This window comes from Daucus carota, chromosome 4, assembly GCF_001625215.2.
Source record: "Daucus carota subsp. sativus chromosome 4, DH1 v3.0, whole genome shotgun sequence".
NCBI lineage: Eukaryota > Viridiplantae > Streptophyta > Magnoliopsida > Apiales > Apiaceae > Daucus > Daucus carota.
In genome coordinates this window covers 16,027,994-16,100,082 of record NC_030384.2, presented here as the reverse complement: position 1 = coordinate 16,100,082, position 72,089 = coordinate 16,027,994, and the positions used below count along the sequence as shown (strand labels likewise).

At 37.1% G+C, this 72,089-nt stretch overlaps 4 protein-coding genes and 1 pseudogene across 4 annotated transcripts; 1 reads left to right on the top strand and 4 right to left on the bottom strand.

The window, feature by feature from the left end:
- The first annotated feature begins 5,083 nt into the window (after nt 1-5,083).
- Nucleotides 5,084-14,830, top strand: LOC108203484 (RAN GTPase-activating protein 2-like; annotated as a pseudogene).
- A 40,469-nt stretch (nt 14,831-55,299) lies between these two features.
- Nucleotides 55,300-56,539, bottom strand: LOC108222646 (uncharacterized). The gene is made up of 5 exons (XM_064092543.1): nt 56,413-56,539; nt 56,163-56,264; nt 56,005-56,071; nt 55,828-55,926; nt 55,300-55,700 (listed from the first exon to the last, which is right to left on the bottom strand). The coding sequence occupies exons 1-5, from the start codon at nt 56,526-56,528 to the stop codon at nt 55,611-55,613; spliced, it is 474 nt and encodes a 157-aa protein (XP_063948613.1). The 5' UTR covers nt 56,529-56,539; the 3' UTR covers nt 55,300-55,610.
- Nucleotides 56,540-56,667: 128 nt separating this feature from the next.
- Nucleotides 56,668-58,026, bottom strand: LOC135152213 (uncharacterized). The gene is made up of 3 exons (XM_064092056.1): nt 57,537-58,026; nt 57,153-57,425; nt 56,668-56,940 (listed from the first exon to the last, which is right to left on the bottom strand). Exons 1-3 carry the CDS (start codon nt 57,618-57,620, stop codon nt 56,668-56,670), a joined length of 630 nt encoding a protein of 209 aa, XP_063948126.1. The 5' UTR covers nt 57,621-58,026.
- On the bottom strand, nt 57,746-63,440 carry LOC135152212 (uncharacterized). The gene is made up of 7 exons (XM_064092055.1): nt 63,345-63,440; nt 58,712-59,145; nt 58,418-58,630; nt 58,232-58,324; nt 58,041-58,160; nt 57,864-57,971; nt 57,746-57,751 (listed from the first exon to the last, which is right to left on the bottom strand). Exons 2-7 carry the CDS (start codon nt 59,138-59,140, stop codon nt 57,746-57,748), a joined length of 969 nt encoding a protein of 322 aa, XP_063948125.1. The 5' UTR covers nt 59,141-59,145; nt 63,345-63,440.
- LOC135152211 (uncharacterized) lies at nt 59,474-62,866 on the bottom strand. The gene is made up of 3 exons (XM_064092054.1): nt 61,381-62,866; nt 60,324-61,287; nt 59,474-60,230 (listed from the first exon to the last, which is right to left on the bottom strand). Exons 1-3 carry the CDS (start codon nt 62,864-62,866, stop codon nt 59,474-59,476), a joined length of 3,207 nt encoding a protein of 1,068 aa, XP_063948124.1.
- Nucleotides 63,441-72,089: the final 8,649 nt, after the last annotated feature.

The window sequence follows — 72,089 nt, the reverse complement described above, 5'->3', positions numbered from 1 at the left end:
CTCTTCTTCCATGCCTTCCACCAAACTTCTTGCTTTACTTCTTCTTCGAACACCGACAAAATTACATCTCTTATGCACATCATATATGTTGACTGTGGGTGTCAACCAAGTCCGTAGTAAAGAGTCAAAGTACTCAATTAGTATGAAGCTTTTTGGGAGAAGTCCAAAAACAAATCCGTGCACATCAATGATCCGCATTTGGGGCGTATGACCTCTTGGAGATCATAGCAACGCCATCCATGAGCAAAATCGCGATTTCTAACAACGCCTTTTTGTTGGGACCATTTTTACTAGTAAGATGTTCATAGATTTTGCAGCACTACTTTTTAAATGTGACACATTAACCATTTTAAATGAGTTGCCTATAACTGTAAAAGAATTTTTGCAGATTCGAAACTAATATATTATTAATAACTTCTTTTCCCTTCTTTGTTTCCATTGAAATTGTACCTTTGTGGATGTTTAAACAAGTTTTACCATCTCCCATCATAATTTTCTCGTAAGCTCATAGGTATTTTTTTCTATGACTTTTTATTGGGTGATATCTTCACCATATGTACATAGTTGATTAACTACTTCCATCATCCTCAAAAACAATCTTGCATATCTAAGCCCCCATCTTGAACGATATTCTTGTAGTTTTCTTATTGAAATCATAATTTGTTGCTCTAAATTAGAATTAGAAGCAGAAAGACGTATGATAAGTCAGAAGAACAGAGAGAAGATATCACAGATGCTAAGATACATCGCACACATACATAGTGAAAACAATCACACAAAAGTTGAAAGACATCTTTTCTTCCTAAGCTTTAGGCTTCTTGATCAGTTATTTTTTATTTAATATATTTTAAGTGCATGTTTTTATTTGTTGTTCAATATATACAGTTTATATTAAGATGTTAATGTTAGTTATAAATAATACTTATTTGCTTCTAAGAAGTTTGTCTTACGTTTTAAAATTAATTTGAATTTTAAAATAATAATTAATATTAAATGTATTGTTGTAATGTATTATTCTTGTTTTCAAATTAAATTTTTATAAACAATTATTTAAAAGAAATGGATTTTTTTTAAGTAACATTACTTATTGCTCGATAATTTAATTTTACTCCCTAAATAACATTAGATATCATTTAATTTAAAATAATATTTTATTGAATATGTAATATTAATGTGAATTTCTAATGCTAGAAACATTATAATTCATAGTTTATATTAATTTTATTAAGTCTTTAATAATTATAGTTTTATCAATATTCGGATGATAATGAACATGAATATCAAATTATTCCAACAAAACTAAACACTTCAATAATAATTTTAAAGTGTTATTTATTTTAAATTATTAGTTTTATCATCCTTACCCTTAAAATCGTAGAAGGATCTAGAATTTGTAATGGATGGCTAAGATCACAGGATTTCTCCCTATGTCCCCCTGTAGACTATACAAACCTAAATTGTGTGCGGCAGTGTAGTCATCTGTTTCCAATAAACCCAAATTAATTTTCCATAACAACTCATTCTTTGTAATTCAATTCATGTAAGATTTTTTCTTGAGAACTCATAAAATTTTTGTTATGATTTTTATTGTAAACTTTAGACGCATTATGTAAGCATCTGGTTGTTGTAGATGAGTATTGATGCAAGTCTTGTCACAACAGCGGGTGAGAATGGGGAACGAGATGTCCCTAATATGTTTGGTTGTGGAGTAGGTATGAACATAGTTGACTATAATTTTTTTCGTTGAAGGGATTAATAAATTAATAGTAATAAAATTTTGATCCAAAGTACTTTTTATTCAATTATATATGTTATTGAGAACTAGAAAATTATATATCTAACTATGATTTTTTTTGTTTTGCAAGTGTGTTGTTATCATTAGAAATAACTTGGTAAACAATGAAGATTATGTTCCAATTAATTCAGAGGTAACCCTGCTGCCCTGTACCTGAGACTTCTAGCTTCCCTTACATCTTCTGGGAGCTGCCCATCTTGGATAAACTTCAGTATTGGCGTCATCCATGTGTTAGCAACTTCTTCTTCGATCTTCATCATGTCCTCCCTAAACTGAGTTATCCTTTGCACTTCTAATACACTAGGCTTCTCCTGGACACAGAAGTGGATGGTCCCTAGAAGTTTGGTGTCCGTTTTGGAACTTGCCTTGGCCAATGCATCAGCACCTTCATTTTTCTCTCGGGGAACTTTCTCCAAATGCACTTCCTTGAACTTTTTCATCAACTCCTGAGTGAAGGTCATGTTCAAGTTCGTTCTCCATCCACGAGCCAAGAACCCCCCATTCACTTGATGCACCACCATCATAGAGTCACTATAGACTATTAGATTCCTAGCCTTCATCTATATTGCTAAGGACAAGCCATTTATCAATGCTTCATATTCTGCATCGTTATTAGTTGCCGGAAATCCCAAATATATTGCACTCAACAAGCGGCACCCCCCGGGACTGACCAAGACTATTCCAACCCCGGCTCCGTCTGAATTAACAGCTCCATCTACATGCAAATTCCACCATGAATCGTCCTCTACCAAGAGACCATCGATGGCTTCAATACCTGGACTATATGGCACCATTGCCCACTCCTGGGTGTCATCCTCAAACTCGAGCAAGAAGTCGGCTAGAGCTTGGCCTTTGATTGTAGTTCTTGGCTTGTAATCTAGATCAAACTGTTCTAGCACAACATCGAAACAAATAAAAATCAATAAATATAATAAAACACGTTAAAAAAAGTAATAAGATGGGAGTCATATTCAAACATGATTTTATTAAGTACAAATATATCGCTTAAGACTTTTTTGGGAAAAATTAGAAGACTTGTATATGCCTCCGAATGTGTTTTTTGGTGAGAAAAGGTTTGTGAAAACATGACAAAAGTTTAAAATAATAATTATTATTAGAATAAGACAAATATAACTATTTTTAAGTAAAAGTAATGTTTTTAATGATTTTAAATCAATGATGCAAAAATATATGACAATAATAATTTTATTAATATTTTTAATTAATATATATTAATAACTTATCATTTGACAAAATTGTACATATTGATTCCAGCACTCAACCAAACACATGATATCAGATATGATACCTCAAACCCATACCAGCTTAACCCGATTCCTCATTCCAACCCTTGAACCAAACGACCGATACCAAATGGTGTGGCCACGTTAAAGAGAGAGCGGAATGAAAAAAGCTGATTGTCAGCTTGGCGTGCATAACATAGCAAGCAAGCATATTGAGTGCGTGTCTTAATTCCTTTAATCAATGCAAATCCCAATCTCAAGTACTGTCCAAAGTAACCATCACTTCTTTTTCACTTTTATCACAAATATCACTTATCAAACATTAAGTCCTGTCCGAATATTATTTCTAGTGTTTTAAACATTTTGTTTAATCTAAAACATGTACATTGAGGAAATATCTGAATACAGAAAGCGGTGGTGCTGGTTTTTTCATAACCGGTAAAGTGTGATGCCCTTAAGCAGCAAAAGCAACTTTTAATCTTTTTAGGTGTGTGAATATACTTGTTTTGCTGCTGTTGGTTGGATTACTTTAGTTCTCACTGGAAAACCATTTGTGTCTTTTAATGCGACTTAAATTTGTCTTGGTGGGCAGTGCCTTTTTGCATGCTTTGTTGGTTTGTGTGAAAATGTATGCTAATATTTGCTTTTATCTGAATACTGAATAACCCATACCAGCTTGATTAAGTAGTTAGACTACAAATAAAAATTCAGCTCAAGCATGAGAATGGGGTCAGACGACCCGGATATAGATGATGGAGCTCCATCTTTTGGTGAAAAGACCATAATGTGCGTGAAAAAAACTGCACGTAAAAGAGGTTGAGGGTCAGTTACAGTAATTTGATAAAAGCCAATGCTAGTAAGCTTTGAGAATATATTGAATTGAATATTGATTGATATTGATACTGATATTGATGACTAACCTTACATATAAAAAAGAGTGACTTGGCAGTTTTTGTTTGGAAGAAGCGCCTATAGTTCTCTCTTATAAGGCCCATATTCTTGTATTTTATAACAAAAATTAAGAACATCTCTAATTACAAATAAACTATCTCTAGTGTTCTCAAAATCCTAGGAGGGGCAAAGATCAAGGGATTCATTTTCCAAATATTTTTTTGTTTATCTTATGCTTAGCCCGTTCAATTTCTTCATAAATTCATCAATACATACACACACATATATAATCATCATATATTGCCTTTTATTTTTAAATTTAGTTTATATGTTATGTTAATAAATCAAAGTCATATATATTATTTTTTTTGACGAAAAGCGAAGAATTTAATAAATAACTGAAACCTAGCAGAGACAAACACTCGAACTGTCAATTACAACCTGATTAATAAACAAAAAACGAGCTAAACATGTAACCGCTTTGTTTTCAGATTGCTTAACAAATAAAATAATTAAATTCTTTAAACTAAAAAGTTTTACAATCAAATCTCGAACAGTCTAACCTACATCAGTTGTGAACATAGTAGCATCGCAATTGACCTTCACATAAGCAGCAGCATCGTAATATAATATAAATATATTATAGTTTTTGTCCGATACTCCCTCTGTCCCATTTAATTTTATACGTTTCTTTTGAACTGCTGACCGACACGCATTTCAATACTCTTATAAAATATAATTCCATAACTTATTTTTGAAATTTTTCTTTCCTCAATAAAAATCTAACATCCAAACTTTAATTCAGAAAAAGAAAATTTTAAAAATAAATTGCACAACTACATTTTACAACAAAATTAAAATCCGTGTCGCGTCCCATCCCCAATGATTACTATGCAGGGGGACGGAGGGAGAGGATAAATGTTAACTTTCTTTTAGCAATGTTTTTCTTCTTATTTTCTTCCTGCAATATTTCCTTTCTTGTGCCAGATACAAAAAATTGAGATTTAGTATCCAGTAAAACCCTTCCCTGTTCTCTCTGGTTCGTAACTTTTTTAATTACCTTGCATTGTTTGACAATAGAATCTATATATTTTTGTTCATATATATAATCTTGCTCTTGTGTATATAATCCCCACCAATTCAGAGTTCTAATATGAAGAAGCGTGGTTCTACTTCTACACCAACTGTGGCCTTAAACCCTATGAATGAACCTGCAGAGACCATGAATCCATCATCTATAGACTCAGCGGCTTCGGATGAGCAGAGAAATGAGAATCCTATATGTCAGCATTTCTCAATGCCGTATCATTGTTTCCTTTGATTATGATTTACATTTGAGTACATTTTATATGCATATAGATGTGGATGGAGCTTTGCAATTTTTTTGCCATTGTCCTCCAATCTCGGTTTACAAAGTATTTTGCAAAATATTATGTTATGATTTTTTATTGAATATAAAATTGGTACAAATTGACGTCTCCTAACTAACACATTAAGGTATAGGAAGCGGAGGCTACCTACATGGTATTTTGCCATTGTCCTCCGGTCTCTGTTTACATAATATTTTGCAAAATATAATGTCATGATTTTTTGTTGAATATAAAATTTGAACGAATTGACTGTCTCCTACTAAGGTATAGGAAGCACAGGCTACCTACATGGTATTTGGGGAGGGTGTTGGGGTTGTATTCAATTTTTAGATCAATAAACATCTCCTACTAGTCTACTACATATTAAGATATTGGAAGAGTAGGTTGTTTAACATGGTACTCATTTGGGGAGGGTCTCGGAGATCTATGTAATTGCAATATTAGAAGCAATTAAGGCTTATTGAGAGAGTTGGTCATCGAACAATTTGAATATTATTAAAAGGCATAATAGTATCTTCTTGACAAATTTATCTAATGTGTGTTCAGTGGATATGTGGCTGAAATGAGGAATAGAAACCCGCACGCTTGCATGATGCATCCCCTTCGATGGTACAAGTGAAAATACATGGGAGATGCTGCGAGGATCACTTGATCCCTTCTACCACTAGTACTGCTGCTGACGAAAGATTAACTGCAGATAGACGACTTCTTTGCATTTATGTATTCCTGGAACTAAAGAAAATTCGTCATTTGAAGTAGAGGTATATGAACTTAGTTGTATCCTGTTTTAGATATTCTGTTTATTATATGCATCGTCTAACAACTCCACCTCACTGTCTTATCTCAGTTGTTATCTATCTGAAACACAAGTTAATTTTGGACAGAATCTCTTGGAGGAGATGCTATTGAATCACTTGTCGAGGCCATAAACATGGTTGATAGTGATGGAAAAAGATAAATCCCTTACGGTAGTGACCTAGAACTACTGGAAACCTATGTTACTCAGACTCGGGTACGGAGTGTCGGATACGACACATATCCGAGGGTCGGACTCGGCAATCTTAAAAAATTAGGACACGGGGACGCTGTCCGAATTTTGGACACGGGTACGGGGACACGTAAAATTTAAATAAATAACTTAATTTTCTATAATTATTAATATTGTTTTTTATCAGTTTTCATTATTATTTCTAGAAACAAAATAAAAAGATAGATTTATTTGATAAAAAATATTCAGTGCCTCGAGATATGTGTTAAAACTTATAAGTACAATATAATAATAAATGAGGTATTGTTTCTTTTGTGCGAAGTACAGCTGGCCAGCTACCACAGATGAACGTGGACAACACAATGTCCAGATACATGTATCATGCAATACAACCTATACACACATCCATATGTCTTCTTTTAAAGTATGTCTTTTTCTTATCAGTCTTCATCTCCCGCTTCTTCATCTCCTACTTCTGGTCTATTTTATATTTTTATTTCTTCTCATACCACCCGTTGACTAAGTGAAGAGTAAGTGATTTAATGGGTCTCCCATTAGTTGGGCTATAATCACATAGGAGGGAATAGATGAGATAGGCCCAATAGATAAAGCTCATGTTGAGGTCATCATCTTGGATGACAGTGATGATGAAGGTGTACTTCAAAGAACCCGTTCACAGAAGCAAGAGCTCACAAGGGTGAATGAAAAGGCATGATCAGGAGTAAGTATCACAACTCATACTCTTCAAGAAGCAAAGAAAAGGCCTTCTTTAGACAAAGGTAAAAATATCATGACTGACGTTCAAGGTAATGGCAGACTTTTCATGCTCTTTATCCAACAAAGCTCTATTTAATCTCTAACACAAGTCGACTTGGAACAGTTAGTATTGCATGAGACCTTGATAATGTAGGGAAGAAAAACACTGCTTGTCAAAGTAATTTAACCACAAACTCAAATCAGTTCAAATATACTTGACAAATATTCTTCCAAGCTTGCAAGAAAATTGCAGGACCCCGAATTTAATAGCACATAAAGTGAATGGAATCAAAACATAAGCAGAAAATTAATAGCAACTAAAGTAAGCTGTAAAATGAATGAAGACAAGCAAGGACACAACACTACAATTTTTACATGCAGGAAAGCCTCTCCAAATCGAAGTGTGGAAAAACCACGGGACCTCTGTCCACCAAAACTCTTCAATAATCAACAAGGAATGAGTACAAGAGAGTCTACAAACATCAAATATGATGATACAACAGCCCAAGAAGTATAAAACTTCAAGAACGATACAATGAGGATGAAATAAAAAGGATTGAAATCACCTAAAAATTGAAGGCCTGTATCTTGGAAACCTCCAGTTAAAGTTTCAGCACAATCCGACCACAAATGCCTTCCTGATGATTTTTCTGAAGCTAGACGAGTGAAAAATATTTCTCCCCAGACAATGCCCTCTCCTCTATTCTGTCAGCTGATGTTTTTATGTCCCTTGGACTTCTGGTTTATTTTATATTTTTATTTCTTCTCATACCACCCGTTGACTAAGTGAAGAGTAAGTAATTTAATGGGTCTCCAATTAGTTGGGCTATAATCACATAGGAGGGAATAGATGAGATAGGCCCATCAGATAAAGCTCATGTTGAGGACATCATCTTGGATGACAGTGATGATGAGGGTGTACTTCAAAGAACCCATTCACAGAAGCAAGAATTCACAAGGGTGAATTAAAAGGCATCATATGGAGTAAGTATCACAACTCATACTCTTCAAGAAGCAAAGAAAAGGCCTTCTTTAGACAAAGGTAAAAATATTTTAACTGAAGTTCAAGGTAATGGTCAGACTTCTCACACTCTTCCGCTAATTAATTCCCTATTTAATGGTTTTTAAAGTCTCTTTAACAGTTACAGGAAAAGAGGTAAGAGCATCTCCAATGGCGTTGGTTATAATCGTTGACTAAATTAGACCAGGAAGACATTATGTAAAATTTGCTGAACCTGTGAGACACTGTGCTTCAATGGTATTGGCTATATTGGTTGGCTATAATTTAAAAATAGTATATATGTTATTAATATTTAGATTGTTATAAATAGAATATATCAGTTTAATATAGTAATAAATAATATTTAATCAGCGGGAATGAGGAAAATAAATTGCGGGAGATGACGTGGAATTTACTACAGATCTGTAGTGGTTCGACAAATATAGTCATCCATAGGAGGATGGCTATAATTATACACAAGGGCTTGTTGTGGTTGGAGTTCCATTTTTTGTGAACATTGGCTATAAAATTTAATTTTGGAAAGCCACCTAGACTTTAGCTAAGGGCTTGGGAGGGTTGGAGATGCTCTAATCAGACCTCAAGGGAGCGAAAAGGCAAAGAGATCTTGTCCTTTCTTTCCAAATAGAGAAACAATTTCAAGAAAGCAAACAAAAGCTCTTGGGAAGTCATCTCGACCTTGTGGACATACCTCTGCACAAGTGTGCGATGTTACCTTTTTAATTATTAATGATGATTGATTATACATTGAGAGTTATGTACGATGATAGGATCTTTTGCTCAGCACCTGTTGCCCCGGAGCAGAAAAAAAAAATGGTGGGAAATCAGTGTGTTTCGGTTCAGACATTGATCACTAAGGACAACAATATTTCAGCCATGAGCTCCTCGAGCCTGATGGAAGTGGCAAGTTCTTTGGAAGGCCCTTTAGTTCCAAGGGAACCATAAGTTTAGTAGCTGTCAAAAACCACAATATCCTAGCAAGTAGACATTGACAACTAATAGAGTAAAATCAGATTTTGAGTTATTGTACCGAAATGATTAATCCCTTAAAAATTAAAATTAAAATTGATTTTCTATATTACTGAAGAATGACATCATGTAGTTATGTTAATATATGTAGCCACATAATCTCACATCATATGATGAATAATATATATACAGAAGAGGAGGAGGAAAACTAACCTAACAAAAGAATAATAAATAAAATGTTTGACTTTTTACATGCAACCAGATATGTAAAATTATTAGTGTATGTTTCCTTGTATGTCCAAGTCTTTGATTCCTTATGTTTATTAAACATTTGTTTCATAGAATGAAATAATTGTAATGTATGATATGAATATATGATATTGGATGAAAGTGTAATACAAAGAAATCCAGATTAACTAATGAATTTAAAATAGAAAAAATTGGGCAAATATAAATTTACAATATTTTCTACTTATTAATAAAAAATAAAACACTAAAAAGGCTGAAAATGTGATCAAATATTGAAAATCACCACGAGAAGTTCTCATGCAAATTACAAAATAAAAACATATTTGTGATCCCAAAATTTCAACTATAATGTTACAACGTTTTTTTAATGTGTACCCATGGGTAACCAATAAAAATCAACCACCTAATTAAAGAGTCATTGTTAGTGTCTGCCAGTTGAAAATCCGAATGTTAAAATCATCCAAACATTCTTACATAACTTTAGTTTTAATAAACAAAAATCATAACAATGATAGTTCAATATAAGGATGAATGATAACTTTACATAAAAACTCATACCCTAGTTGTAACATTTTCTCAAATACGAATATCCTCTTTGATATCACCAACAATAGGTGAAACCAGTCCTTAAAGCATTTCGATTCGGCAATAAATAGGTATTAAGCAATTTTTAAGGTTAATGAGCTATTAAGCGAATTAAGTCAAATAAGTGGTCAAATTGATGTTGAACCTGTTGAGTTTAATATTTAAAAAAATTTAGATGAATATCTATATATTGGTATAAACAGATCTCAAAGCTATAATATATATATATATATATATATATATAGAGAGAGAGAGAGAGAGAGTGTCTCACTCCAATAGAAACCTCCTTATTCTACAAACTGGAAACTATCACTAAATTCCAAAGAAAACATCACTAAATTCTTAAACAACCCCACTTTTTCCTTGTTCTTCTCCAACCCAACATCTGCCTCCACCCACTCCAGCAGCTTCACCCCGCCACCCCCGCCAAGTCTCTACTGCTCTCTCCACCTCCGTCCCGCCCGCACCTTCATAACCACCACCTCTATGTCGGCCTCCATTATTTATATCACCACCAAATCCAACCCCCCCCCCCCCCAACCGCCCCACCTCCACCTCCACCTTCGTCATCACCTCCATCTTGATCTTCCTCACCTCTAGTACCGTCTGCCCAGCTTAATGCCAAATTCAATTTCAAATCTTTGCCAAAAACTACCGGACAAACTGCAAACAAGCCTGCCAGTCCAAGCCCAAAACCACCCAGTCCAATTACTAACACGAGCGCAATTCATACGGTTGACTTCGAACCCGCTAATTTAAAATTAAAAAAAGAAACTATACACACATATACATGCAGAACGGTTACTACTTTTGCACCACTTTCTCGCACTGTTCATCTCTCTCTCAAACACAGGTTAATCACTAAAAACTCATATAATTTGCTTTTTTTCTTCGATTTCTTGCGTTTTTGCAACTCTTACAAGTTTATGATCTTCGTTTTGAACAAATTTTGCAGAAAATCAGAAAAATCGCACTGCACATAGCGTCCTACTACTCAAACTGAAGGAGATTACCTTCAAATTCTTCAAATAGGTACGTATCACACTCTAAATCTCGTATTGTAGTTATTATACTGCTATATTATCCTTGCATGCTAGTGCGATCAATTTTTCTAGGGTTTTAGTTTTAAATTTAATCAAAACTAACTAATTATGTTTATGTCTTCTCAAAACAACAACTAGTTGTCTAAAATAACTCTGTGAAAGCAAAAAAAATATATGGTTAGGACTAGAGGAGGAATGTTATTTAGGGCTTCGTAATTTTTCATTTTTATTTGCAAAAATTTGTGCTCTTAAACTGTTTTTCTATTGATTTACATTTTCAAATTGGAAATGTATATGTCAAATTTTATGATATATATAAGTGTAATTAGTGATTAGTGTATCTATTGTTGATTTCATGCTGATTAGTGATCAGTGTTAATAATTTTAAGTCAATTTGTGGTTAATTAATGTTAATTACAGATTACTTATTGATTTAGTCATTAGTGCTTGTGATTTATGTTCGTTTAATCTCAAAATAGTATTTGACTTCTTGTGCTTGTTATTTAGTCGTTAGTGTCTGTGATTTATGTTCGTTAGTGTCAGTCATTAGTGCTTGTGATTTTGTGGTGATTTAGTTTGTATCTCATTTGTATGATTCGTATCAATGTTTGCTGAGGTTTTGTGGTACTAGTGATTTGTTGTCATTTTATCATGATATAGTATTAATTATACTAGCCTTTAACCCGTGCGAAGCACGGGCGGGTATAGAATTCGTAATTTATTAATTATAATATAAATTTTAACATCATCTTATTAGTATTTTAGTATTAATGAATTAGATTTTAACCAGATTATATTTACCAACTGATTACATTTTTTGGACGACTACGAATTATACAAATATCGGTTTATTATAATATAGTATATAAATAATATATAAATTATATTTAAAAGAATAATGATGGAGTTTTTTTTATCTTGTATTACATCACAAGTGTTTGTAATTTGAACGGTATAAAACTCTTTAATATTGTAAGAGTAAGAGAAGTCTACATGTGACCGATAACTACATAGAGGAGATAACCAAACCAAAATTTTGTACGACTACAAATTAAACCTATGTTGCCTTATTATATTATAGTATAGTATAGTATAGATAGCCTTTAACCCGTGCGAAGCACGACGGGTATATAATTCGTAATTTATTATTTATAATTTAAATTTTAATATCATTTTATTAGTATTTTACTATTAATGGATTGAATTTTAATTAAATTATATTATTCAACTAACTATATTTTCTTTCGATTAGTTAAAAATGGACAAACCCTAATATATATATATATATATATATATATATATATATATATATATATATATATTAGGATTTTAGTACATTTAATCTGAATTTAGTACACGTAGATTTAAAAATAAAAAAATCAAAAAATTCTAATCTTTTCCAAACATAGCCATCGTGTAATACTTTTGAAAGATTCAGTAATCTAATCAATCGAATTTCAACGTAATTTTGTAATCTTGGTTTTTTCGACAATAATAACTTTTAAGATTAGAGTTAGAAAGAGTTATGTAATGATTATACTGAAATAGAACACGTTAAAATTAAAAAGAGTTATATGAAGTTTCTTGTTGAAAAAAGATATTAAAAATTGTATATTTATAATTTTATTTATAACATCATTATAATTTTTTTTAATGAGATATTATATGATAATGTATTGTTATATATGAGGGTTTTTAGTATTTGAAACTGTTTATTCTTGTAGTACCAAATGGAGAGTACCAAACAAAAAATATAACTAAACCTTCGACTACAAATTATACCATGTTGACTTATTATAGTATAGTATAGATGAGTGATCAGTAATATATTAAAGTTATGCAACTTTAGCTTACTCGGTATTTGACTTGATAACATGTATTTTGTAGTGTGCAGTGCTCTGTAGTAGTCTTCTGCATAATGCTAATGTTCTGTGTTTTTGCTACTTGTTGCCATATACACACATGCTCTCAAAAATACAGTAGATCATAACTCTATACCAAGTGTATTACCGGTAATACAGTAGATCATAACTCTTTAGTGACATGAAATGTTTTACAGTTGCATTTGAGATTTGCTATTTAATTAAACAAGACCAAGATACTTCAGAGTTAGAAATTAAGTACAGATAATAGGATATTTAAACTACTAGACAATATCATAACTGTGTTGTAACTGTGTTGTTGGTGAGCTTTAGAAACTTGTAATTGATTATTTCTTTACATTTGAGATTTGGTAATACCTGATTGTTGGAAATTAAGTACAGAATACTATAGGCCAAGACAATATGATATTCAACGTACTGGAAAAAATCATGACTGTGTTATTGTTGATGTTTAAAACCTTGGTAATTAATACTTCATATATTAAGGATTATTGTATATTAATGAATATTGATTTATACATTAGTGAGTATTAAGTAAACTTTCATTGTTCTGTTCCTAAAGAGAGTTATATGCTACATTCACATATGTGCTTTATATTAAGATATGTTAAATAAGTTGGTTTTTCAACTCAATGCTGCTTTTTCCCCTTCATCCGTTTAGTTGCTGGACATTTATGTAATTAGATTGCTAGCTTACGTGTTTTCAATATATCACCAGTTTCATTATGAGTACTTGTGTAATTTCAGAAGTTCTTCTGAGCAAACTTTTCACGGAGAAGTAATAACTGAGAAAGGCACGACAACTCATGATACTGTATTTAATATATCTAGAGGCTCCCGGGCCTTTATCAATGCAGAGGAAGCTGAAAGGTTGTTAGAAGAACCACTGAGTAGGCAAGGAAATAGGTATACAAAGATTTGTTTCAGCAATCGTAGTTTTGGGTCAAATTCTGCTCGTGTTGCTCAACCCTTTTTGGCACCTCTTAAGGATCAACTGAAAGAAGTCGATTTACCAGATTTTATTGCAGGAAGACCAGAGGACGAAGCTATTGAAGTCATGAAAATGTTTTCATCTGTCCTGGATGGTTGTGAACTAAGGTATCAGAACTTATCTGATAATTCATTGGGAGAAAAGGGTGTAGGGGCATTTGAGAGCCTCTTGAAGTCACAGCGTAGCCTAGAGGGGCTTTATCTTATAAATGATGGTATTTCAGAAGCTGCTGCACGAGCTGTGTGTGAATTGATACCTTGCACTGAGAAATTAAAGGTGCTTCAATTTCATAACAACATGACAGGGGATGAAGGCGCAATTGCCATCTCAGAACTTGTGAAACATTCTCCTGCATTAGAAAATGTCCGGTGTTCTTCCACAAGGGTTGCCTCTGAAGGGGGAGTTGCTTTGGCTGAAGCACTTGGAACTTGTAACAATCTGAAGAAGCTTGATTTACGTGACAATATGTTTGGTTTAGAATCCGGACTTGTTTAATTAAAGCACTCCCCGGATGTCCTAATCTTAATGAACTCAACCTCAGCTACCTCAATCTAGCAGATGAAGGGTGCATAGTTCTTGCTAATGCTCTCAGGGAGTCTGCTACTTTACTCAAAGTTCTAGAGATATCTGGAAATGAGATTACTGCCAAAGCAGCTCCCGCTCTGCCAAGCCTAATAACTTCACAACGTTTGCTGATAAAACTAAACTTGTTTGAAAATGAATTGAAGGATGAGGGTGTTGATGAGATCAAGGATATGTTCAAAGCTCTTCCGCTATGCTGGCTTCATTGGATGATAATGATCCTGAAGGGAGAAGATTATCAGGAGTCTGATGAAGACGGTGATGAAAATGAACTTGAATCCTAACTCAAGCGCCTTGAAATCAAACACGAGTAGTTACAGCACATCATCCATATCAGCATTATCTCCTCTACATGCTGTTCTAGATTCCAGTCTGCATACTTACATAAGCTAGTACCAGATTATGCAACATAGATGTAGCAAACTCTTTTACGAGTAAATTAGGACCCAACATTTAGCTTTCTAGTTCCCAGGACGTTGGTTTGTTCTTGAATATGCTCGTTCATGATTTACAGTAGCCACATATTAGAACTAGCTTAAATTATCATTGTTTTTGTCCCCAGCAAAATTTTCTTTGTTGATGTTGTATAGTACAGATGAACTTCAATTCTCTGCCGCGTACTCGCATCTGCGGAAATTTGTTCTGTTTACACTTTATCATTGCGAAATTACTCTGTAGATACACATGGTGAGGCCAACTCTAATCATAAATACAAATTTCGATCACCAAGTTTTACTTCCCGATTGGAGTTGTCTAGAGAGCAAGTCCAATGTCCCTGCACAAGTCACCTGCCATTATCCTCTTTTTGCATGCCACCTAGTCAAAAATTATCACTATTTTTGCATGTCAATTATCCTCTTTTTTGCATGCCACTTATTAATCAAAAGGTAGCACTTTTAATATATTGATAGATTGCTCGAATACGATGGACAAGTCCGACGTTTTACTGTGCATGTTTGTAATGTTAAAGTAGTCCCACTTGAAATTAAAAAAATTAATTAAAAAATGGTAAACTTGGCGGGATTTGACGAGGCCAAGTTCGTAGCCTACAAATAACTTTCTCATTACAAAAACCGAGGATTCCCTCCACTCTCTCTCTCCTCCGACGAAACAAGTTTTGTTTCAAATTATTTATGGAATATAGTAGCTTGCAAGTTTTTTAGTCTGATTATGTTTCAGATTATTTAATTATGAGAAAAAGTAGCACACAAGTCTCTCTGCACCTATAAAACCCTCTATAGGTTGTAGGGTTTTGAATAATCTAAACACAACTCAATCTCTCTATCCATAAGGTGGTGCCGTTCTTATGCTAGGACATCGTAACCCGTTTTCATGAATTTAAATTGATGTTTTTGTGGACAACCAATCCAAAGAAATTGGAGGAAGGAGTCATTAATATACACCTACATGGATTGTAATTTATACGTCCCGACATGATTAATGTTCGTATAACGAGAACATAATGTTTATCCTTGTTAAAACTGGGGATGGCTTCGGAGTTGCATCTCAATATCTTTTTGACTTTTACCCATTTATGTTCTTGCAAGTTTATTGTCTGTTTTATTGGTTAATCAATATATATAGCCAGATGTCATCAATCATTTCTGTTAAAGAGTCGTATGCTTTTTACATGTAGGGCATGATGTATATGTCTAAAAAGTAGTATTTGCAAATTAATGACATTAATGTTAGTGAAAAACATGATTACTTTTAAAAAAACACAACTAAAACTGAGATTCGTCATGCTTTAAATCGTTAATTATATGTAGAAATTTATTTTCATTTTCTCACTCATGAATTATAGTCCAGTTTTGTAATTTTATATATTAATATTGGTATTGTATCGATATGTTTATAATATAAAATTTATTTTATTCTACAAATATTAATTTTGAATCATTTAATATAAATTTTATAGACTGCCACACATTTATTTTATCTTGTAAATACTAATTTTGAATCATTAATATAATTTTTATTGACTGCCGCAACGCGCGACGTCTCAACTAGTTGTATATAATATACATTATTAAACAGCAAACAAAATTATAAACATATAGAAGAGACCGAACAATTTTGTTATTATTTGATTTAATATTATAAATACTTTAAATTATAAATGTGCCTTTACACTCATATTAAAAAATTCTTGTATTCACCGAGCCTAGGTGAGGGGTGATTAGGTACTAACAATTATCGAGCTCGTCTTTTTTATTTTGATAAGGTCTTCATATTTGTAGATGAATTGTGTGGAATTACAATAAACCGCATACAAGATTTCTTTCTTTGAAGAAAAATTATCATCTAACCGAAAGTCATGCAAACATAACTCCAGATTTTTAGACAATAAATCTTAAATGAATGAGAAAAGAATACTCATAAATGAAGTCACAAAACAGCTCGCTTCCAAAATATCCTGAGAAATGAAACAAACCAAACAAAACATATCCTATTTTGAGCCACCGTTAGCTATTCTGGATATCAGGATGGTTAAGGTGCATAATAAAAGATGTAATAGGCTCCTTGCCATCTTCCCATTCATTCATCTGTATAAATAGTTACAAGCATATTCACATATGGATACAATATAATTGAATGCCTACAAATCTGCTAGATGATGATACTGATTCCCTAATTATAGGCTGAGAAATATACATCAAATATACATCAAATATATGCGTCTATTATACCTCCGCAGGTGAAGCGGGAGGAGAGCGGATGCTGAGACTGGATCTGAAGTCTTCGAACAGAACCCGTGGAAGACCTTTAGTGAATATATCCGTAATTTGGTAGCGAGATGGGACGTGAAGAACTCTTACTTGACCCCGTTGTACTTATTCCCGAACAAAGTGAATGTCAATTTCAATATGTTTTGTCCGTTGATGCTGAACTGGATTGTTGGAGAGATATATTGCACTGACATTGTCGCAATAGACTAACGTGGCCTGAGTATGTGGATGATGTAGCTCCAGGAGTAAATTACGTAACGAGCAAATCTCAACTACGACATTTGCAACACCACGATATTCTGCTTCAGCACTAGAGCTCGAAATGGTGCTTTGGCGTTTAGGGGACCATGAGAGTAAATTATCACCATAATATATGCGGAACCCACTAGTTGACCGTCGGGTATCAGTGCATCCTGCCCAGTCGGCATCTGTGTATGCAAGCAAGGAAGGATCTCTGTGATGGCCGAGTGTTAGGCCAAAAGATAACGTGCCTTTTATATACCGAATAATCCTCTTCAAAGCATTCCAGTGAGGTATCCTGGGATCATGCATGTGCATACAAATCTGCTGAACTGCATAGAAAATATCGGGCCGCGTGAAAGTCAGATACTGAAGCGCCCCTGCTAGACTGCGGTACAGAGTTGGGTCATGCAATGGGTCACCCGAATCTGCACTGAGTTTTGCATTTGAATCAACTGGAGTGGATACTGGATTGCAAGATTGCATCCCTGCCCAAGCAATAATCTCCGTGGCATAAGAGTGTTGAGAGAGAAACATTGTATCTTTCTGTCGCTGAACGGAGATGCCCAAAAAGAAACTGAGGGGGGCCGAGATCTTTCATGGCAAATTCACTTGCCAACTTAGCCATGAGTTGTAGTCTCAGATCATCCGAGGAGGTGACCAGAAGAATGTCATCGACGTACAGCAGGAGATAAGCCGTGTGCCGACCTTGATGAAGAATAAATAGAGAAGCATCACACTTGCTGTGATGAAAACCCAAAGTTAATACGAAGTCGGTGAAGCGTTTGTACCAGGCCTGAGATGCTTGTTTAAGGCCATAAAGAGCCTTTACAAGTAGGCAGACGTAGTCAGGAAAATTTTTGTTACGAAAACCCATGGGTTGATGCATGTAGACTGTCTCATATATATTTCCATGAAGGAACGCATTAGTGACATCCAGCTGGTGTGCAGGCCATGACTTGGACAAAGCAATAGATAAAACTGTCCGAATTGTGGCTGGTTTAACCACTGGACTAAAAGTTTCCCTGTTAGGTCCAGATACGATTGTAGAAGGGGGGTTGAATACAATCGTCACAAAATAATCGCGGCGGAATAATCTGATTGGAGTTTAACTTGTTAATCAGATTTAAATTAATTAATATAACAATTTTTAAGTCGTTATATAATTAATATGGTTCGTTTTAAAGTCCACTAGTTCGTAGAATAAATTCGACAGGAAGTATTCTAACTTAGCGGATTAAAACAACTGAGTGATCAAAGCACAGAAAACTGTGGATTAAACAATAGCAAGTTTAGCACAACTTGAAAGCTTTACAATGCAATGAACAAGAACAAATGAAGTGGTGAAGCCATATATATAGGCAAACCCTTGAACTAATATGACAAAGCTAGGCATGACAACCCTTAGGAAGCTCTATGACAATTACACAAGTGCTATGACAAAAGGTATGACAATTAGAAGCATTGTCATGGCACAAGTGAGAAGGTATGACAATCTAAGGGAAGGTATGACAATCAGAATGACAAACCAAGGGAAGGTATGACAATTACAAGCATTGTCATGCTCTCTTAGAATAGGTATGACATCCGTATGACAAACGGTATGACAATCAGTGGGAAGGTATGACAATCGAAACTTGGTGGCTAAGGCTTCAGGTGGCATGACAAACGGTATGACAAACCAAGGCATTGTCATACCTTGTGACTTCGGTATGACAATGAACAATTGTCATGCCTAAGTCATTCGGTATGACAAACCAAAGGTTTGTCATGCCTCCTGACTATGGCAGGTGACAAAGTGCGGTATGACAATCAATTAGATTGTCATACCGTGCTCAAAAACCATATAACAATTGATTTTCCTTATATAATTAATTCAATAATTATCCACTTAATTATATTAATTATATAAATTCATAAATTAAATTAATTCGGGTGTGAATTAATTTAATAAATAAATTACATAACTTATATAATTATTTTGAGATGTGAATTAATTAAAAGAATAATTATATTGAGCACTTCTTCAGTAGCAGGTCTTCTGACTTCCTTTAAAAAATCTGATTCTTTGTCTTGATTGAACGACCACCTATAGTTGATGCAGAATATTTAATCTGAGTAGCTGACACACAAATGTACTGTCTGGTTCATCTGTATCTAGCTGAATCAAATATTCTTTATCAATTAAACATTTGAGAAGTGGCTTGTTCGTCGAGTCTTTGTCTTTGTAGTTCTTCTTCATAAGTAGAAATAGTTTGGAATCTTCTGAATAAATAAAGTATTAAAACTTTATACCTTCTGGACTTCTGGACGTGCTACAAAATATTATTTGTACACTGAGGCTTGAACATATTAATGTACTTCTTTCAGTGGTGTGCAGCAGCATCCTGAAATTCTTCAGACATATGATTTTAATAAATCACTTGACGTTCTTCGTACGGATTCCTTCAATAGTGCTTGCTAATTTACTTTCTTTCTTATCAGAGTTGAGTTAATACTCTTAAATACAAATAGGCTAAACATATGCCTTTCAATCTCCCCCTATTTGTTTGTTAACATAACATGCAAATTATCGAGAGGATAACTCAACTAACTGATAAGACAAAGGATTAAACATGAATTGTAAATAGCAAAAAGTTTCTGGTATTTCATTAAACATTCACCAGAATTCAAACAAGTACATTAGATTACATAAGGATGTTCTTACTGAACATATATTACAAATTCCTTATCAAATCTAAAGATCAACTTCTCCTTCTTCGATATCTGAACTGTGAAGGACAGGATGTAAAGCATAATGTAATGTAACTGTAATTACGATAACTCAACACAACTAAAGACAGGAAACAATACGTAAGTATTATACAGGAGTCTACAGGTTGGAGATTCGATACGAATAGACAAAGACAATCAAGATATCTGAGACGAGCATCCATCCACTGGAAGAAGTTCATTTACATGTTCAAGCCTCAGTGAAGAATATAGTTCTATATGTATCTGCTATCAAGATTGCCTGAAGATCAAGTATCAAAGACCAGAAGATTCCAGTATATTTAATTTGATTATTTATAATCAAATTTATTGAAGCAACATCTAACCCGGAATGACTGATCAAGTTTATTATCAAGCAAAGGATTCAAAGAATCATTTCAGTTCGAGTCGTTCGTGAACCAGACCAGTGCACAGGACGTCAGGACGTACGAAAGTATTCAGTGGATTCGATCAACGGATTAATTGATCAAGTCAATCGAGCTGCTCCAGGACATATTGTCAAAGAATTCATTATTATGTATATATATATATATATTAATTGTGAATTACATGAATTTGAATAATTCAAGTAATTAAATAAACACAATTAATAATATATAAATATATATATATATTGGTGCAAATGAAAGTCCAAGGCAAATTTGTTTAAGTACAAATATACAGGGGAGGCTCCTAAGGATTTGGAGCGCAAACTTTGACCAAGTCAAAGTTTGCGCCTCCACAAACCTTACACTTAGAAAATCTCTCTAAGTCCCTTCACTGTATATGTATAACACCTTCTCATGGTCAAAGCGCCAACTTTGACTGGGCGCAAACTCACCACACGCTGAAACAATCTAAGTACTCCATACAGTGGAGTTACCACAGCATTGGAGCGCAACCTTTGACTAAAGTCAAAGGTTGCGCCTCCCACTCTCTTCACTAGCGCAAGTATGTGTGTATACATAATTTCTCTAAGTCAAAAAAACCACAGAAGCAACGTTGGGGCGCCAAGTTTGACTCCCTAGCGCAACCTTTGACCACAGTGGAGAAAATATGAATATAGAGCGCAACTTTCATATACATATACTTATATACATATATGTGTATATGAAAGTGGCGCCATCTACTATATTCACTTGGAGTTAGTTTTATTTCTTCAAAACGAATCCGTCCAGGACGAACTCAAGTCGTTCAGGACGAACTCGTTAACCATGGTTAGTTGTTGGAAAGTCTATAAATAGGGCTTTGTGTTTTCATTTGAGAACAACTACACACTTTGTAAGTGCACACACTATACACGTTCTCGAGAGTTAAATTAGAAGATCGTATTTATCGAGAATTTGTAATAGAGTAATTGTAGTCTCTGCAGCCGACACTTGTGTTGGAATTTGTAGCACCCGAGGATTATTTCTAATACAAGAATATTCCCCGACTTGCTGGAGTTATTTATTTACGATTGATTTAACATGGACTGAAACAAAGATTATCCGCAATTAAATTAAATCGAAGAAATTGGTACGACGTATTCAACCCCCCCTTCTACGTCTGATTGGACCTAACAATTGGTATCAGAGCCAGGTTGATCGATATACAGATCTGAGATCCGTAACCAATCTGAAAAGCTAGCTGTCCGTACAATCGTAATTTTATCTGATAAACAATGTCGACACACAAGTTAGGAATCAAAGTACCTCCATTTGACAAGGATGACTACAACAACTGGAAGATGAAGATGTTGCTGTACATCAGAGTTGCAAATCCCATGTACATTGGGATTCTGGAAAATGGTCCGTTTTTGCCTATGAAGATTATTCCTGAATCTGTTGAAAATGGTGTTCGTATTCCACAGAAGTCTGTTCCTAAAGAGAAAAGCGAATACACTGAGACAGATAAGGAGTATATTGCACATGACCATAATCTACAACTCATAATTGTTGAATCAATGACCAAGACTATGACACATCTGATACTGAGTCTGAAAACTTCAAAACAGATGTGGGACACTATAGAGGCATTGATGGAGGGATCTGAAGAAGTCAGGGAAAACAGATACGATATGCTAATTGCCAGATATGAAGCATTTCAGGCAATACCTGGAGAGAACATTTCTCAAATCTATGAGAGATTCATGCTGTTGTTGAATGAACTCACCCTGCATGGAAAGACTTATCCACAGAAAGAGATAAACAGAAAGTTCTCATTTGTGATGCCACCCCATCTAGTTGTTAAGACAGAGACCATCCGGGAAAGAAGCGACTTCAGGACTATGACTTTGGAAAAGCTGTTTGGAAAACTGAAGACGTTTGAGATGGAACTTGAACAGAGAAAGATTATATATGGTGGTGGATCAACAGAATCCAAGAGTATGGCCTTACAGAAGACCACTGCACTGATTGCTGATCAACCATACTTTGGTTATCAACAATTAGTTGAATATGGTATCAATGATCACACTGTTGCTCAGAGTGATTGTTCATCCATCAAAGCTGACTATCCTTCTACTATTACTGAGATTGTAGAAGCTGAAGTTGATGAAGTTTCTGAAGAACCGGAGGATGAGTTCTACACTCAAGAAGAGCTGGAGCAGCTGGAAGATAAGTCAATGGCTTATATGGCTGCAAGGTTTAAGCATATCAAGTTCAGAAAGAACCCTCGGTACAAGAAAGCTTCAGGGAACAAGTTTCAGGGTAAAGGAGGATACTCAGGCTCAGGGTCAAAGAGTACTGGCAGTTTCAAACCAAACATGTATGACAAGAGTAAGGTCAGATGCTACAACTGCAATGACTTAGGGCACTTTGCAACAGAGTGCAGGAAACCCAAAGCGGCTCCTGTCAGAGAAAGAAGCAACTCATATGAGAAGAAGAATTCTTATGAGGATCTGAAGAAAGAGAATGAGAAGCTGAAAGCTAAGTTGGAAGCAATGGTGGCCAAGCACAAAGGAAGGGCTTACATTGCTGAGGGAAAAAGCTGGGATGACACAGATTCTGATGATGAACCTGTCCAGAGCAATTATGCATTTGCATTAATGGCTGACACTATCGAGGAATCTCCATCTCAGGTATCTCCTGAAATTTCTGTTGATGACATGACTACTGCTGATTATAAAAAGACTATAAATGAACTAGGTCAAGAGATGTATAACTTGCACACTAGTTTGTTAGCTTCAGAATCAGATAACAGTAGTCTCTCTCTAAAAATAGCTAAACTTGAAGAAAAAGTAGATGAATTGGCTTTAGAGAAACTCATGTACACTAACCTTAAAGATAGAATTGCTTATCTAGAGAATAAGGAGAAGTGTAGTACAGAAATTGAGGAGTCCCTTAGGTCTCAGGTTGCTGACCTAGAAACTAAGCTTAGGGCTTATCAGAATTCTGCTTTTCTACAGAAAGAGATCTTGGATAGTCAAAGGGTTGATAAGAAGGTTGCTATTGGCCTTGACTATAGTTCTTTGGAAAGTGCTAAAAGAAAGAAGAGAAAAGAGAATGAAGGCATATTTGTTTCAGCAGGAACTGAGATTGCTCCTGAGGGAACAAATATACCTAAAATTCTAAAGAACACCAAGACCCCTATCTTTAGAAAGGCACAAACAGAACCTCTGATAGAAGAAGATCTTGTAATCAAGGAAGAGTTGAAAAATGAGGAAGTTGTTAAGCCTCAAGTAAAACAGGAATCACATGACGTACCTTCTAATTCACAAGTCAGAGATGACTCAGATAAAACTGGATTAGGAAGTACTAGTTCCAACAAGAAGAAGAACAACAGAAATGGCAAGTTAGATCCTAAGAACACCAACTCTAGGAATTCAAATGCTAGAAAGGTTTGTAACAACTGCAATTCTGCTAATCATCTTACTCATGCATGTAAAGTGATTAAAGTAGATAATTCTGTTTCTAGCATGCCAAACACTGTTAACATGAATGCTGTTCATTTGCCATGTGGTAGAGTAGGTTGCATGCAATGTGCCATGAATATGATGTCTGCATGCTTTACCATGTTGAATGCATCTTTTTCTGCACCATCTGCCATGAATATGAATATGCCTGCACCTTCTGTTGCCCCTGTGGCAAAGACTGCTAGTCCTTCTAAGAAGAAGGAAACTCCCAACTCCAAGTCTAAAAGCACTTCTGCTAAGACTAAAAAGGAGAAGAGTCCAGTCACCCCTGAACAAGCACATGTTAAACCAGTTTCTGTTGATAATCCTGTTTCTACTAAACCACCTGGACCCAAGAACGTCTGGGTACCAAAGAAAGTTTAATTCATTTGTGAATGCAGGGCACAGGAAAGAAAAGAAAAGTTGTGTGGGTTCTTGATAGTGGTTGTTCAAGACACATGACTGGTGAAAAGTCCCTGCTCACAGATGTGGTGATGAGAACCGGCCCAATTGTAATCTTTGGAGATGACAGCAAAGGTTTTACAACGGGATATGGTAAGCTGAAAGTTGGAAATGTCATCATTGAAGATATCTCTCTGGTGGAAGGACTTAAGCACAACTTACTGAGTATCAGTCAGTTCTGTGACAAAGGATACGACGTAATCTTTCAGAAGGAAGTTTGCTTAATCCAGAACCGGAAGAACAAGGATCTTACACTCCGTGGTGTAAGAAAATCAAGTTTGTTTATAGCCGACATAGACTCAGCAAGTAAGGGGGAGGTCAAGTGTTTCTACACCAAGGCCTCTGCTGATGATAGTTGGTTATGGCATCGGAAGCTCTCACACTTGAACTTTAAGACTATGAACTCTTTAGTCAAAAGGGAACTTGTGAGAGGATTGCCACAGAAAGAATTCTGTCAAGAAGGACTCTGTGATGCATGTGAAAAAGGGAAGTCAAAGAAAGCATCACACAGGAGCAAAGGCATGACTGACATTGGTTCACCCCTTCAACTGATTCATATGGATCTGTTTGGACCAGTCAACATTCCTTCTATATCAAGGAAAAGATATGCTCTTGTGATCGTCGATGACTACTCAAAATACACATGGGTATTATTCTTACATTCAAAGGATGAAGCAGCACTTGTCATCATTGATCATATCAAGAAGATTGAAAAGGAAGCAGATCTGCCAGTAAGGGCAATCAGATCAGATAATGGAACAGAATTTCGTAATGCTGTTCTTAATGACTTCTGTACTGATAAGGGCATCTCTCGTCAGTATTCAGCTCCAAGGACTCCACAACAAAATGGTGTCGTAGAAAGGAAGAACAGAACCTTGATTGAAGCAGCAAGGACTATGATTAGTCAATCAAGACTTCCAATCTATTTCTGGGCTGAAGCTGTAAGCACTGCTTGCTACACTCAAAATCGTACCCTGATTAACAAGGATTTGGATAAGACTCCTTATGAAGTAATGGCCAACAGAAAACCATCACTGAGTTACTTTCATGTGTTTGGTGCAAAATGCTTTGTGTTAAAAGAAGAGCATCTGGGAAAGTTTGATGCCAAAGCTGAAGAAGGCATTTTTCTGGGTTATTCTTTGGAGTCTAAGGCCTACAGGGTTTATCTGATCAATGACGACAAGCTGATTGAAAGCATCAATGTAAGATTTGATGATACCAGACTCCCAAGTCTTCAAAAGGAAAATGAATCTGATTCTCTGGAGTTTGAGAATTTAGAAGACATCTACTTAGGAGAAGATGAACCTGAAGCTGATATAAGAGATCCTAATGCAAATGAAGGAAATGCTGATCCTGAACCATCTGGAGGAAGTATTGGTAACAATACAAATGATCATCATGGTCACAGTGGTCAAAGTGGAGGATCATCAAATAGAATCTACATCAGCTCAGGGGGAGTAAGTCAAAGTGGATCTACTAGTCATCACACTCAACACAACTATGATTTTGGTGAATCATCAAGATTGAATCTGCCAAGACAAAGGGTATGGAGTAGAGACCATCCTGTTGAACAAATCATTGGTGATCCAGACACAGGAGTGCAGACTAGAAGAGCAACTCAGAATGAATGCAACTTTGCTGGATTCTTGTCTCAGACAGAACCAAAGAAAGTTGAAGAGGCTCTAAGTGATCCAGATTGGGTATCTGCAATGCAGGAAGAACTCAATCAATTCGAAAGGCAGAAAGTTTGGAAGCTGGTGCCAAGACCTAAAGGAAAATCTATAGTTGGCACCAGATGGGTCTTTAGAAACAAACTGGATGAAGATGGTATTGTTACGAGGAATAAGGCAAGACTGGTTGCAAAGGGTTATTCACAAGAAGAAGGAATTGATTATGATGAAACCTATGCTCCAGTTGCTAGGCTTGAAGCAATCAGGATGTTCTTAGCATTTGCTGCACACTCCAACTTCAAAGTATATCAGATGGATGTGAAAAGTGCATTCCTGAATGGTGATCTGGAAGAGGAAGTCTATGTTGAACAACCCCCTGGGTTTGAAGACAAAGAATTTGAAGACTTCGTATACTTTCTCTTCAAAGCACTCTATGGCCTGAAGCAAGCCCCTCGAACCTGGTATGACACTCTTTCCAAGTTCTTACTTGAAAATGGTTTCACCAGAGGTATCATCGATAAAACTCTTTTCCATAAAAAGCATAAGGATGATATAATTCTTGTACAAGTATATGTCGATGACATTATATTTGGCTCTACTAATGATCTTTTGTGTGAAAGATTTGCTAAGTTAATGCAGAGCAAGTATGAGATGAGCATGATGGGAGAATTGTCCTTCTTCCTAGGACTTCAAGTCATTCAGAAGCCTGACGGTATTTTTATCTGTCAATCTAAATACATCAAGGATCTTCTGAAGAAATATGGAATGGAAGAAGCATCTCCTGCCAAAACCCCTATGCCAACTGCTGTCAAACTTGATCAGGACAAATCTGGTAAGTCAGTTGACATCACGAAGTATCGAGGTATGATTGGCTCTCTTTTATACTTAACTGCTAGTAGACCAGATATCATGTTCGCAACTTGTTTATGTGCTAGATTTCAGGCTGATCCTAAAGAGTCACATCTTATAGCTGTTAAGCGTATTTTTAGGTATCTTAAGGGAACCCCCAATCTAGGGATTTGGTACCCTAAAGATACAGGTTTTAATCTGGTTGGCTATACAGATTCTGACTTTGCAGGATGTAAGATTGATAGGAAAAGTACTTCAGGAAGCTGTCAGTTTCTTGGACGAAGGTTGGTGTCATGGTATAGCAAGAAGCAACACTCTGTGTCTACGTCTACAGCGGAAGCTGAATACATAGCTGCTGGAAGTTGCTGTGCTCAAATCTTGTGGATGAGGAATCAACTACAAGATTATGGACTCATGTTGGATAAAATTCCGATTCTGTGTGATAACACGAGTGCCATTGCCATTGCCAACAATCCTGTTCAACACTCCCGGACAAAGCATATTGATATCAGGTATCATTTCCTTCGCGAGCATGTCATGAATGGAACAGTAGAGTTACACTTCGTACCTACTGATCAACAAATTGCAGACATCTTCACTAAACCACTAGACGAATCCACTTTCTCTAGACTGGTTGGTGAACTTGGGATGTTAAATATGTCTAATTAATTAGACAAGAAATAACTGCAATTTGTTCGTAAGTCCACAAGTTTTAAAATTTACATATTCTCAGGACTTGTGAATTTACAAAGTGCATCCAGTATTTTACATAATTATCTGTTAATTAGTTTTAATTATTTGCCATGATTTATATGATTTGCATGACTTTATGTGATTATGTGATTAATTGCTAATTGGTAGATTTTTAAAATCAATTTTCTTGAATTATTTAAGTACTTATATTCAATTAATGAATATTAGTGTTTATTTGATTCATATTTTAATTATATTTGATTAATGGATTTGAAGCAATTCAAATTATTTTAAGTTTTCCATTAATTAGATCTTAATTAAAATATTTGCAGCACAATTTATTAAATATTTATTGACTGAATTTTGATTTAGTTAAAACTTATTTGATTTAATTGTGATATCTATTTGTTAGAATATTTTGATTTCTTTTTAATCAAAATGGTTTTGACAAAATGTTTTTGGAGAGAAAATCTCTTGAATTCTTGTACATATACTGTTAACAGGCGCAACATTTGACTTAGTCAAACGTTGCGCCTCAGGATAACATATATATACAGAAGAATCTTTTTCTACTCCAACTCCTGCATACTGTATACACCTCTGTAAGCGCAACATTTGACTTTTCAGTCAAATGTTGCGCCCCATCAGTGTATACTCTTGTGCCTGTATCTCGACTTAGAAATATTCTAAGTCCTCCAAACTTGCGCCTCTATACAGTCATGTATAGAGGGCAGTTTAGTAATTCCAATTGTTGCGCCAAGCGCATCTGTATGTGAGTACAATGGAGGGCAACTTGGTAATTCACCAAGTTGCGCCTCGTTCCTATATGTGTATATATGTTAAGAAACACTTAGATGTTTTCTCTTCACTCTTCACTAATATACACGCATATACATACACTCAAGAAACCTCTCCCCTGCCATATTCAAAACCACGGACTCGTCTCTTTGAATCGAACAAAATCACACCAACTTCTTGTCCATTTTTTGATTTGAAACCAGTTTCGTGATCCCCTCATTACAAGCTTTCTATTCATACCAGCCTTTTCACGATCCATTACAGCTTTTCGAAAGGGTTTTTCGAAGCTTTTCAACTTCTAGGCTAGTTTTCTACGTGATTTTAGCATCGATAATTTGCGAAACCGATACCATTATTCTTAGAATTTCAAGAAGTACAACATACTTTAATTTCATCGAAATCTGAAATTCTTGAATTTAGGGTTTTACGGAGCGTTATTATTTAATTATTTTCGTGACAATAAGTTGAAATTTGTTCATTATTATTCGTGAAACGAAATTTATAATCATTTTTAGTTTTAATTAAAAATGGCTGCAAATTTTGATATTCCGAAAACAAATTTCACAATTGTTGAGAATAATAATTTAATTACGCAAGCGAATTATCGACGCTGGGTTCGTTATATGTCTGAATTCTCGTATGCTAGATTTGCTATGACAGAATCTGTTTATCTTAACAAATCTCTTCTACGAGATTTCTTGTCTTCTATTTCTGTTGTGAATGCAGGACATGTACTTGGTATTACTTGTCAAATTCAGGGACGAACACTATCAATTACTGAAAATACCCTGAACACTGCTCTGCAACTTCCAACAGAGAATTTTGAAGATGTTCCAGATAGAGCTGAAAGGACAAACTTCTTCTTTGCTATCCATTGCCAGAGGGAAAATGGTGATCTTCCCAGCAAAATGTACGTGAAGCATTTACCTCGAGAATGGAATTTCTTCTTTAATTCTATTTCTCATGTATTTGCACCAAAGACTGGAGGGTTCCATGGCATCACAACCTTCAACCAGGAGATTGGAATTGCAATAGCTCAGAATTCAAGGATAAATCTGGGACACATGATCATGGGAGCTTTTCAGGACTCCCTGAGGAAAAACAGAAATATACTCCTCTATCCTCGGTTCTTCCAGATTGTGCTGAATCAACTGCTGACTCCTGCTGAGAGAGCTGTCTATCCCAATATAGACAATGTTATATGCTCTTTCATGACTACCAGGGTCATTTCTATGCTGGAAAACCATCAGAACTACACCAACAATGAGGATGTGGTTCTTCCGGAGGCAATGCAAGAATTCTTAAACAACCAGAACTTGCCTCCACCACACATTCAAAATGTTGCTGATTCAGTGGTTCAGGAAGAGGAGGCCCCTGAAACACAAGCTGAAGAAGTCACTGAGTCATCTCATCAAGCTAATATCCCTGAGACTCAAACTTCTCAAATGGAAGAGGAAGTGATAGTGGAAGATGCACAGACATCCTCAGATGACAATGCTCAATCTGAAGGAGAGGATTCACTGCAAGACAACTCCACTGATTCTGAAGATGAGGTGGATACTCCTGTTCAAGTCACTGTAGCTGCACCTTCTAATGATGCAATGGTGGATGTTGATGAATTTTTCTCTAACACTTACAATCCACTGCTACAGTCAGGTATTCCTTCTGACTCTGACAACTTGTCCTTTGATGCACCTGATTGGGTTCAGAATCTTTTGGATTCCAATCAGCTTTCTCCACCTATCACAAGTGCCAATGAATTTGAACTCCCCCAAATTCATAACCAAGGCACCACTTCCCAAACACCTGAAGCAGAAACATCTCAACCCCTCAGCCAACCACTTCAAATAATTGAGAGCGAGGGAGTAAGTGCCTTTAGTGCACCACATAAGGAGGTTGTTTCTGAAACTGCAGCTCTGTCTCCTAGTCATGAAAGGAGAATAGAAACTGAGACAACTGCAGATATGTCTATTTCTTCACCACCTCAGCCAAATACTATTCCAATGCACAGTGAGGTTGCACACACAGTTGAAGAATTGACGGTTGCGAACACTTTGTCGTCCATGTCAGGGATAGACACTGTTGTTTCTGATCCTTTTCAGGGTCAAGTGCCTTCACAGGCTTCTGGGGGAAACTTGGGTGAAATGCCACATTCTACACCCTTGTCTACCCCCCTGGGAGGAACATTCCCAGATCCTTCTAAGGACTCTTCACCTCTCGAAGGTGAACGGCAATCTATTTCTGAGCCCTTCATATCAGGAAGTGAGCCAGTTATAGAGGACTTGTCACAAAGTCATTCGCCGTCAAAGGCAGTTGTGGGAAACCAGGGTGCTTCGCCTATTCAAGGATCACATCCTTCGAGCCCTGTGTCTACCCACCCTGAGATTCCAACTCAGGATCCATCAAAGGACTCACCACTTTCAAGTGGTCGGCAACTTGTTTCTTATGACTCAGATTCATCTGACGAGGAAACCGAGGACGAAGGCTTACGAACCTTCATTGCACCTTCTGTGACCTCTCTAGAAGAGGCTAAGAAGATTTCTTCTGCAGGTACATCTAAGGATGCTGGAATGTCTTTGAGTGAGAGGGAAACACCAACAGAACTTGATATACAGAAACCCTCTGACCCACTGAGTGTTCTAGCTTTGAGTGAAACGAGAGAAACACCTACAGAACGCACAAGTGAGAACCCAACAGCCCAACCTACACCACTTCCAACTGTATCTGTGACAGAATTTGAAGCTCTGAAGTTCAAAGTTCAACATCTAGAAGCTGAGAATCTTGTTCTACGGGAAGAGTTAGTGGAAATAAAATCAACTATGGAACAAAGGTTGGCTGCACTTGAAGCTAAATTGCTGGCATCTCAAACTTCCAGAGAGGATTACTCAACTGAGGGGGAGAGAGCAGCAGAAAAAGCAAAAGGGAAAAGGGTGATCACAGGGGTGTCTGAAGAACTGATTGATTCTGCTCTTAAACATCAATTCAGTTACAGTCATGATGAATACATCCCTGAGTTTGTTGATGACAGGGTGATTAGGATGGTTGGTGCTGAGAATGAAGATCTTGAAGAAGGAGAAATCCCAGATGCTGAAGTCTTTGCTGATGAACTTGCATATCACAATGACATCTTTCCCGCTGAAGAGTTTGAAATTGCAAATCCACAAGACATTGCTGATGTTGCTAGGGATTATGCTGAACAAAGGAGAGCAAGGGAGAAGTTAGAAAACCAAAGACGGATTCGAAGGGAAAGGAGACTTGCCAACTTACATAAAGATGGAGCTGAATGGGATGCTGCTAGATCTGTGTTTGACTTTCCAGAGGTCACTCAAGATAATGATGATGACGAAGTAAAAGATATCTTTGACTCCTTCAGGAACAACTACAAAGATTTACATGATTATCACGAGGTGTTGAATGATATCATTTCTACTGTGTCTGTTGCTGTTCTTCCCAGAAGAGGATGGATGGTTAACATATCATTTGAGCTACAAAGAGAAGGCCATGGACTCAAGCATGTGTCAAGTCAGTTTCTCAGAGATCTATCTTTAACTGAGCTGTTTGTGGTAAGAAACAAGATCATCTCTACCGGCAGAAAGCATAATGAAGTATTCAGAGATATGGTGGAAGAATGGATCACTGATATTGGAGTTGAAATTCATGACAAGCCCTCAGTTATTAAGTACTTCAAGGATGGTATGATTCAGAGTATTGGACTCACTGATGAAACACTATCAACATACAATCCTCGTATACTGAAATATCTGGAAGCTCAAGTCAGGGAGAAGTGCTCAAGGACTAGCAAGGGAAGACTAACTGCTGAACTGCTATATGCCTATCGTCTGAACTTTGCTGCTCTGAGAGACTTAGACTTATCAGCCATCAATCGTCAACCACCATATCCACTGCCTCCACTCAACCCTGAAATTCCTGAAAATCCAAATGCACCTGTTGTTACTTACAATCCTACATCTGTAATATTCAAGAAGAAGAAAGACTCTGAAGTCACTGCTATACCACTCACAGAGATTGGAAAACTCAATTCCAAAAGAATCACTCGTGCAGTTGCAGCTGTTAAGTGGTCAGTGGTAAAAGAAGACAAGAGTGTGCTCAAAGATTTGACTGATCTTCTGGAGATAAGAAAAGCTGTAGAGACTGTCCACAACACTTCTAGAGTTCGTGCTCATCCATCAAGGATCATTATGAAAATTGAAGGAATGGAGATGAATGTCACTTTTAAGAAGTTGAAGAAGATGGTTCACCTGCAAACTTTAGAAAAGATGAAGAAAAATCTAGAGCAACCTCCACCTGAGAATACACTGGAGCAAGTGGCACTGAGTACCATCACTGCTAGGATTGAAGAGATTGAAAACAAGCTTACTCAGAAGAGAGTAGAGGAAGCTGCAAAGAGGAAAGCTGAGCAGAAGCTGATTAATGCAAGAGCCAAGAAACCAAGGAAAGATTAGTTCAGGCTAGAGGAACAATGGCTGCTTGTATTTACTTTTGATTTCTGGAAAATGTAAGATATAATCCAGACTGTACTTAGTATTATTTCCTGTTTAAAATAGTATGCTTTTTCATTGTGTCAGTTGAGTTATCCTCTTAAAGGATTTGCTTGTCGAACTCTAACAATCAAATAGGGGGAGATTGTAAAGCATAATGTAATGTAACTGTAATTACGATAACTCAACACAACTAAAGACAGGAAACAATACGTAAGTATTATACAGGAGTCTACAGGTTGGAGATTCGATACGAATAGACAAAGACAATCAAGATATCTGAGACGAGCATCCATCCACTGGAAGAAGTTCATTTACATGTTCAAGCCTCAGTGAAGAATATAGTTCTATATGTATCTGCTATCAAGATTGCCTGAAGATCAAGTATCAAAGACCAGAAGATTCCAGTATATTTAATTTGATTATTTATAATCAAATTTATTGAAGCAACATCTAACCCGGAATGACTGATCAAGTTTATTATCAAGCAAAGGATTCAAAGAATCATTTCAGTTCGAGTCGTTCGTGAACCAGACCAGTGCACAGGACGTCAGGACGTACGAAAGTATTCAGTGGATTCGATTAACGGATTAATTGATCAAGTCAATCGAGCTGCTCCAGGACATATTGTCAAAGAATTCATTATTATGTATATATATATATATATATTAATTGTGAATTACATGAATTTGAATAATTCAAGTAATTAAATAAACACAATTAATAATATATAAATATATATATATATTGGTGCAAATGAAAGTCCAAGGCAAATTTGTTTAAGTACAAATATACAGGGGAGGCTCCTAAGGATTTGGAGCGCAAACTTTGACCAAGTCAAAGTTTGCGCCTCCACAAACCTTACACTTAGAAAATCTCTCTAAGTCCCTTCACTGTATATGTATAACACCTTCTCATGGTCAAAGCGCCAACTTTGACTGGGCGCAAACTCACCACACGCTGAAACAATCTAAGTACTCCATACAGTGGAGTTACCACAGCATTGGAGCGCAACCTTTGACTAAAGTCAAAGGTTGCGCCTCCCACTCTCTTCACTAGCGCAAGTATGTGTGTATACATAATTTCTCTAAGTCAAAAAAACCACAGAAGCAACGTTGGGGCGCCAAGTTTGACTCCCTAGCGCAACCTTTGACCACAGTGGAGAAAATATGAATATAGAGCGCAACTTTCATATACATATACTTATATACATATATGTGTATATGAAAGTGGCGCCATCTACTATATTCACTTGGAGTTAGTTTTATTTCTTCAAAACGAATCCGTCCAGGACGAACTCAAGTCGTTCAGGACGAACTCGTTAACCATGGTTAGTTGTTGGAAAGTCTATAAATAGGGCTTTGTGTTTTCATTTGAGAACAACTACACACTTTGTAAGTGCACACACTATACACGTTCTCGAGAGTTAAATTAGAAGATCGTATTTATCGAGAATTTGTAATAGAGTAATTGTAGTCTCTGCAGCCGACACTTGTGTTGGAATTTGTAGCACCCGAGGATTATTTCTAATACAAGAATATTCCCCGACTTGCTGGAGTTATTTATTTACGATTGATTTAACATGGACTGAAACAAAGATTATCCGCAATTAAATTAAATCAAAGAAATTGGTACGACGTATTCAACCCCCCCCCCTTCTACGTCTGATTGGACCTAACACAGGAGTTGATGGTTCTTCTCTGGTTGGCACTTCTGATGTAGTGGACTCACCACGCTTCTTACGTTCCCGTGCCAGAGCCAGTTGATGTAACACTTCCATCTCTACAGGGTCTTCCTGGAAGTCCGATGGCTGAGCCTTTGTAACATTCTTCATCCTCCGGAAATATTGAGAAATATTCCTTCGGGTGCAGTAAGCTAGAATCACATCATCAGCATCAGACTTGGCTTTAGAAGCGAAGCCCTTGGTTCGAAGTAGAGTGGATGCTAGAGCCAGTTGCTTAGCAGGATACTTTGATAAAGCCTCTTCATTCAGATAGACAGTGCTTAAGAGCTCCTTGTGAACGAACTTTACACAATATGGATTTTTGACAACCTGTGGACTGTTGAAGACAGCACAATCCAACAGCTTATCACGAAGGAGTTCGTTCAGGTTGGAGCATCGCTTTGCCTTATTGCGAAGTACCCAGAGCTCAGACACAGAGAATGATTTAAGAAATTCAACAGATAACCTGAATGAACCATTTCTCTGTGTATATACAATCAGCTCCCACTGTTCTAGCAAGTTATTGACTCCAACAGTCAAGTAATCAATTTCTAAAGCGAAGGCATGCATAAAGATATCCTCATCAGGGTTTACCTCTCGAAGATCGTAGATAAGAGATAAGAACTTTCTGTCATTGAAAGACTCCCTTTGAGGTCCATTGAAAATCCTCTTTGCGATGTCCCAGCTTTTTCCAACTTTCCTTTTGATATCAAGATTCTTCTGCTTGCACGCAGCATCATAGATTTTCTGCTTCTCTTTCTTGATTTGCTCTTCTGTTATCAACTTGTCCTCTAGAAGTTTCTGGTAATCTCGAAGCTTACGCTTCCTAGCTTCATTCTCAGCTTTAAACTTCCGGACATTTTCTTCGTGTTCAGGATCAACAGGTTCTTCATCCTGGAATAAATAGCTCTCCTCAAATTTGCCTTCTTCCTCTGCTTGACGGTATGTAGCATCGAAGACGTCATCATCATCCATGTCTTGCGGATAATCATCATAATTGTCAAAATTGAAGACATTATCAGATTGATGTAACGGCTCTTTGCCTTTTGACTTTTCAGAATTGTCAGGAGCAGATTCAGAAGTATTGCCTTTGTTGCTTTGATTTGAACTATTTCCCCTGTCATCTCTGTCACCTTTGTCTCCATCTCCTCTATACTCCCCCTTAGTTGAGGGATCCTCTCTAGAGGTATCAGCATCTGACTTTGAGTTCTTTAGGAGTTGATCCAGTTTTCTGTCGATATCATCAAATTTTGACATATACAGTGCATGATTAGATCTCATCTCGACAGTCAACTCATGAATTTCTCCTTTAAGCTCATCCCTGGAAGAACTGGATGGCCTTTCATCAGTTTTCTTCTCTAGGGTCACCAACTGTGCACCCTTTAGCCTCTCATTTTCAGCTATCATCCGGGCTAATTCAGCTCTAAGCTTAGACATTTGTTCCTCAAACAAAGCCGGGTCAGTGTGTGCACTCACCTCACGTACACTCATAGCTGTTTCACTAGCCTCACGTGCATGTGTATCGCTCGGTGTTTGCCTTTCATCACTCATTGTTTGCACTCTTCTAGCTGTACCTGTATAAGCTACCAATGCCCCCTGAGATGGGTTCAAAGGTAGTGGAGGAACAAATTGTCCTCCGGAAGCCTGTGAGGGCAAGTTTACTTGCACATTGCCAAGTACCGCCTGATCAGAAAAGAAAGTTTGATCAGAAAAGTTTTCATACATGATAAACTGGTTTTGAAAATCTGTGCAATCAGTAAACATAGTAACCTGTGTATTTGTTTGGTCTTGCACTAGCGTGAGTGCTAGCGTAGTGCTTGACTCTGTACAGGGTACCGTGGCAGAGCGGTCAACTTCAATGGCTTCATTATGTTGAGAGAATGAGTCCAGAGACTGTTTCATTGCCTGTTCCAAGTCCAAGCCTTTTTGGGAAGGCAAGGATGAGGCTGCAGATGTCTCCAGGGCTTCCAACCTAGGCTTCTTAATGGAAGACAGAGCTGCGGGTTGACTCGTCAAACTGCTTGAGCTTCTCTTTCTGGCAATCTTACGAATAGGTTGAGTAGTAGTGATGATTGCAGTGTTTGCAAAAGAAAGAGTTGGTTGAATGAATTCGTCAGCTTGGATATGAACCTGTGTGTTGTCAGGTTCATTGCTGGTAGTCTGGAAAACAAAATCAAGGTCACCAACAAAATCTGATGCATCAACATTAAAATTAGATGAGAAGTCAGAAAGTACCTGAGCTACCTGTAGGTCCTGTCGAAAGGACTGCAACTCTGGATTTGATGTTGAGTCAGCAGGTAAAGGTTGGGAGGTTGATTGTGTTTGTGGTATATAGTGGGTGTGTTGTTGTTGTGGTAGAGGTTCAGATGAGGACGGTTGAGCTTGGAAGAAGTTGTATTCCTGAGGTTCGTCTTCAAATGATTGTGATTGATGTGTTTGATGTAGAGGGGAATGGTGTAATGATTGGTATGGAGATTGGTGTGGTGATTGGTATGGAGATAGGTGTGGTGTTTGGTATGGAGATTGGTGTGGTGATTGATATGGTGATTGGTGTTGTTCTGGTTGTTGTATTTGAAGTGGTTCTGGTTGTTGTGGTTGTTGCGGTTGTTCCGGTTGATCTTGTTGTGGTTGTTGTTGTTGAGGTTGAGCCACTTGGAATTGATGAAGTTGTTGTGGCTGAGCATTGATCTGCTCCATCAGGTATGGAGTCACGATGAGTGGAAGATTCTCATGTTTTCTTTTGTTTGTCAGAGCTTTCATCAACTTCGTACAGACACGCTGAGTTGGTGCAATTGGAGAGTTGAAGTAAGAATTCTTCTCAGCGTCCGTCATCTTATCATTCAAAAACAGCATTAAGAACCGAGGGTAAAACAGACAACCCTGGGATTCTGTGCAACTTATCGACTACTGAGTGGTCCCAACTTCTTTAGAATCGACTGAAGAATCAACTTGCCAAAGTTGATTGATCGATTGTGAACAATGCAGAATCCAATGATTTGAAGAAGGGAGGATATGATGTTGAAATTACTTCGAGTGGTTGGGGAAAAGACCTTTGCCAGTGTATCGAAGAATAAATCCCACTCAGGTTTCAAGTTCCCTTTCAGCATTCTTGGTAGATGTATCTCTCCCTGATAAAGAATGGTCTGAAAGAATTGAGTGATTTCAGCATCTGTCGGAATCTCAGCAAAGTTGTTCCGTGGAAACCCAAGTATTCTGTTGACATCATCAACTGAAATGGTAATACTCCGACCTCCTGTAATATTTCCAGAAACCCTGTAGCTATCTAGGAGAGTGGTATTGATTGCAGAGGAGTAGAAGTCTTGGAGTGGTCGAATCTGTAAATCAGCATGAGCAGTGATGGCCGTGCTGACTAAACTTTGACTATTCAGGAACCTCACCCAAGGTCTGAATCTCTCCAAGCTGGAATCAGGGTCCAAATAACCGTTGTAGTTGGTCTCACCGATAACAAATTGGCTAGCCATTTTTATAATTAAAAATTGAATTAAACGAGAATTTTTTCAAATAAAATGTTAATTCTCAAATTTCTCGCAAATTTCAATTAATAATTAAATTAACAATTAACCAATTAATTAATAATTCGAATTATTAGATTAAACTCGAATTAAAAATTAATTAAATTGTAAATGGCCAATTATAATTCCACAAAATCCCAATTAAGTCCCACTAATCATCACTTCGCCAAACGAGTCCCTAAATCTCTTTAAAACCCTAAAAATTCGAAATACCAAAAGAGGGTTTCGAAAATTTTTGCCCCAAATCAACAAAAATTCGATCAAAGCATACAATCCAAAGTCCAGTAATCACGAACTCGGCACTGACTTGTGTGAACTCGGTCAAAAACAACCCAACTCGTTCGACTCAGTCGGACTCGGTTTGAACAAAATTTGGCAGAAATTCGACTTAAAAACGTGATTAATGAGTAACCATCAAGCGATTAGAGCTTGAAAATCATGAAACCAGCAAGTTTTTACACAAAAAACTTGAAAAAACTCGATGAAGAACAAGGGAGTTCGTGTGTATATGCGTATGTATGTATATGAGGGTGAAGATGAATGGCAGTATGACAATGCTGTTGAATGTCATAAGGGGGTTTTGAAATTTCGGTATGACAATGGCTTGTATTGTCATACCGAGGTTTAAAAGAGGCGTGTGGTAGGTGAAATACCTCGGTATGACAATGTTTTACATTGTCATGCTGAGTTTTGATAAAGCGTGTAAGACACACCACAGACCCTGATATGACAATATAATAAATTGTCATACCGAATTATGTAACAGGCAAAAACGCACTCGGTATGACATTATACAGAATGTCATGCCGAGTTATAATAAAAAATATGTATAAATATTATGATTTTTGATTTTCTTTTGAAATAAAACCTTTTTACACATAAAATCAAAAACCTAATACAAATAATATCTAAAATATTACACAAATATTTTGTAAAATTCAACTTTAATTAAATATAAATTGTGACGGACCCAACATAAATATCCGACTAAAGCATGCATATCGATAAATATAATTAAACTACAGAGTTATAAATATTAATCTACAAGTCTAAATCCACACTCCCGGAATCACCAGGAATGAGTATGAACAACAACTAAAGTTATTACAACCCAAATAGAATCCAAATTAAGTCTAAGTCATAATACAGTTTTTAAATCCCAAAAGATTAGAAGAAATTAACTAGGGAACTACGAGTTCCCAACCTGCTCCATCATACGGCGGTAAGCAATCCCGTTGCCTGAGGTGGATTTACGTGCGGTCTGCTTGAAACGGGCCATTCTCGGGTTTCACTGAAGGGTTATAACAACAACAATATATATATGAGCATAAAGCTCAGCAAGTGAAAACAGTATATATAACAGTTCACAATATGCAAGATAATAAGTGCAAAAGCATCAACAGATATCACAAGGTATAAACACAAGTAAAGGTGCAATGTGGGATATCAATTTATTGGAATTGGAAACACACAGCGCTACGAGCATTGAGGGGTGATCAGCCCACACCAAGCTCCGAACCACATAAAGTGATTCAACCAGGGAGGATCCTCGGCACACATTGGCCATAAACAGACATCAGGCTTCCCGCTACTGATGCTGCAATAATTGACTGGCGCCTCAGTCTTAAGTAAAATATTAACCAATTCCTTTTAAGGTCTTTTCAATTCAATTCATTTTCAAAAAGGGGTCTTGATCAAAGACAAGTTATAAGCAAGGGTGTTTTCAAAATACAAGTGATCTTTCAAAAGTAACGGATGTTATCAAGATCGGGGTTCCAAATGAGATAATTCAGTTTAATGTGGGGTATCAAGTTCTCATTATTCATCAAAGGACTATTGGAGTATAATCATGTGGGTGTAGGGTAATAACATATGAAAAAGGTAATTCAAGTATTAAGGGTATTATTGGAATCCAAAGTTATGATCATGAGGGGTGACAAGGTAATTCAGTCCTAAGTAAACAGTAATTCAACGTTCACAGGGTATACAATTGTAAAACAAGTATAAAGGAAGAGTTTCACTTGCCTGGATAAAGCTTACTGAACTCTTGTATAGATGCTTCTAGGGGTTCCTTGCCTGGCCTCCAACTTGCACCTATAATTAATAGTATCCTCGTCACTAACTACCCTTTCGCGTATAAATATATATATACATATATATAAATAAATATATATACATATATATTAAATATACACTTAAACTTAATTAAAACAAGTAACATAATCATCAAGTAATGCACATAACAAGTAAAGCATGGCATTTGGTTACTTAACTTATATTACTGAATATCTCTAATTATTCCTAAGTCAATTAAGCATTTAATCAAGTAGCACATAAGGTCTAAGACCAATACCTCCTAACCATACTCTACTGACCTCTAATTAACAAATTATTAGTAGGGCACACTTGTACCCCACCTCCCAAGACTTACAAGTGAAGTGCAACCTAAGTGACTCACTAGTATGCTTACCTTGGCGACACTTGAAGTGCCTTGGTAAAAGAATGCATCTATACTAAGTGAATTGACTTAAACTAACTTGCACTCTCTAATATGACTTAAAACTAACTCATGGACTCAATATGAGGTCAAGGCCTCACTGATGACACACTCAAATGCAATGCATCCTAAGTTGGTACTAGAATGTGACTCCATGTGTGACACTTGTGTTCTTTAGTGGAAATGAGGCATCTCCACTTAGGGTATTGACTCCAAACCAATTTCTAAAGGTTGACACAATCTTAAACTAACATTATGAAGTGGTGTGACTCAAAGGCCTTGCCTATATAGGTCCTTAAAAACTAGTGTACCAAAGTGACCATTCTGCCTTGGCAGTTTGGCACCTCTTGGGGGTTTTGGCAAAAACAAGTGTTTCCACTATGTGCCTTGGTGAAATTGTGACTCTACTGGGTACTTAAGACTTAAATCTAAGTTGTGCACTTGGAATGACACTAAGGCCTTGCTCAGGCCTCCTTGGGTCTCTAATCAAAGTTGGAACAGAGCACCCTGCCCTGCTGTGGGGACTGCCATGAACTTAACAACTTGAGACTCACTAAACTCACTCACTACACCAATACAATGACTCAAATAGCTTCCTAATACTTCCCTAAGCTCATCTAAATCAAGGCCCCATAAGGGCCTCATCAATGACAAGGTGTTAACCACTTAAGGACACAATAAATCCCAAAGTGCCCTGTTCTGCCCTATACTCAAAGATGTGTGTGTGCATCTATGTAAATGATGGTTTTTGTGACTTTTATGGCTACTGGAGACTTGTATACATCAAGTCCCAACTCCAGGAGACTTGGGCCTATGAGGGCCTAAGCATGACACATCTATTTCTCATGGTTTCTAAGGTGCAAAAATCTGCCATGGTGTGTGTGTGTGTCTCCTTCCACCTTAACACCCTCCAAACACCACAAACCAACAAACCAAGCCTCAAATCTTAATCTATACTATACATATACCTACTGACTATTTACACAAGGCAAGTTATCACAAAATTTAACCATCCAAGAGCACAAAACCGAGGCATATATAGAGGTAAAACAGAGCAGAATTTCAGGGGCATATATATATGCATAATTTCGAATATAAAACATGGTAATTCTCACAAATAACTATCATTCATCATTCTAAACTATTATATATGTTAAGAACTAACCATATCTCACAAGAATCATGGCATGCATTACTCAAAAATCACATACAAAGTTCAATTTCATGATATTGCATACGGTTTTCACTTAAAGCAACATGCATCACTAGAGTTTCTTATACATAGCTTTATCTCATCATATAACATCAAAATACTGACATGCAAGGGCTGAAATCATACCAAATTCTTACCAAAGCATCACACCCTTCGAATATACAAGAAATCAAACTCAAAAACCATCAAAACTTCAAAAAAACCAAACCATTCCCTCGGCTCTCTTTGAGTTCATTGCCGAGGGTGATGAACAAGTGCTTTTTGGCTAAAATGAGATGTAAAACCTCACCAAAAACACATCAAGATCATCATATAGGAACCTCCAAAATGGTGACTCTAAATCCATAAGGATCAAAGCCCCATTTCGGCTCCAAATTCAACATGCAACATAAGTTCTAACCTCAAGTGAAGATGCAAGCTTAGAGAGTGAAAGTCTTGGCCTCCAAAAGCTTGAAATGAAAAAGAATGGAAGAAAATGGTGGAGAGAGGGGAGGGTTTAGAGATTCAGCCGAGAGGGAGAGAAGAGAGTAGAGAGAAATGAGAGAAATGAGAGAGAGAGGAGTGAAATGAGGGTTTTGGTGGGTGAAAGGGGGTGTGACAAGTGGAGCTATATGCTTGCTTTGACCCCTCTTTTGACTAGAAAAGTGGTAGTGGGTGTAGAAATGACTAGCTTGTCCTTTCCTCAAGTGTTAGTGTAAAATGCATGCAAGGGTAATATAGTCTTTTGATAATTAATAAAAGTGTGATTAAAAGAGTATTAAAAGAATGAGTTTTAGTAAATAAAGTACAAATCGATAAATCATGAAATTAAGATCACAAATAATATGAGATTTTAGAAGTTTAATAAAATAGTTTTCACAAATTTTGGACAAGGAATGAATTTTAAAAGAAATATTACAAGTAAAGCTCTAATAGTCACATTTCACATAAATATAAAACACGAATATAATACACGTAAAATCTCGAGAAAAATATATACAATGAAACGCCATTTTACAAGTTAAAGTTTATCGGCTACTCGCAATTAACAAATATCACTAAATCACATATATCTTTACTATTATTTAATCGGGTAACGGCAACGATCACATTTATTAATGTAAAGTCAAAACCGTCGCAACTAGTAATATTATTTAATCGCGTAGCGAGAACTATTCACCAAAAGTCATATAAGTACGTTCTAACTATAATCGAAAGTCACGTAACAATAAACGAGTCAATTCACATAATTTGGCAATTAAAACACGAAATTTAATATATCACCAAAATGAAATACTGTAATATATATAAGTCAAATATTACAGGCGTTACATCCTTCCCCCCTTAAAAGGATTCTGACCCCAGAATCTAAGTAAACAAATGAGGATACTTATCTAACATATCACTTTCTAATTCCCACGTTGATTCTTCAACTTTGGGATTCCTCCACAATACTCGAACTAAAGGAACTGTCTTATTCCTTAACACCTTATCCTTTCTATCTAAAATGCTAACCGGTTGCTCGATATAAGATAAATCGGGCTCTATCTCAACTGGTTCATTCTCTATGATGCACTTGGTGTCGGGGTTGAACTTCTTAAGCAATGAGACATGGAAAACATTGTGAACGTGCTGCATTTGAGGCGGTAAGGCTAGTTCGTACACCACTTTCCCAATTCTGCTTAAAATCTCAAAAGGTCCAATAAATCTTGGACTCAGTTTCCCTTTCTTTCCGAATCTTGCTATTCCTTTCCATGGTGACACTTTCAACAGAACAGCTTCTCCTACTTCATATTCAACATCCTTTCTGTGCGGGTCAGCATACTTCCGTTGTCTATCTTGAGCTGCAATCAATCTGCTTCGAATCACATCTACTGCTTCTTTTGTTTGCTGGATCAATTCTGGACCAATTACTTTTCTTTCTCCAACTTCATCCCAATATATCGGAGATCTACACTTCCTTCCATAAAGAGCTTCGTACGGGGGCATTCCAATGCTGGCATGATAACTGTTATTATACGAAAACTCAACCAAAGGCAAATGCTCGTCCCAATTTCCTTTGAAGTCTAAAGCGCAAGACCTTAACATGTCTTCGATAGTTTGAATTGTACGCTCGCTTTGTCCGTCCGTTTGTGGATGATAGGCAGTACTCATCTTGAGTCGGGTTCCCAAATGTTCTTGAAATTGCTTCCAAAATCTAGAATTAAAACGAGGGTCTCGATCTGACACAATAGATACTGGAACTCCATGACGAGTAACAATCTCTTTCAAATACATGTGAATCAGCTTGTCCATTGAGAATCTCTCGTTAATTGGCAGAAAATGAGCCGACTTGGTCAACCGATCAATTATTACCCAAATAGCATCATGATTAGATTTCGTCCTTGGCAATCCAACTATAAAGTCCATTGCAATGTGCTCCCACTTCCATTCTGGTATCTCCAACGGCTGTATCAATCCACTTGGCTTCTGATGTTCAGCTTTTACCCTTTGACAAGTGTAGCATTTACTGATCCATTGAGCAATTTCCTTCTTCATGTCTGGCCACCAAAAGTTTTGCTTCAGATCTTGGTACATTTTTGTGCTTCCGGGGTGAATAGAAAACTCTGAATTGTGAGCATCCTTCAAAATTTCATTCTTCAATTCCTCCACATTTGGTATCCAAATTCTTGATGAAAATCTCAAGATTCCTTGGTTGTCTTTCTGTGTGCAGATTTCTTCTCCGGTTAACTCATTCATCTTTTCATTCATCACTTCTTCTTGGCACTTCTTTATCTTCTCTATCAATTCAGGCTGAAAGGTCATGGTATGAATCATTTCTGTAGGTGCACTAGGAGCTCGAATTTTAATTCCCATCTTCTCAAATTCCTGTGATAGTTCTTGAGCCATGGTCAACATATTCAACCTTTCTTTGCGACTTAACGCATCTGCTACTACGTTCGCCTTTCCGGGATGATAGTTAATCGTGCAGTCGTAGTCTTTAATCAATTCCAACCATCTTCGCTGCCTCATGTTCAACTCTTTTTGCGTGAAAATGTACTTCAAGCTTTTGTGATCCGTGAATATTGCACACTTCTCGCCATAAAGATAGTGTCTCCAAAGCTTCAGGGCAAACACAATTGCTGCCAATTCCAAGTCATGAGTCGGATATCTTTGTTCGTGTGGCTTGAGTTGTCTTGACGCGTAGGCTATCACTTTCCCGTGTTGCATTAAGACACAACCTAATCCCTTGTACGACGCATCACTGTAGATAACAAATTCTCCTTGATCATCTGGCAAAGCCAAAACTGGAGCGGTGACTAATCTCTGTTTCAACTCTTGAAAACTCTTTTCACATTTATCGGTCCATTCAAACTTCTCATTCTTCCGAGTCAATCTTGTCAACGGTACTGCAATCTTCGAGAAATCCTTCACAAACCTTCGATAATATCCGGCCAATCCCATGAAACTTCTAACTTCAGTTGGGGTCTTCGGCCTCTCCCAATTCATCACAGCTTCTATCTTTGCTGGATCCACTCGAATACCTTCACTTCCAATAATATGCCCTAAAAACTGCACTTCTCGTAGCCAAAATTCACATTTTGAGAACTTTGCATACAACTTCTCCTTTCTTAAAGTTTCCAAAGCTATCCTCAGATGTTCAGCATGTTCCTCTTTAGATTTCGAGTATATGAGAATATCGTCGATGAATACAATGACGAACTTGTCTAAATACTTCTTGAATACACGGTTCATCAAATCCATGAAGGCGGCTGGTGCGTTTGTCAATCCAAATGCCATAACTAGAAACTCATAATGCCCATAACGAGTTCTAAAAGCGGTCTTCGGAATGTCTTCCGGCTTAATCTTCAATTGATGATATCCCGAACGCAAGTCAATCTTCGAAAAGTAAGTTGCTCCTTTGAGTTGATCAAATAAGTCGTCGATTCGAGGCAAAGGATACCTATTCTTGATTGTTAACTTGTTCAATTCTCTATAGTCGATGCACAATCTCATGCTTCCGTCCTTTTTCTTCACAAAAAGAACTGGAGCTCCCCACGGGGATACACTCGGCCTTATAACTCCTTTGTCTAACAATTCTTGCAATTGCTTGGCCAACTCTTTCATTTCTGCCGGTGCCATTCGATACGGTTGCTTTGAAACTGGTTCCGTGCCGGGTGCTAAGTCGATAGAAAACTCAATTTGACGGTCGGGAGGCAATCCAGGAAGATCGTCAGGAAATACATCCAGAAATTCATTAACTATCGGAATACTTTCTATGTTCGGCGTCTCTTTAGATCTTTCAATTACATGAGCCAAATAACCTTCACAACCTTGCCTTAACAACTTCTTAGCTTCAATTGTCGTCAAAAATGTCTTAGCTTGTTTCTGCCCTTTGAATTCTACTTTCTTGCCTTGAGGAGACTTAAGGATTATCTTCTTCTTCTTACAATCTATTTGAGCACCATTTTCTGCTAACCAATCCATACCTAATATAACATCAAACTTTCCTAATCGAAAAGGTATAAGGGAAGCAGGAAAACTAAAGCCAGAAATCTCTATAGTACATCGGGGGCAAATACTTCTAACAGATACTTGTTCTTGATTAGCAACAATGATAGATAAGGGTTCAACTAACGGTTCAATTCCACAATTCAACTTGCCAACAAAAGATTCAGATATGAAAGATCTAGTAGCTCCAGAATCAAATAGCACTTTAGCATGGTTGTTGTTGACAGAAAGCGTACCTGCCACAACCTCAGAACTCTGAACAGCATCTTTGATATTCATGTTGAATGTCCTTGCTTGAGCCGGATAAGAGGGATGGTAAACAGGAGTTGCAGACTCAAAAACTTGAGTAGAAGGTAGTTGCAGAATCGGAACAGAAGATGTCATTCCTTGATTGTAAGGGGTAGCTGCCAATTGCATCAACTTGTTAGTTTGAGGAGCTTTACAATCCCTTGACATGTGACCGGTCTTTCCACACTTGAAACATGTAACAGAAGGCTTCGAATTCTGGCACTCGTTTGCATAATGACCTTTCGAGTTGCACTTGAAACAGACAATATCAGCCTTATTACAACTTCCCATGTGTTTCTTGTTGCAGAACTTGCATTCTGAATTTGCTTGTTGACTCCTTTGACCACTCGGTCCTTGAATCTTCCTCACGTTCCTATTATCACCTTTCTTGAATCCTCGGGGACCTCCTTGATTCTGAACTCCAAACTTCTTGAAATTCTTCCCTTTTTGGCTCCCTTGAGCCGAACCTTCACCATTATTCCCAAACTTTCTCTTCTTGTTATCCTTCTCCTTCTGATTCTGATCACTTTCTCCTTCAATCACCATTGCCTTCTGGACCACTTCAGCATATGTGGCCAATTCAAATGCAGCCACTCTGCTTCGTAGCCAAGGCTTCAATCCTTGTTGAAATCTCTTCGCTCTTTTCTCGTCCGTGTCCACATAATCTCCCACGAACCTTGCTAATTCTGTAAACTTCTTTTCATATTCCCCAACAGTCATTCCCTCTTGCTTCAATTCAAAGAACTTCAACTCCATCTGAGTTTGCATATACCTTGGAAAGTACTTGTCTAGAAATATCCTCTTGAATCTATCCCAAGCAATAACCTCACCTTCTTCTAAAGCACGGGCTGACTCCCACCAGTAGTTTGCTTCATCTTTCAGAAAATATGACGCATATTCAACTTTCTTATCATCGGTTACAACAGCCAAGGTGAAAGCCTTCTCCATCTCCTTTAGCCAGGATTGAGCTTCAACAGGGTCTTGAGTTCCTCGGAACTCGGGTGGTTTCACAGCTTGGAAAGATTTGAAAGTAGTAGGTGGTGGTGGTGCTTGTTGTTGTTGCTGGAGTTGTTGTTGAAGTAATTGTTGTTGTTGAGCAAGGGTGACAGATTGTTGGTGAAGAAGTTGCATAAGTTGAGCCAAGGTTGGTGGTGGTTCTTCGGTATTTTCATTGGTGGTGTTGCGGGCTCTTCGAGGAGGCATGATTCTGAATGTAGACAAGAAAAGCTTATTCACAGTTCAATATATGCATACAAGTTATACCAAAGGGGATATTGGGTACAAAGGTATTATTCAAGAGTTATTCACATGGTAACGGTTTATGGTAATTATTATGGCATCATGGTATGTATGTGTATTATTAGAGTCTAAGGTATCATATTGCAAAGGTACAATTATTCGGTCAAAGTCATATCATGGTATATTGGAAAAGTCAAAAAAAATGATCAAGTTCTAAAGGTTTAACATGGCAATTTCTATCTAAGCATGGTACACGTGTAATGACAAAATGAGATAAATAGTCAAAGTGCGAGATTAAACATTAGTTCAAATGATAGGTACGGAACAGTACGGACGGAAATAAAGTGCGAATAAAAGTCTTCCCGAAACAATCCGGGGGTACAAGTACGAAATGGAAAGTCAAAGTACGGATAACATGATAACGGAAATAAAATAGACTAAGGAATAGTCTAGGGGGATGGTGATGATGCTGGTGAAGCTGATGGACTGGCAACTGGCTCACGGAGACTGCTAATCACACGGCGGAGCTCGTCGGTAATGGCGGTCAAAGTGATACGGCTCTCACGCTCGCGGTAGGGTGGAATAGCTGCCAAACGGTCCTCGGCCATACGAATGATCTCGTCGACCCTAGCAATCAAACGGGGACGGTTGCCTTCATCATCAAAGTCCTCACGGTACAGCTGGTCAATCCGGTGCTGGAGAATCGTGTTCTGGCCCTCGAGTCGGTCAGTAAGCCTCACCATCTGCTCGTAAAGCGGGAATGGAACAGTAGCCGGGAATCCGGGACTAGAAGATGACGATGCCTGCCAACAGTTATATATATATATATACGCGGTTATAGTCAAAAGGGTGAGAAAACTTAAAAGATTCTAACGCCCCAAGTCCCACATGATCTAAGTTCATCTTAACCTCTAAATCCTATCTTATATTCATTTATCCTATGTTGTTCAGTGACTCAAACCTGTCGCTCTGATACCAACTGTGACGGACCCAACATAAATATCCGACTAAAGCATGCATATCGATAAATATAATTAAACTACAGAGTTATAAATATTAATCTACAAGTCTAAATCCACACTCCCGGAATCACCAGGAATGAGTATGAACAACAACTAAAGTTATTACAACCCAAATAGAATCCAAATTAAGTCTAAGTCATACTACAGTTTTTAAATCCCAAAAGATTAGAAGAAATTAACTAGGGAACTACGAGTTCCCAACCTGCTCCATCATACGGCGGTAAGCAATCCCGTTGCCTGAGGTGGATTTACGTGCGGTCTGCTTGAAACGGGCCGTTCTCGGGTTTCACTGAAGGGTTATAACAACAACAATATATATATGAGCATAAAGCTCAGCAAGTGAAAACAGTATATATAACAGTTCACAATATGCAAGATAATAAGTGCAAAAGCATCAACAGATATCACAAGGTATAAACACAAGTAAAGGTGCAATGTGGGATATCAATTTATTGGAATTGGAAACACACAGCGCTACGAGCATTGAGGGGTGATTAGCCCACACCAAGCTCCGAACCACATAAAGTGATTCAACCAGGGAGGATCCTCGGCACACATTGGCCATAAACAGACATCAGGCTCCCCGCTACTGATGCTGCAATAATTGACTGGCGCCTCAGTCTTAAGTAAAATATTAACCAATTCCTTTTAAGGTCTTTTCAATTCAATTCATTTTCAAAAAGGGGTCTTTATCAAAGACAAGTTATAAGCAAGGGTGTTTTCAAAATACAAGTGATCTTTCAAAAGTAACGGATGTTATCAAGATCGGGGTTCCAAATGAGATAATTCAGTTTAATGTGGGGTATCAAGTTCTCATTATTCATCAAAGGACTATTGGAGTATAATCATGTGGGTGTAGGGTAATAACATATGAAAAAGGTAATTCAAGTATTAAGGGTATTATTGGAATCCAAAGTTATGATCATGAGGGGTGACAAGGTAATTCAGTCCTAAGTAAACAGTAATTCAACGTTCACAGGGTATACAATTGTAAAACAAGTATAATGGAAGAGTTTCACTTGCCTGAATAAAGCTTACTGAACTCTTGTATAGATGCTTCTAGGGGTTCCTTGCCTGGCCTCCTACTTGCACCTATAATTAATAGTATCCTCGTCACTAACTACCCTTTCGCGTATAAATATATATATACATATATATAAATAAATATATATACATATATATTAAATATACACTTAAACTTAATTAAAACAAGTAACATAATCATCAAGTAATGCACATAACAAGTAAAGCATGGCATTTGGTTACTTAACTTATATTACTGAATATCTCTAATTATTCCTAAGTCAATTAAGCATTTAATCAAGTAGCACATAAGGTCTAAGACCAATACCTCCTAACCATACTCTACTGACCTCTAATTAACAAATTATTAGTAGGGCACACTTGTACCCCACCTCCCAAGACTTACAAGTGAAGTGCAACCTAATTGACTCACTAGTATGCTTACCTTGGCGACACTTGAAGTGCCTTGGTAAAAGAATGCATCTATACTAAGTGAATTGACTTAAACTAACTTGCACTCTCTAATATGACTTAAAACTAACTCATGGACTCAATATGAGGTCAAGGCCTCACTGATGACACACTCAAATGCAATGCATCCTAAGTTGGTACTAGAATGTGACTCCATGTGTGACACTTGTGTTCTTTAGTGGAAATGAGGCATCTCCACTTAGGGTATTGACTCCAAACCAATTTCTAAAGGTTGACACAATCTTAAACTAACATTATGAAGTGGTGTGACTCAAAGGCCTTGCCTATATAGGTCCTTAAAAACTAGTGTACCAAAGTGACCATTCTGCCTTGGCAGTTTGGCACCTCTTGGGGGTTTTGGCAAAAACAAGTGTTTCCACTATGTGCCTTGGTGAAATTGTGACTCTACTGGGTACTTAAGACTTAAATCTAAGTTTTGCACTTGGAATGACACTAAGGCCTTGCTCAGGCCTCCTTGGGTCTCTAATCAAAGTTGGCACAGAGCACCCTGCCCTGCTGTGGGGAATGACACATCTATTTCTCATGGTTTCTAAGGTGCAAAAATCTGCCATGGTGTGTGTGTGTGTCTCCTTCCACCTTAACACCCTCCAAACACCACAAACCAACAAACCAAGCCTCAAATCTTAATCTATACTATACATATACCTACTGACTATTTACACAAGGCAAGTTATCACAAAATTTAACCATCCAAGAGCACAAAACCGAGGCATATATAGAGGTAAAACAGAGCAGAATTTCAGGGGCATATATATATGCATAATTTCGAATATAAAACATGGTAATTCTCACAAATAACTATCATTCATCATTCTAAACTATTATATATGTTAAGAACTAACCATATCTCACAAGAATCATGGCATGCATTACTCAAAAATCACATACAAAGTTCAATTTCATGATATTGCATACGGTTTTCACTTAAAGCAACATGCATCACTAGGGTTCTTATACATAGCTTTATCTCATCATATAACATCAAAATACTGACATGCAAGGGCTGAAATCATACCAAATTCTTACCAAAGCATCACACCCTTCGAATATACAAGAAATCAAACTCAAAAACCATCAAAACTTCAAAAAAACCAAACCATTCCCTCGGCTCTCTTTGAGTTCATTGCCGAGGGTGATGAACAAGTGCTTTTTGGCTAAAATGAGATGTAAAACCTCACCAAAAACACATCAAGATCATCATATAGGAACCTCCAAAATGGTGACTCTAAATCCATAAGGATCAAAGCCCCATTTCGGCTCCAAATTCAACATGCAACATAAGTTCTAACCTCAAGTGAAGATGCAAGCTTAGAGAGTGAAAGTCTTGGCCTCCAAAAGCTTGAAATGAAAAAGAATGGAAGAAAATGGTGGAGAGAGGGGAGGGTTTAGAGATTCAGCCGAGAGGGAGAGAAGAGAGTAGAGAGAAATGAGAGAAATGAGAGAGAGAGGAGTGAAATGAGGGTTTTGGTGGGTGAAAGGGGGTGTGACAAGTGGAGCTATATGCTTGCTTTGACCCCTCTTTTGACTAGAAAAGTGGTAGTGGGTGTAGAAATGACTAGCTTGTCCTTTCCTCAAGTGTTAGTGTAAAATGCATGCAAGGGTAATATAGTCTTTTGATAATTAATAAAAGTGTGATTAAAAGAGTATTAAAAGAATGAGTTTTAGTAAATAAAGTACAAATCGATAAATCATGAAATTAAGATCACAAATAATATGAGATTTTAGAAGTTTAATAAAATAGTTTTCACAAATTTTGGACAAGGAATGAATTTTAAAAGAAATATTACAAGTAAAGCTCTAATAGTCACATTTCACATAAATATAAAACACGAATATAATACACGTAAAATCTCGAGAAAAATATATACAATGAAACGCCATTTTACAAGTTAAAGTTTATCGGCTACTCGCAATTAACAAATATCACTAAATCACATATATCTTTACTATTATTTAATCGGGTAACGGCAACGATCACATTTATTAATGTAAAGTCAAAACCGTCGCAACTAGTAATATTATTTAATCGCGTAGCGAGAACTATTCACCAAAAGTCATATAAGTACGTTCTAACTATAATCGAAAGTCACGTAACAATAAACGAGTCAATTCACATAATTTGGCAATTAAAACACGAAATTTAATATATCACCAAAATGAAATACTGTAATATATATAAGTCAAATATTACAGGCGTTACATAAATATTTATGAATTTAACTTTAATTCATTAAAATGAATTAACTTAAAAACTAATATTTATGCTTAATTAATTTTGAAAAATACAAAATAGACACAAATAATTATCTAAATGCTTGAAAAATAATACAGGGGAGTATGCAGCACTTAGAAAATTAACAGAGACATATATGAACATGCATAATTACACAGAAAATTATCAGATAATTTACAAACAATTATATAAAATCTAATAAAATACATATAATTACACAGAAAATTCACAAAAATATATAATAATATATAAAACAAATATATAATATATACAAAGAGAATCATGGCATATTTAACATCCCTAGCTCACAAACCAACTTAGAGAAAGTGGATTCATCAAGTGGTTTAGTGAAGATGTCAGCAATTTGATCAGCCGTGGGTACAAAATGTAACACCACAGTTCCATTCATGACATGTTCTCGAATAAAATGATACCTGATATCTATGTGCTTGGTCCGGGAGTGTTGCACTGGATTGTTTGAAATGGCTATGGCACTAGTGTTGTCACAAAATATAGGAATTTTGTCGACAGAAATACCATAATCATTTACTTGAATCCTGATCCAGAGAATCTGAGCACAGCAACTGCCAGCAGCTATGTATTCAGCTTCAGCAGTAGAAGTGGACACTGAGTGTTGCTTCTTGCTGTACCAGGAAACCAATCGACGTCCTAGAAATTGACAGCTTCCAGACGTACTCTTTCGATCAATCCTGCAACCTGCATAATCAGAATCTGTATAGCCGGTTAAGTCAAAACCAGTATTCTTAGGGTACCAAATACCTAAACCAGGTGTACCCTTAAGATATATCTAAAGATTCTTTTGACGGCTATAAGATGTGATTCCTTAGGATCAGCCTGAAACCTAGCACATAAACATGTTGCAAACGATATCTGGTCTACTTGCAGTAAGATAAAGTAATGAGCCAATCATACCTCGATAGCTTGTAATATCAACTTTCTTACCAGATTTATCCTGGTCAAGCTTTGTGGCAGTGGCCATGGGTGTCTTTGCCGGAGAAGAGTCTTCTAGATTGTACTTTCGCAGAAGATCTCTGACATATTTTGATTGGCAAATGAATATTCCATCTTCCTTTTGGCTTACTTGAAGACCAAGGAAGTAGGACAGCTCACCCATCATACTTATCTCATAGTTAATCTGCATTAACTTAGTAAACCTCTTGCACAAGTTATCGTTAGTAGAACCAAATATTATATCATCAACATATATTTGAACAAATATCATATCATTATCATGCAATTTGTAAAAGAGAGTTTTGTCTATGACACCTCTAGTAAATTTATTCTCAATTAAAAATTCAGAGAGGGTGTCATACCATGTCCTTGGTGACTGCTTGAGCCCATAGACAGCTTTGAATAGGAAGTACACAAAATCAGCAAACTCTGGATTTTCAAAGACAGGGGGTTGTTCCAGATATACTTCTTCTTCTAGCTTTCCATTCAGAAATGCACTTTTCACATCCATCTGATAAACCTTGAAGTTGGAGTGTGCAGCAAATGCAAGAAATATTCTGATGGCTTCAAGACGAGCAACTGGAGCATAGGTTTCATCGTAATCAATTCCTTCTTCTTGAGAATAACCTTTTGCAACCAGTCTGGCTTTGTTTCTCACAACAATGCCATCACCATCTAACTTGTTACGGAAGACCCATCTAGCTCCAATTGTAGACTTTCCTTTTGGTCTTGGAACCAGGGCCCAGACTTCTTGTCTCTCAAATTGATTGAGTTCTTCTTGCATGGCAAGAACCCAATCAGGATCAACAAGTGCTTCTTCTATTTTCTTTGGTTCTAGTTGAGATAGAAACCCAGAGAATAAGCATTCATTTGTCGTAGCACTTCTAGTCCTTACACCAACATCAGGATCACCAATCACTATTAGAAAAACGTCAATAAACATCGGTTAAACACCGATGTCTATGAAAACCAAAAAACGATGTCTTTGTGGGCGATGTTAAAGGTCACCCCATTTAACATCGGTTTTAAACTGATGTAAAAGATGACAATGACATCGTTTTTTCAGTTGGAAACTGATATATATCTCTTGATGTTAAATTTCTAATGCACATCTATTATTTATATATTATTATAATATGATCTTTTTATCAATTTAAAGATATGCAAGACAAGCAAAAATCTTCCATTTGCATAGTAAACTGATGTTACTAACATATCTCACATCGATTTAAGAAATAAACCGATGTTAGTAGATCCTTTAACATCGTTTCTTGACCTGGAACTGATGGCTAAGTAGAATGCACTGATGTCTATCAAATTAATAACATCATTTCCTTTTTATACGCCGTTGTGTAAAATGGGTTGCACTGATGTTGATTACCTGCTTTTAAAATCGGTTGCTTTTTAAATCATGATGTCTGATTTATCTGCTTTTAAAATCGGTTGCTTTGTAAGAAATGATGTCAGATAACCTGCTTTTTTTATGCAAATTTTAAAAACAGAGCTGCCAAAAAATTACCAAAACCTAAATACTACAAATCAAACAACCAAAATCGGTTGCTTTGTAAGAAATGATGTCTGATAACCTGCTTTTTTATGCAAATTTTAAAAACAGAGCTGCCAAAAAATTACCAAAACCAAAATACTACAAATCAAACAACCAAATTAACATCCAAACAATCTCCAAATATATATACCAATTGTCATTCTCCTAACCAACTTCTACTACACATCCAAACATCCACCAGCATCCAAATTAACATCCACCATAGCATCCAAAAATCAATAACACCAATATATCCCAACAGTATACTAAACCATCAAACATCAACTACTACTACTACTTGACATTAATTCATCCATGATTTTTAAGTTCTAACTGTACTAGCTAGCTAGCTACGATATCCGAAAACATTCAAGCGAAATATATAGAGCTGTTTTTAGATTGCAAGACAAGTACTACCGGTCACCAGCAGCTACATGATGGATTGGATATAATCAAGCGTCTCATAGCGAACGACGTCAAGCTCCTCCCTTGTATAAGTCTTGCGACTCTTTAAAGCCCACTGGAACACAAATAAACCTATGTCATTCCTTAACCAACTGAAAAACTTATATACTACAAAATTGAGTACTGTAAAAGATTAAATACTGCTGCCCTATATATACTTGAGTACTGAAAAACTTATAAACCTTGTCTAGCAGCTTCATCTCCTCGTCCGCAACTAAATCTTTCATATAACGCATGACCACATATCCACATTCTGTACCGCCTGGTTGTTTAGGGCAGCCCTATACATTCCAAAATTTTTTTAATGACACTAGACATTTCACAAAAAATGAAAAATTACAAATCAAATAAATACTCACTAGAACGTTTTTAACTTTGGGATTCTTGTTTACCCGTCCTTCCTGGGCATTAAAAGATCTCACTGCTCTGTAAAATGTATAATTACAAAATACAATGTCAAATCAAGAAATTACCCATTACATTATATATATTATTATAAATTGAAGTAAAAAATTACCGCATTAAAGCCTTTTCAAGGTCCTGGGGATGTGGATAATGAGGCAATGGATTAAGGATGAAAATTTCTGACTCCCAAAACACAATCAATATCCAATGCAAACTGTTTTCATTATATATAAACTAAAGTGAGAATTTAAACTGTTTTCATTATAATATCTAATATTATAATTAATTTACCAACAACTATATATATGACTAATCAAGGCGATACAATATTGTAAAACAGGACGCATAAAAAAGAGACGTACTTGTAGTTAAAAGGCAAAAAGTTCATGCGAAGAACTCCGTCTTTCAGCCTTTGCACAACATAATCATTAAATTCATCATTGAGCTTGTACGTGGATGGATGAAGAAAAGAAAACATCGCTGACAAATCTCTACTCGGCGTATCCCGAAACAATGAATACAAATCCTAAAAATACAAACAAAAAATTACATTTGGTGAAGAAATATCATTACTATATAAAATTAGACCAGATTCGAAAAGAATATAAAAAAGAAGCTTACGCCATGTATGTTGATATAGCAGACTGTCCAATCATTCTAAACTCTAGCAATGCAAGTACATTCTCTTCAAGTAGATAAATCGTTCGTTCAATTCCAAAAATTTCAAAATCACATGGAACCGGTATTGAGTTTCCACTTTCCTTCATGACTGTCGATGCAAATTTGTACAACACCCTAAAACGAGGAGGCACACTGTCCTTTGGCTTCACAGAATTAAATGCTTTATGCACTCTCTCGACCTCAGTCATCTTCCGCACCTTTTTAATTCTCTGTAAATAAACATTTAAGCATAGAAGTCGTATTATTACTAAAGTGCAAATTTGAAAACAAATATAATATTACAAATATAATATTATTACTAAAGTGCAAATTTGAAAACAAACATAATATTACATGTATATTATAATATATACCTCAGAACTAGTACATGTATATTATAATATATACCTCAAAATTTAAACTGTTTATTTAAATTATATACCTCCGATCCAGTACTGGAGATGTAGCTGATCATGTCTTTGGGCCATGCTAAATGAGAACCGATGGCTTGGTGGACGGTTTCTATCTCACCAATTACAGGAACAGGCACCAAAGCATCGTCCTGAATGCTTCCGTCCACACTAACACGAACAAATCCTGGTTGTAGAGGCACTCCATGAACCGATGTACTCAATCCATCTTCCTCATCAAAAACAACACCAAAAGCTACCTTATTATCGATGTTGTCCACTGCCAGTTCATATTTGCGAGGACCCTAGTTTAAAATTATACATCAAAATAGACACATTACATTACCGTTACAAAAAATTTAATTATATTCGACATTATCAAACAAATGAATCAAGTAAACACTGTAACTGTATACCTTTTGTTCCGGAGGACCAGGAGGAGGAATAATAACCAAATCAGCACCCTCTTTATCCTCATCGGTCATCAATTCATCTGCCATCAGTTTTTTTGCAACAGGTTGCTTTCTGGTCTTTTGTTCTTGTTCTTGTTCTTTCACCGCCCCTGGACAACTTGCTTTCTCGGAATTTTGATGAATTGGTGAATTTTGATAATTGCCCCCAACAATCAAAGCTTTCAACTCAGCAATTTGCAACTCAAGATTATGAAATTGCTCTTTGGTAATGTGATTCCTCGACTTTTTCGGCAAGTCGAAGTACACAGTTGGAGGTATGAAGTTTCCAACCCCACGAACCCTTCCCGCATGCTCGGGAGTTTCCAATACAGTGGTGAGCACATCCTTAGTTCCATCCGGCTTGAATTCACCATTTTGCTGCTTTTCGAGTAACGAATCCTGTTAAAAAAATGAAATTAATTAGGCATGATATTGAAAATGAAAGAAGTAGAAAATTAGAAGTCTTACAATTTGTTGAATTTTCTGTTTCAGTTTTGGGCTAATATTCCCGTCATTTGGCTTACGGGCATTTTTCCACATAATTGCCCTATCTGGCCTTTCAGCAGGCTCCAACCTCCCTGATCGTATCTATAAAAAAAATTAACACATTCATACAAATAAAAATGTGAAAACTATAATTTAAATGATAAGACTCTTACTTCTTCTTCTTCCAATCCGATGTATCCTTTTCTTGACACTCGGTGTGGATATTTCCGTTTTCCCACTCTCTCACTCTGTTTTCTATTCTCTTCCTGTATACAAACATATCTTGTTACTTACTAACAAGTAATGCAATTTTACTAACAAGTAATACAAACAAATTTTTAGTAACAAGTAAAGCACACCTGCCAATCTTTTGTGACTCTAACTGCAACGAATCGTCTCCATGCTTTCTTACCGACAAAAGCATATTGTTTTGGTGGCTTCTGTAGCTTCTTCTTCTGTCCAACATAAGGCAGCACATATTCCGCTGTCAATTTAGCCTTGAAATTTCTCCATTTTGCGCCTGCCGACTGTAGAATCCTCTTCCGACTTTCAGGAATCAGCTCGAATGTATCCTGAAGCACAAATTTAACAAGTTCAGACAATACAAATTCTATAAATAAAAACCATGACAGTACAAATTGTAACTGACGTACCTCAAGATCATTCCATATTTTCTCTTTTAATTCAGGGTCAACCTTTGGCCAACTTGGAATGTCGATTGGCACCATTGTCCTTGCTAGCATGCCTATATAGGACTGCAGTTTGTGCCGTTCGTCTCCAACTGGAACTGCAACTTGATTGAACCGTAAATTCAATTTCTCTCCCTTCGCTTTCTTCATCACCACTTTGTGCATAGCACAAACACCTCGTGCTGCTCCAGATGACCTTTTTTTAGATTGTGTACTACTTTCTGTGGGTTGTGGAGCCGTCTGGCGGGAAACAATGGTGTCCGCTGGAGTAACGGGGTCAGGCTCTGGTATTCCTGGATTCTCTTCCAGGAGAGCTGGGGATTCATTTATGTGCTTCTTCTCATCCAAGGATTCTTTAGACTGTTCTTTAGCTCTTTTCTCTTTCTTTACCATATTTCCTGCATTCACCACATGGAGTAGGAATATACAAGAGATACAATCAAAATAAATAGAAATAAGGCTATAAACAGTGAAAAGAGATACAATTAACCAAATGGAGTAGGAATAAGAGATACAATTACCAATGACTACACATAATTTAAGACAATACTATTGCCACACAAAAAGATTCAGTTTTATATTTATGGAATATATTGCAACAGGTTCATAACAATCCATAACAATTTTGCAACAATCAAAAGTAGCTGAGAAATATATTTTTGAATAAAGATATTTCTAGACTTAAAAGCTGATAAATAAACTTCTTCAGGAATTTTAAGCCTCTAATCACTTCTTCAGCCAGATTCCCTCGCCATCCTTTCTTTTATTGCCAGCATTAGACTCTTCATCGTCATCAACACCAAGATCAACTATGGGGATGTTAGAGCAGAATGGGGGGTTCTCCAAGATCGTATCTCCAAGATCATCATCATTGTAGATCTCGTGATAATCTCTGTTTGTTGAGGTCAATACGACTGACCATTTAGAATCAACGAGATCTTCCACGTAGAAAACTTGTTTCACTTGATGCACAGACACATATTTGTCATTCTTGTGGCCTTGTCGACTATGGTCCACAAGTGTGAAGCCAAGTTCGTCAGCCTTGACGCCTCTGTCACAGTCAGCCCATTTGCACAAGAACAACGGGGCTTTAAATGAGTGGTAATCTAGTTCCCAAATATCTTGAATCCTCCCATAAAATGTCATATCACTTTCTACGGGATTTAAATCCTTAGCACTCGAAACTTGGACAGTTTTAGCAACTAAAGAGACTCCACTATTTTGAACAACCCTAGCATTGTCTCGTTCCTCTGTGAAGTATCGGATCCCATCAACTAAATACCCATCAAAAGTTAAAACATTGAATGATGGTTTGCCTGCTAGCCACCTTATCGTTTCTGAAACACCTTCGACTTTCTCATTTAATTCAGTAATAACTTTGTTCTGAAACCAATCAGCAAACAACCTATTATGCTCCCCAATCATCCACTGAATAGACTTTTTCTTTCCCTCATAAAGTTTTTCAAGCAACTCCTTATGCATCCTTCGAAAATGCATAAATTAGCTAGTTACAAACTAAAATAATGCTTCAATTCTTACAGAATAAATCAAGAAAAGAAAAAGAAAAGTGGCTTACTTAATATATGGAAACACTTCACTGTTGTTTAAGAGGACGTGTAAATGCGCCTCATCTCGTTCTTTCTCTTCAACAGATTTTATTGTTGCAGCCGAAAGTGGACCAGAAAGTTTGCCTTGGTCCTTCGGCAGACCAGCAGTTGTGAAACTATTTCTAGAGAACTCTGCACAGAATTCTACAGATTCTTCTTTCAAGTATGCTTCGGCTATACAGCCTTCCGGAAAATAACGGTTTCGCACATAACTTTTCAACACTTTATTAAAACGCTCAAATGGGTACATCCATCTATAGAAAACCGGTCCACATAAACGTAATTCCCTGACCAGGTGCACTATTAGATGTATCATTATATCGAAAAAAGAGGGGGGGAATATTTTCTCGAGCTCACATAAGGTTAATACCACATCGGCTTGCAATTTATCAAGTTTTGACACGTCAACAATTTTGTTGCACAGAGTGTTGAAAAAGAAGCAAAGCCTTATTATGCTAACTCTAACATTCTTCGGAAGCACCGAACGAATAGCTACAGGGAGTAATTGTTGAAGAAGTACATGGCAGTCATGAGACTTCATCCCAAATATCTTTAAATCTGCCATGGATACACAATTTCTGATGTTTGAGGAATGCCCATATGGCAGCTTCATTGATGATAGTGACTTCAACACTTCTCTTTTTTCTGCTTTTGTTAGAGTAAAACAGGAAGGAGGCAGATAAGTTTTTTTGACTCCTTGTTTTGGAGCTAAATCAGTCCTAACCCCCATGTCCATCATATCAAGACGAGACGCCTCGCTATCTTTGGACTTGAACTTTAAATTCAATAACGTCCCAATTAGACTATCGCAGACATTTTTCTCCACGTGCATAATATCAAGGCAGTGACGAACATAATGGAATTTCCAGTATTCCAACTCAAAAAATACTGACTTCTTCTTCCAAGCACAGTCCACCTTCTTCGACTTCTTTACTTCATTTCCAAAAGAAAATTTAATGTTTTCTTGTTGTTCTAACACCTCTTGTCCAGAAAGAGGTGGCCTGGGCTGCCCAAACTATTGTTTACCTTTAAAGGCTACTTTATTCTTCCTGTATGGATGATGTCTAGGTAAATACCGACGATGACCTTGGTAACATATTTTCCTACTATAAGGCAAGTACTTAACAACGGTATCATCACCACACACTGGACAACCCAAATAACCCTTGTTGACACAGCCAGACAAATTACCATACGCCGGGAAATCATTAATCGTCCATAACAAAGCCGCCCTTAAAGTGAAAAAAGATTTTGTGAAGGCATCATATACATTCGGTTCACCTTCTTCCCAAAGCTTTTTCAAATCATCAACTAACGGTTGTAAGAACACATCAATGTTGTTACCTGGTTCATGTGGACCGGAGACTAATGTAGTTAACATCATAAATTTCCTCTTCATACATAACCACGGAGGAAGATTATATATTACCAATACTACCGGCCAACAAGAATAATGATTGGTCAGCCCATTGTTATGTGGGTTGATACCATCAGCCGCAAAAGCTAGTCGAAGATTTCTTGGCTCACTTCCAAAGGCAGGCCACCTGTAATCGATATTCCGCCAAGAAGGTGAGTCGGCAGGATGGCGCATCTGTCCATCCTGAATTCTTTGGTTGGTGGAATGCCATGTCAACAACTCAGCTGTCGAAGAAGATTTAAACATCCGTTTAAATCTTGGAATGACCGGAAAGTACCACATAACTTTTGCCGGGACTTTATACCGTTCTCTACCATCCTTACCCACCTTCCAGCGTGAAAGCTTGCACTTTGGACACTCCGAAGCAGTCTCATATACACCCCTGTATAGAACACATTCATTGGGACACGCGTGGAATTTTGTATACTCAAGGCCTAAATTCGAAAGAGTTTTTTTTGCTTCGTATGAGTTAACAGGTAATGTATTATCCTGAGGTAGGAATGAGCCAACTGTCGAGAGCAGATCATTGAACGCACTATCACTAACACCATATCTCGCTTTCCAGTTCTGTAATTTCAACATTGAATCTAATTTTGTGCAGTCGCTGCCCTCAAATAAAGGTTGTTGAGCATCGACAACAAACCTCTTAAAATCATGCGAGTCTTTATCGTAGTCATCACCCACCGAATTATCCCCCGGATTACGATATGCTGCTTCACAAACTGCAGCAGCTTCTGAAGCACCAGCAGCCACCGCTTCTGATGCAGCAACCGCTTCCGATGCGGCTTCAAAGGCTGTAAGAAATGCTTCTGCATTATGCTCCTCTTCCTGAGGGGGCAGTGTGCTACCGGCAGACGAAATACCAGCCTTGCCTCCGTGCCAAATCCAATCAATATACCCGAGACTGAAACCGTTTTCGTAAAGATGACCCCTTATTATTTTTACCGGAAATTTCTTGAAATTGACACATTTGCAGCAGGGGCAAGGTATTTTTTTAGGATTTTTACAGTTTTGCTCGGCGCAAATCAAAAACTTTTCAACCCCGACTTCATACTCCAACGAATCCCTCTCTTTCGAAATCCAATCTTTCTCCATATCTATAGGATAACCTATTTCCTACCTAATTTTCATATCAAATATTTAAAACAAGCAACGTACAATCACAAAAGCATGATCATATATATATATATATATATATATATATATATACACACATAAAATGCAACTATATATTATATAGTATTAAAGAATATAATATATATTATAATATACATGTACTAGTCAGGTTACCCAATTTAGAGCAACAAAAATGAAAACATCATAATAACAACAATACCCAATTCAAACTTAGATTAACATAAAAACATGAAAATATGCTCGATAAAATTACTACTAACAACAATAATATGCTCAACATCATATAATTACAACTGAACTGCAGCATGAGAAATTTAAAAATTAGGAGATGCTCTGTAACATGCACAATAAGAACAATCACTCATCCAATTACAAATTTAAAAATTAGGGTTTCGAAGTGAAACCCCCAATTCTAAAATTAGGGTTTAGAACATACCCAATTCAAGCTGTAACCTCCGAATTAGTTCTAAACTCCCACTTGAACTCCGACTTGAGCTCCGACGACCCTTTAACCTTCAACTTAGCTCTAAACTCTAACCCTTTAACCCGACTTGAACTCCCGACTGGAACTTCGACTTCGACTGGAACCTCGACTTGAGCTACAGAGACAGCCCAGAGAGAGAGAGAGCAGCTTCACAGCTTCACAGCGAGGTGAAAGAGTGACGAGAGAGGAGAGTGACGAGGTGAGAGTGAGAGGAGAGGTGAGAGTGAGAGGAGAGGAGAGCTCGACTGTGTTTTGAATTTTATGTTTTATGTTTTATGTTTTAAGTTTTATATTTTATGTTTTTTATTATAATTTATATTTATTTTTAATTTATTGAGTGAGAGGAGAGGACATTGAAAAGAAAAGAGCGGGGGTGGGAAATTTTGCTAAGGCAAAAAAACAGGGGGAAGTTTTAGGAGGGAATGAATTATTTGGCCAAGGGGGGAAAACGGGGGAAGGCGCGCTTGTTTATTTTTTAGAACAGACTTATAACATCGGTTTGACTAAAACACCGATGTTTATATCAACAAAAGACATCGGTCGTTAAAAACCGATGTGGGAAACACCTTTTACATCGGCGGATAGAGCAACCGATGTCTAAGAGGCGATGTCTATTCTACTTTTTCTAGTAGTGAATAATTAAATCAAAGGGATGATCTCTGCTCCAAATCCTTTCCCTTGGAAGATGTGTCCTTGATGATTCGGCAGTATTATCATTAGGCTGATGTGCATGACTAGTTGATCCACCAGCTCCCCCTGAGTTGTTGCCAGGTTGACTTGATGATCCACCACTAGCATCAGTGGAATCTCCAGCATTATTGCCATTTCCTCCACCATTGCCTGGATCATTATCATTGTTGTCATCACCTGTTGCAACCTCAGGTGGCACATCATCATCTGAATCAGAATCTGGAAAGTTATCAAACTTCAGAGATTCAGATGGATCAGCAAATTGTAAACTTGGTAGTTTAGTGTCATCAAATGTAACATTGACACTAACTTTCACTGACAGAGAATCAATTACAAAAACTCTATAAGCATTATTTGTATAACCAACAAAAATTGCTTCAGATGCCTTTGGCTCAAACTTGTTCAAGTTCTCTTCACCATCCTTGAGAACAAAACACTTGGCTCCAAAAACATGAAGATGTTTGACATATGGTTTCTTGTCGTTATACAAATGAAATGGAGTTTTCATATGATCCTTGTTGATCAAAGTTCTGTTCTGGGTGTAGCAGGCAGTGCTCACAGCTTCAGCCCAAAAGTACAGAGGAAGCTTTGCTTCATCAATCATTGTTCTAGCAGCTTCAATCAGTGTACGATTCTTTCTTTCGACGACTCCATTTTGTTGAGGAGTTCTTGGTGCTGAATATTGCCTTCTAATTCCCTTTTCAGAGTAAAAGTTGATTAGAGTTTGATTCTTGAATTCCGTGCCATTATCTGACCTTACAGCTTTGACTGGCACACCTTTATCCAATTCAACTAACTTTATATGATCAATCACTGTCATCGGGGTTTCATCCTTAGAAGCCAGGAAGTAAATCCAAGTAAATTTCGAGAAGTCATCCACAATGACTAAGGCATATCTTCCTCCATCAATTGATGCAACATTCACGGGGCCAAACAAATCCATATGCAGTAAATGGAGTGGATTTGTAATGGTATTGATGGTCTTGCCTTTGTGAGATGCTCTCTTCGCTTTTCCTTTCTGACAAGCTTCACAAAGATCATCAGATGAGAATTCCAGGGAAGGCAAACCTCTCACTAGATCTCTCTTGACTAGAGAGTTCATGGTTTTGAAGTTGAGGTGTGAGAGTTTCTTATGCCATAACCAACTATCTTCAGCAGACGCTTTGGCGTAGAAACAGTGAACTTCGTTTCCAGGTCCTGAAGACAAATCAGCTACGAATATATTGCCTTTCCTTATGCCACATAGTGAAGGACGTTTATCCTTGATATGTTTAATGATACATATCTCTTTTTCAAAATGAACATAATATCCCTTGTCACAAAACTGACTAACACTCAGGAGATTATGTTGAAGTCCTTCCACTATAGCAATTTCTTCTATGATGATCTTTCCAATTTTGTACTTGTCATATCCCACAGTACGACCTTTGCTATTATCAGCAAAACTGACTTTAGGGCCAGCTCCTTCTCTTATGTCTTCCAGCAGGGATCTATTGCCAGTCATGTGCATTGACGCTCCACTGTCAAGCACCCAGGTAACACGAATAATTCCACTGGCACCCTGCAAAAGACAACTTGATTAAACATTCTTTGGGACCCACACTTGATTGGGTCCAGCAAACTTAAAAAACTGATTTCTATTAGGTGTAACAACAGAGCCTCTTGGACTGATACTTGGTTCAGACTTGACTGAACTTACTTCCTTAACAACAGCCTTATAAACCTTAGTTTTAGGCTTTGGAACATAAGTCTCCTTCCTAACACGAGTAGGACTAGCAGTCTTTGATCTAGCATGCTTGTTGTTTGTGTGTTGTCTAGGTGATGTGTTTTCATTTTTAGCATGCAAATTTTTAAAATAAGCAGACATCAAATTGAAAGCACAAGTCATACAATTATCAACACTACAAGATTTATGACATGCATCAAAAGCAGGAACAACAGGAGGATCAGTCATAGTAGTAGGAACATCAATAGAGTCTACTCTAACCTTGTTATCAAATTTAAAGTTTTCAGTAGAATGACATCTATTGTTCTTGTTCTTACTATTCACAAAATTATTAGGCTTGTTGAATTTAGTTCTCTCAGAGTTGACACCTAAACCAGCTTTAGGCAACCTAACATTGCCTTTCATTTTGATTGGTTTCAGTGATGTCAGGATCTCATCTCTCTTCTCATTACTCACTTTCATTTTAAGGTCTTCCTGTTTAAGTTCATATCTAATGACAACAGGAGTTTCTAACAGAGGTTCAGCTACTGAAGATTTAAACAATGGTTGAGGGGAATCTTTCAAAACAAAAGGAATCCCTCTCTCCTCAGCACTCTTCTTAAAAGGAGTAATGTTACTAGCCTTACCTACAGATTTGTTATAGTCAAAACCTATTCCAACAGTTCTCTTGATCTCTTGTTTATCATTAAGTTCTTTGACTATAGTGGAGGCATCCTTAAAGGCTTTACACTTAACTTTCTCTTCGTCTAGCTGAAGTCTTAAAGCAATCTCACCTTTCTCTAGAACTTTGACTTTAGCACATTATAATCCTAAATCCATAGTCAATTGTTCTATTTTAGGTTTTAATACTTTCATCTCATTCATCTTATAAGCATGAATTTCTAAGACTAAAGTATCAATTTTAAGATTGGCAGCTTTCATCTTTTTAATAGCATCATCTCTTTCAAGTCCTAATTGCATAAACAGTTTAGGGCATGTAGGATCTACCTGGAAGCTTCCAGCAGGAGGAGGTGAAGATGATCCAGCATTAGCCATGAGAGCAACATTCCCAATCTGCTCTTCTTCATCACTATCTGTATCATCCCAGCTTTTCCCTTCTGCTAGATATGATTTGCTCTTGAAGCTTTGACCTCCAGAAGTACCATGATGCTTTCTAACCAATGCATCATACTTCTGCTTCAGCTCATCGTACGAATCTTTTCTCTTTCCTTGAACCTTGGGCTGCTTGCACTCAGTTGCAAAGTGTCCAGGTTCACCACAGTTGAAACATTTAAATTTACTTCTATCGACCATCCCAGTCTTGTATCCTCCTTTGCTCGTAGAAGATGAATAACCTCCTTTTTGAAACCTATTGACAGTAGGTTTGTACTTGTAGGAGGGGTTCTTCCTGAATCTCATGTTTCCAAACTTCTTGGCAAACAGTGATAGAGATTGATCTTCTAACTGTTCAAGCTCTTCCATTGTATAGAATTCTTCGTCACCACTGGAAGAGGCAGTCTGACCCATCTCAGGTACAACAAATTCCTGAGTGGTTTTAGAAGGAACAACAACATCCTTCTTCTCTTCCGGTACAGGTGACTCAACAACTAGAGCTCTCGAATGGTTCCGTGTTTTACCCCAGCCATATCTCTGCTTGCTTTGAACTTGCTCGAGTTCATAAGTTTTCAAAACTCCGTAGAGTCTCTCCAGAGATATCTCATTCAGATCTCTGCTTTCCCTGATGGCAGTGATTCTGTGTTCCAGATGTTCAGGAAGTGTTAAGAGAAACTTCATGTTGACCTCTTTCTTGTCATAGAATTTCCCATTCAGATTTAAATTATTTATCAAATTATTAAGTCTGATAAACACTTCTGAAATCCCTTCTCCGGGATTGGAACCAAACTGTTCATACTGAGCCATCAGTATCTCTTTCTTGTTTTCCCTAACTTCCTCTGAGCCTTCATTGATAATCTCTAATGTATCCCAGATTTGTTTGGCGTTCGTACAATTTACAACAGCATTGTACATCACTGGATTTAGAGTTTCAACCAAAATTAGTTGAAGAGCGTCATCTAAGTTCATCTGTTCACTCTCTTCATCTGTGTACTCAGAAAGTTCTTTCGGAATGACCTGATGAGGTATTAACACACCATCCTCTTCGTGTGCTAATATGACATTCATCGGAGTAGTAACACCTTTGTCCAAAATCCCGATGTATTTTCTGTTCGCTGTTCGGAGGAATAGGAACATGTGCCTTTTCCATAGGCCAAAGTGTTCTTGGCTGAACGGTGGGATTTTAATGCTCCTGGTCTTTTGTGTACTCATTTTTTAAGGATTTAAAATGAATAGTGTTTGGATGAGAAATGGATTTTTGAAAGAAAAATATTTTAAATCAAAATTAATTTTTTTTTAAAAAAAATTAATTCGAATTAAAAATATTTGAATTTGAAGTGAATAGTGTTTGGATGAGATTTGGATTTTTGAAAGAAAAATATTTTAAATCAAAATTAATTTTTGGAATAAAATTAATTCGAATAAAAAATATTTGGACGTTATAGAGTGTGTATAGGATCTGATACGGAAAATGGTATCAACTGCTCTGATGCCAATTGTTAGGTCCAGATACGATTGTAGAAGGGGGGGTTGAATACAATCGTCACAAAATAATCGCGGTGGAATAATCTGATTGGAGTTTAACTTGTTAATCAGATTTAAATTAATTAATATAACAATTTTTAAGTCGTTATATAATTAATATGGTTCGTTTTAAAGTCCACTAGTTCGTAGAATAAATTCGACAGGAAGTATTCTAACTTAGCGGATTAAAACAACCGAGTGATCAAAGCACAGAAAACTGTGGATTAAACAATAGCAAGTTTAGCACAACTTGAAAGCTTTACAATGCAATGAACAAGAACAAATGAAGTGGTGAAGCCATATATATAGGCAAACCCTTGAACTAATATGACAAAGCTAGGCATGACAACCCTTAGGAAGCTCTATGACAATTACACAAGTGCTATGACAAAAGGTATGACAATTAGAAGCATTGTCATGGCACAAGTGAGAAGGTATGACAATCTAAGGGAAGGTATGACAATCAGAATGATAAACCAAGGGAAGGTATGACAATTACAAGCATTGTCATGCTCTCTTAGAATAGGTATGACATCCGTATGACAAACGGTATGACAATCAGTGGGAAGGTATGACAATCGAAACTTGGTGGTTAAGGCTTCAGGTGGCATGACAAACGGTATGACAAACCAAGGCATTGTCATACCTTGTGACTTCGGTATGACAATGAACAATTGTCATGCCTAAGTCATTCGGTATGACAAACCAAAGGTTTGTCATGCCTCCTGACTATGGCAGGTGACAAAGTGCGGTATGACAATCAATTAGATTGTCATACCGTGCTCAAAAACCATATAACAATTGATTTTCCTTATATAATTAATTCAATAATTATCCACTTAATTATATTAATTATATAAATTCATAAATTAAATTAATTCGAGTGTGAATTAATTTAATAAATAAATTACATAACTTATATAATTATTTTGAGATGTGAATTAATTAAAAGAATAATTATATTGAGCACTTCTTTAGTAGCAGGTCTTCTGACTTCCTTTAAAAAATCTGATTCTTTGTCTTGATTGAACGACCACCTATAGTTGATGCAGAATATTTAATCTGAGTAGCTGACACACAAATGTACTGTCTGGTTCATCTGTATCTAGCTGAATCAAATATTCTTTATCAATTAAACATTTGAGAAGTGGCTTGTTCGTCGAGTCTTTGTCTTTGTAGTTCTTCTTCATAAGTAGAAATAGTTTGGAATCTTCTGAATAAATAAAGTATTAAAACTTTATACCTTCTGGACTTCTGGACGTGCTACAAAATATTATTTGTACACTGAGTCTTGAACATATTAATGAACTTCTTTTAGTGGTGTGCAGCAGCATCCTGAAATTCTTCAGACATATGATTTTAATAAATCACTTGACGTTCTTCGTACGGATTCCTTCAATAGTGCTTGCTAATTTACTTTCTTTCTTATCAGAGTTGAGTTAATACTCTTAAATACAAATAGGCTAAACATATGCCTTTCATTCCCCACAGTCCACGCCAACCTGTTGTGATCGACCATTACATACCAGACGAGCTTTATATCGTTCCAGGCTACCATCTGATTTAAACTTATGTTTAAAGAGCCACATGTTAGGTATGATTTTCATTTCTGGTGTACGTGGTACTTACACCCAAGTTCCGTTTTTAATAAGTGCATTATACTCATTTGTCATGGCGGTGTGCCATTCCGGTATGGACAGGGCCTGGATCGGGTTTTTGGGAACAGGAATGATGGGAACGGTGTTTGTAGATTTTTTGAGGTTTAGGCTGTTTCTGGGTTTGGTAATTCCACTCATGGATCGAGTATGCATGGTGCGAGAGGGTGGTGGCGGCGGGTTTGTTTGTGTATTTTGGTTCGGAATAGAGGCTGATGTGATATGTGGGTCGGATGGTGCTAAGGTACTAGAAGCAGGGTTGTTGATTGTGTCATTAGAGTAGGTCTGTGAAGTAGGTGGTTGGACGGGTGGAGCTCTGGGGTGGCGGCTGTACGAGATTAGTGGTTGAGCGGGATGTCTATTTGGTCTAGTAGATAATGTAGGGGATGTTGGGAAGGTTGTAGTTGAGTGCGTAGGGCTGGGTTGTGAGGTTTGGGGGTCTTGGTTTGCGGGTTGGGGAGGTACCGAAGATGAAATATGTTTCCAGTAGTGAGGAGATAGGGTGTGGGTGAGAAAATTATAGGATGGTGTCGGTGTGAGCGTATGAGAGAATGAGAATGTTGTCTCATCAGACGCTACATGTCTGGAGATAATAATTTGTTTGGTTTCAAGATTGAAACATTTGTAGCCTCGATGATTCGATGGGTAACCCAAAAACACACAAGGATGGGAGCGATGTTCTAGTTTATGAATTGTAGTGGATGGGGTGAGTGGGTAGCATAGACACCCAAAAACACGTAAGTGATCAAATGAGGGTGTGCTATTATACAAAAGCTCGGTGGGTGTGTTGTGTTTACTGGATTTGGTTGGAAGAATGTTTAGGAGGTAAGTGGCAGTGTCAAGGGCATGGTGCCAAAAAGTGTTAGGTAGAGAAGCATGGGCTAGTAGAGTGCGCATCATATTATTAATGGTGCGAATTTTCCGCTCCGCTTTCCCATTTTGGGAAGATGTGTGAGGACAAGAAAGGCGGAATACCATTCCATTTTGAGCGAAAAATTTTGGAAATATAGTATCTATGACCCCCTGAACTGACAATGGGAGATGTCCATAAATCGCTATGAATAATGTCAAAAGGTTGTGAAGTACAAGAGGTAGAAGTAGGAAAAGGTAATCTAATACTTTTGCCGAGAACACAAGATTCGCAAACATTATTCATAGATTTATTATAGTCAATTGAACCAGAATTTCTTAATGAATGCAAGGGAGATTGTCCCGGATGTCCAAGACGTTGGTGCCAGATTTGTGAAGAAATAGCAGCAAAGGCCGAAGGTTGTGATGAGCCGGACCCGAGCACAAGAGGGTACAGATCACCGCTGCTGTTGCACCGGAGAATAGGGGTCCGGGTCTTGTAATCCTTCACAAGAAAACCAAAGGGGTCAAATTCAACGGACACAGAGTTGTGAGTGATAAATCTACGAACCGAGATTAAATTTTTAAGTAATTTAGGGGCGTAGAGAATATTTTTAAGAACAAAGGGTGGGAAAGGTTTGGGAAGGTATTTTGTGCCTTGTCCAAGAACCGGTATGGAGTAACCATTACCAACGACAATATTTTGTGAAGTGCAATTATTAAAGAAGGAATGAAAATCACCTTGCTCGTTTGTCATGGTGGTAGTGGCCCCGGTGTCCATGTAGAGAGTGGGATCCGGCTGCTGTAGAGACATGGTGTAGAGAGCTTGCTCGATATCTGTTGGAGTGTAAGCAGCCTGGTATGCCTGATTTGGTCTGGAGCCAAGTAAACCTTGTGTGTTTTGCTGGGCCTGATTTGACCGGGCTGAAGTAGTGGGGTACGGGCAAGGTGGATTAGGCAAGCTGAATTGTTGAGGTTGTTGTGCATATGGAACAGTTCAAGATTGCTGCCAGGGTGAAGGTGGGTATGATGGTTGCCAGAAGGGACCCGGGTTGTTGTAGAAGGAGAATCGTCCACGACCACCGAAGTTACGTTAACGGCCTCGACCTCTGAAACGACCATGGCCCCTGCCGCGTTCATTAGTAAAATCAGGTCAGTTAT

What these genes read in the sequence shown, in the direction of transcription:
- LOC108222646 (XM_064092543.1), bottom strand. Translation starts at nt 56,528, where the DNA reads ATGTTTTCTTTTCTTCATCCATCCACGTACAAGCTCAATGATGAATTT. An exon ending in CTTGAAAAGGCTTTAATGCG is followed by an intron (nt 56,072 to 56,162) that starts GTAATTTTTTAC and finishes TACATTTTACAG; the next exon opens with AGCAGTGAGATCTTTTAATG. An exon ending in CCAAAGTTAAAAACGTTCTA is followed by an intron (nt 55,927 to 56,004) that starts GTGAGTATTTAT and finishes TGGAATGTATAG; the next exon opens with GGCTGCCCTAAACAACCAGG.
- LOC135152213 (XM_064092056.1), bottom strand. Translation starts at nt 57,620, where the DNA reads ATGGCAGATGAATTGATGACCGATGAGGATAAAGAGGGTGCTGATTTG. An exon ending in CTGGTCCTCCGGAACAAAAG is followed by an intron (nt 57,426 to 57,536) that starts GTATACAGTTAC and finishes ATTTTAAACTAG; the next exon opens with GGTCCTCGCAAATATGAACT. An exon ending in TCTCCAGTACTGGATCGGAG is followed by an intron (nt 56,941 to 57,152) that starts GTATATAATTTA and finishes GTTTATTTACAG; the next exon opens with AGAATTAAAAAGGTGCGGAA.
- LOC135152212 (XM_064092055.1), bottom strand. Translation starts at nt 59,140, where the DNA reads ATGGTAAAGAAAGAGAAAAGAGCTAAAGAACAGTCTAAAGAATCCTTG. An exon ending in GAGTCACAAAAGATTGGCAG is followed by an intron (nt 58,325 to 58,417) that starts GTGTGCTTTACT and finishes GTTTGTATACAG; the next exon opens with GAAGAGAATAGAAAACAGAG. An exon ending in TCGGATTGGAAGAAGAAGAA is followed by an intron (nt 58,161 to 58,231) that starts GTAAGAGTCTTA and finishes TTTTTTTTATAG; the next exon opens with ATACGATCAGGGAGGTTGGA.
- LOC135152211 (XM_064092054.1), bottom strand. Translation starts at nt 62,866, where the DNA reads ATGGAGAAAGATTGGATTTCGAAAGAGAGGGATTCGTTGGAGTATGAA. An exon ending in GAATAAAGTAGCCTTTAAAG is followed by an intron (nt 61,288 to 61,380) that starts GTAAACAATAGT and finishes TTGGAAATGAAG; the next exon opens with TAAAGAAGTCGAAGAAGGTG. An exon ending in GAAGTGTTTCCATATATTAA is followed by an intron (nt 60,231 to 60,323) that starts GTAAGCCACTTT and finishes GCATTTTCGAAG; the next exon opens with GATGCATAAGGAGTTGCTTG.